This window comes from Theropithecus gelada, chromosome 6 (assembly GCF_003255815.1).
Source record: "Theropithecus gelada isolate Dixy chromosome 6, Tgel_1.0, whole genome shotgun sequence".
Classification (NCBI taxonomy): Eukaryota; Metazoa; Chordata; class Mammalia; order Primates; family Cercopithecidae; genus Theropithecus; species Theropithecus gelada.
This window is the reverse complement of record NC_037673.1, coordinates 137,525,792-137,597,226: the sequence shown is the minus strand read 5'-3', so window position 1 is coordinate 137,597,226 and position 71,435 is coordinate 137,525,792. Positions and strand designations below refer to the sequence as shown.

Genomic DNA, 71,435 nt, shown 5'->3' with positions numbered 1-71,435 from the left:
AACTGATAATCATAATCTCCCTTCTCTACTAACCATTTGAGGTTTTCTCTCATCCTCCACTAGCTGGTCTGCTGGTCAAAGTGGCTTATTTTGTGGTGTAATCCACACCTTCATCCCTGAGAGACCTGAGCCCTGGTCACCATGCCATTCTTGACCTGGGATTGTTACATTTATTCACTTACCAAATAATTGGGCAGGGATGTACCAGGAGGCATCCAAGTGGGTCACCTAGGTGCCAAACCTATTTTTCCTAGCCCCTACTGTGTAACAGCAGCCCTATTTCTATCTGATGATCAGCGTCAGGTACCCCTGCTGCGATGGTGACTCCTTTTCTTGCCTGCTGAACCCTGAGCACATGGAACTCAAAGAATTGAGGTCACCGATTTGGCTTAAAATATATTGAGAATCTTGCTGTGTCCCCTGGTAGAAATGTTTCCCTTCAGGGACTGGGACTTCTAACCCTGCAGAACAGTTGCAGAAATGGGAATCACCAATTCCCTAAGTAGGTCATTGGGAACAATGCTAACTGGGTCACTCGCTGATCTCTATTGCTGGCAGGTTGAAGATTTGGCTGTGCAAGTTTATTAAGTAAATTTTTAAGACTTCACATTGTTCTAATGCCCAGTATTCCCTCAAACAGGCAGTGAACACTCTGCCCAGGTGACTACGTGCAAAAGTATAGCAAGGTTGGTCCCTGCCACAAGCTCCCCTTCTTGCCCTCCCCTAACTACTGTGATATAACTCCAGTCAAACACACCAATGAAATCCCCTCACACCTTTTGCTTGTGCACTCCACTCTGACTGCCAATAAAGGCATTTGCCCAGGGGTCACTCTCTTGGTTCCCCACCTGCTTGTTGAATGTGTTCCCTTGGCTTTCCTGTGGGCCACCTGTGTGGCATGCTGCATCTCCCTCTCTAGGATACCTCTGTGTATGATAAATATGTTAATTTCATGTGCCTCTCCCAGTATAATTTCCACAGTCACATTGGAGTGGCCCTTAAATACCCCACAATGGAACTTACACCCCCGCTTACAACACAGGAAGCAGCTAAATCAGAATTGGTAAGTGAGGCACATACATAGCCTTCATCTTTGCCTCTGCGGCCTCTGTTCAAGTGCTCATCACCGCAGCAGTGGTCTGGCTGATGAGAGAGGCTGTCTTATGTCAATGGGATAAGTCATCTTGTTTACTTCATTGTTTAGTGCCTCTTCCATGGTAGGATGCCCACTGATGACCATTGACCTGTCACACAATGTCATCACACTTTTGTATTCACTCCCCTATGCCCATCAACATGCTTCTAACCCAGAACTCTTTATACCCAATCTTCTAAGCTTTCAGGACTCTTACCAGGCACCCATATCATTTGCCACTAAATGTAAATCTACTTACATTCCAGCCTTAGGCTGCTTTTCTATCTACACAAAGTGGATGACCAAGTGCACCACTGGAAACTCTGCCCAGCTTTAAGGGGGATTTTCCCTTAGCACCAAATTTCCAGGCAACCCCTAAGTGAAGCTATAGTGCAGCTGGAAGTAATGTTCAGTTTGCACCCACATACCAAGCTGACCCATTCATGAACTTCCCTGTCAGTCAGTTGTAAGTGTTCCTCCTTATGGCCACACAGGTGAGAGCTGAGGGAGGGGTTCCTTTGCCACAGGGGTGGATGAGGTGGGTGTCTATGCTGTCTACTCAATATAGCTTGCTTATGCTCTCTGGCTCTTATATTCAATCCCATAGTTACCATTTCCATCTTTACATTAGATTGTTGCTGGATCCATTCAACCTTATGACTTGACAGGTCTGACAGAACCCCGATCATGATAGATAGTTCCATTTACATAGTGACTTGGTGTCCCCTGATCAGGTATTTAGTCTCTACTAGGCCAAATAGCATACCAGTTTTTTGTGTGTTAGGCCTTTCTTACATTGCTATAAAGAAATACCTGAGACCGGGTAATATATAAAGAAAAGAGGATTAATTGACTAATGGTTCTGCAGGCCATACAGGAAGCATGGTGCTGGGATCTGCTCACTTCTGAGGAGGCCTCAGGAAGCTTTTACTCATGGCAGAAGGTGAAGTGGGAGCAGGCACATCACATGGCCAGAGTGTGAGCAAGAGAAAGAGAGTAGGGGAGGTGCCACACACTTTTAAAGAACCAGATCTCACAAGAACTCACTCATTATCACAAGGAAAGCACCAAGCCAAAAGGGATCTGCCTCCATGATCCAAACACCTCCCACCAGGCCCCATCTCCAACCCTGGGGATTGCATTTCAACATGAGATTTGGGCGGGACAAATATCCAAACCTTATCAGTTTGTTTTTAAGGTGAGTAATTCTCTCTTGCCTGTGATATGGCCTTGCTCTAGTATACCAGGACCTGAATTGTAGGTCTTCTTCTGTGACTTGTGATAAATCCCATATAGCATTTTTTCTCACTACTTGTAGCTTTAATGCAATCCTCCTGGTCCTCGAAGGGAAAGGACACTTGGATTGCAACCTGGACCTGCTGCAGCACCCCTTCTTTCATGGGATACACCCAAAGCAGGCAGCCTTTTGTATCACTTAGTCTACAGACAGAGGCAGTATTCCCAGGTGTGGCACAATTCTACCACGTGTTGTTTCTATTTTTTGTGGCTGAAGTGCAAAATACGATAATTTATCTTTTACTTTGAATGGGAGACTCTTGGCCACTAGACCCCTAAAAGTGTTACTGATTTGAAATGCTCCTGAAAATTCATAGGATGTGTCTCCCAACCTCTAAAGTCCATGTGTCATATCAAGACCTCCACTATGCTAACCATTTTTGCTTACCCAGCCAAATTGGCATGATGTCATTGATAGATCAATGTGATAATCTTTAGAATACTCAAATAATCCAGATCTCTTTGGACTACACTTGATAGAGGGCAGAAGAGATAACATAGGCCTGGAGCAAGATTGTCATTGTGTACTATTGTCCATTTCATGTGAATGTGAATTGATTTTGATCCTCTTATAGGAAAAGCATTTGCCAAATCAATGGCTACATACCACATAGCAAGCAAAGATACATCTGATACGAAGATTGCTTTTGGAGATACTACTTAGTTAAGTTTGTGGTTGTTTATTGTCATCCTACAGGATTTATCTGGTTTATGGAGGAACCAGACCAAAGAATTAAGTGACGACACAATGGAGACTATATCCATTAGATACCTAAAGATGGCAGTAATTTTTGCCATGCCTCAGGATATAATATCAGTTTTGATATACTATCTTTCCAGGATTGGGAGAATTCCCTGTTATGATAGATCTTACAATACAGCAAGGACCTATGCGGGGTTGTGTCTTAAGAATGTTTACCCCAATTATATATTTGGAGATGAGGGAAATGACTACTGTGCGGGTCTGTAGACCCAGTAGATCCACTATGAACTGCACTTTGATGAGGAATTCATTTATTACCTTATCCGTAGATGGCTCCATTCTAAATGGGCTCATGACACTTTGGATCTCTATCTTATTGTCCATTTGGCCCTGTGTCTAACAGTCCTTGAGGTGTTTGGATATACTACTTTTCTCTGGAAAAGTTATTTTTATTTTTTATTTTTAATTATTTTGTATTTTTAGTAGAGACGGGGTTTCACCACGTTAGCCAGGATAGTCTCGATCTCCTGACCTTGTGATCTGCCCGCCTCGGCCTCCCAAAGTGCTGGGATTACAGGTGTGAGCCGCTGCACCCGGTCTGTGAACAGTTTTACAAGTAAATGGCTGTAGGTACATTTTGGGGGAGGACAGGGGGAATCATTACAGTGTACACTTGCCAAATGTTGTAGAGTCCATTGTCCTAGGAGCCCAGTCTCCTCTTCAATCAAAGGGTTCTGTTCTGAAACTGGCTGAGATCAAGAAATTGGGCAACACATTGCAGCTTTTATTGGAACAGCTGTCCTTAACCAGTGAATCATCCATCCTTTATCCCTTCTGACAGTTTAAGTTGAATAATAGCCTTATCAGCTGTCCATCTATCATGCCTGTAAGGAAAGCCATGTTCTACTATCTCCACAGCTCTCTGTGGATCAAGAACCGTTGGCTACCACTCAACATTTGCCACTCAGTTGCATCCCACTAAATTTTGATAGTTAAATGCTGCTACCAGACTTTTATTTTTTCATACTACTGTCATTCCCAGGGCTATCAGTAAGCCTGGCTCTATAATGGTGTCTCCTATTGTCAGTCATGATCTACAGAGAGTAGCCATCACTGAATTTCTTGATGATGTTTGTGCCTTTCTCCTTGGTGCCTTACTTATTGCTTTGGTAAATGGTGTAACCTCTAGGACATCTCATGAGTCATAATTATCTAGTGGATCTTCTGGCCTTACATAGTTGTGATGGCTAATTTTATGTGTTAACTTGACTGGGATAAGGGATTTCCAGATAGCTGATAAAACATTATTTCTGGGCATGTTTGAGGGTATTTGTAGAAGAGATCAGCATTTGAATCAGTAGACTGAGTAAAGAAGATCCGTCTTCACCAATGTGGGCAGGCATCATCCAATCTCTTGAAGCCCTGCATAAGACAAATAGGCTAAGGGGGAGCAAATTCTCTTCTTCTCCTTTTGAGCTGGGACGTCCATCTTCTCCCACCTTTGGACAATGGGGCTACTAGTTCTTGGGCCTTGGTACTCTGGGATTTATGTCACTGACTTCCCTGGTCCTGAAGTTTGTATCAGCAGGTAGTGAGACTTCTCAGTCTTCAAAGTTGTGTGAGCTGATATTCATAATAAATCTCACACACACACACACACACACACACTTCCCCCATCGTAGGTTCTGTTTCTCTAAGACCCCAAACTGATTCAATAGTATATGCACTTAAGAATGCAAATTTTCCTAGGCTTTCTAATCTCTTCCTCTACTGTCTGCCATGAGAATTCTCGTTATTTTGATTTAACTTAGTGTGTGCCATCACTTTTTGATGCTTCTAGAAGTCATACTAATAGTGTTTATTCCATATAAATGCTTGTCAGAGTGTTAATTCCTATGTCTCTCAGATCAATAAACTCTTATTTAATCTTATGCTCCCACTGCCTTAATTGAGCACCCTCAGAATCCAGTACCAGGTGTATTCCCTTGGCTCCTGCTGGTATAGGCTATCTAGGACTTACAGTTCTTTTAGGGTAGAGGTCTTTTACTCCCTCATTAGGCTTAGCATGTCTCCAGGGTTGTGCTGTGAGCTAACTCTACTTGTGTTTAGTGGCCAAAAAGGGAGGTAGAGGCAGATTTTGAGGATAATACTTATTGTCTTATAGGAAAGAAGCCTCTGTATATCTTTAAGGAAAAGGATATCTTTTAATAAGGAGGAGTGGATCACTTCTGTAGGCTCACAGGGTCAAGGAAAATCTTGAAATTAAAGATGCAGGGGATATTGATCCCTGTGCTCTCATCTTATGAATGAGGATACCATCTTTTCCCAATTGGAGCCCTCAATCTGGCACGGTATACTTGTCTTGGCTGGGAGTTAACCTTATCAGGAACTCAGCTAATCTGACAGTTATATATCCTTGCCTTGACCTCAGCTTTCTCTGCCCTCCTTCCGTAGGAAATATAAGCCTCTTTTTACTCCACCTAGGACTCTTTCTGGCGTTTACACCCTGTTTTCAATTTCTGTTAATTACTCTCAAGTCAATTGAATTTGGCCATAGACACACATTCCCATTGTCCCTGTGGCTACTTTTTGCTGACTATTTCTCAAATGCCCAGTAGATCGAAACAGTTAATGCATTCTCTTCCACTAGCGGAATTCACTATCCCAGTTCACCACCAGCAAAAATTTTAACCACTGGACTGCCACCTTGTGGCAGGAGCTGTGTTCCACCTACTACTAGTTACAGGGCCCTTATTTGCCAGCTGAGAAATGATTCAGCTTGAAACCCCCATCTTATTGCCGGCTTTCTAAGACAACTCCCATTACCAATAGTTACATAATTCCCTGGGAAGCAGGCTATGAGATGGAGTTTATTGAAAAATATGTTTATTAGGGTGTACCCTTGGGATTACCACCAGTTGAAGAAAAGGGGAAGGAAGTAGGCAGAGGGAAAAGTCCAACTATGATGCAGTCCCTACTGTAGCCTTGCTAACCCCACCAGGAGCTCAGAAGCCAAAATGAACCTTTAGAGTTGTTCCACATTAAGCCAACATGACTGGAACTTCATACACTTGTCTTGATCTGCCATTAAATGTAGGATGCCCCAGGAAGGGCATGACCTTAGATGAGACAGATGTGTGTAACTGAGGGCATCCCTGAGGATTCTGACAGCTAAACTCTACTGATAACACTCCTAGCACTTAGGCAAAAGGACCTCCTTGAAGATGGATGGGGTGGTACATCTCCATGTCCATTAAAAACATTTTTTTTAGGCTGGGTGCAGAGGCTTACATCTGCAATCCCAGCATTTTGGGAGGCTGAGGCAGGAGAATTGCTTGAACCCAGGAGTACAAGGCCAGCCTGGGTAACATAGTGAGACACCCATCTCTCCAAAAAAATCAAAAAATTAGTCAGGCATGGTGGCATGCACCCGTGATCCTAGCTACTCAGGAGGCTGAGGTAGGAGGATCACTTGAGCCCTGGAGGTTGAGGCTGCAGTGAGCCATGATCACACCACTGCACTCCAGCCTGGGTGTCTCTGCCTCAAAAAAATAAATAAATAAAATAAAAATAAAATGGGGAAAAAAGCCTTTGTTTTTCCCCACAGAGCTCACAAAAACATTTATTTATGTTTACTGGTTTGTTATAAAGGATGTTACAAAGGACACAGAAGCAATGCATAAGGCAAGGTTTAGGAGGGGAGGGGAGCAGAGCTTCAATACCCTACCAAGGCACATCACCTTCCAGGAACCTCCAGGTTTGCAGCTATCCAAAAGCTCCCCAAATCCTGTCATTTGGGAGTTTTAATAGAGGCTTCACTACATAGGCATGATTGATTAAACCACTGACCATTGGTGATCAACTTAACCTTCAGCACCTCTCCTCTTCCTGGAGGTTGCAGGGTGAGAAAGTCCTAACCCTCTAACCCTGCCTTAGTCTTTCCTGTGACCAGCCCCATTCTGAAGCTGCCCACGGGTTTCCAGCCATCAGTCATCTCATTAGGATACAAAGACATCACTTTGGAATTTCTAAGGATTTTAAGAGTCGTATGCCAGGAAATGAGATCAAGGGCCAAATATATAATTCACGATATCACAGTCCATCTCCGATGTGTAATTCCTTATGTTAAAAAGATGTACAAGTCAAAAGACACTGCCACATTACTAGAATCTTATTCAATCATTAATAATTAGTTCAGTCCATTATCATATTGTATGAATATGTATCCCAGGGTGAGGCCACTCGAGTTTGCAGGATTTTCATTATCTTATTAGGTTCTAAAAGCAGCTGTGGTCTTGGCTTCACCCTGTAAGACACCTGGTATAACTGAACTAAGAGACAATGTCATCTCTTGCTCTGAGCCTCTTTCAAGGTGTTAATGTAATGTAATACTAGATTTATCTGAATTCATAACCCATTTATTCCTTTACTCTCAGCTGCCCTTCTTTCTTCACTTTATTAATAACCTTTGCAAATGACATTAGAATCAACACTGTGCTGGTCTAGATTGTAGGCATCACTACTGGTAATTACCTTCTCCTCAGTCCAAGCCCATTCAGATAGGCTAAGGTTATGTAGGTGCCAAATTATTGCACCATTTTTACCACTAAGCAGTATAGCTGCATTCACTGTTAACCCCAATTTTTGCACAACCCACTCCAATCAGGCCCTTAGCAATTCTGATATGAGGCTTAAAAACGTATTTACAGTTTCTTGTTTAGGAATCATCCCTGCTTCCGGTACTTGTAGTTACAGCTCTGGTCCTAGAATCACTTTTTTGATCAGAGGAGCAGCCTTCCAAACAGGATGTTGCCCATTCACCTTGGAAGCTTGGAACAGTCATCCACAAACTCAGCAGTTGTTGGGTGGTTAGTTGAGAGCTGCTTATAGGGCACTGTGCAAATGTTGACAGAACCCAGCAGCTCCTCACACAGTTTTATAGTCGGTACTTACAGTGGCTTTTATCTAGTTCACTAGGCTGACTGTTCCTTCAGGAACACTCCTGTGTGCCTGGATCACATATAGCCATCTGCAATTGTTCAGTAGTGAGTTGCGTGCCCTGCATTGACCCAAATATGCCCTTCCACTCTGAAACATTTAAAACCAAATAATTTTTAGCAATGTGTTATGAAGAATATTACAAAGGATACAGATGAAGAGATGCATAGAGGTATGGGGGAAGGGGTGCGGAGTTTCCATGACCTCTGTGGGAGCACCACCCTCTACGAGCCTCCACATGTGCAGCTATCTAGAAGCTCCAAAAACATTTTAAAAAACTCTTTAATTTCTAAAATAATGTCAGGCCCAAAACATTTTTTAAAATAGTATGAGTTTCCATTTGTCCTTCCTTCGACTTCCTCAAATGTTAACATCTTATCCTCAATATAATAAATTATCATTGATACAATTAACTAACCTATAGACTTTATTCAAATTCTGCCAATTGTTCCACTAATTTCCTTTTTCTGGTCTAGGAATTGGTCATGTCTCCTTAACTTCTTCCAATCTAAGACAATTTTCCAGTCTTTCTTTAGCTTCTATGACCTTAACACTTTTAAAGAGTGCTGGCAAGATATTGGTTAAATGTCTCTTAATTTGGGTTTGTCTGATATTTCCTTATGACTAAATTTTGGTTGTACATTTTTGGCAAGAATAACACAGAAATGACACGCAGTTGTCCTATCAGGAGATATATCAGGTTAATGTTTCATACTGGAGATGTTAACTTTGGTTATTTGATAAAGAGTTTGTCTCCACTGTAAAGTTACTGTTTGCCCTCTGTAATTAATAAATATTATAACAGTATCTTTGTAATTAACAAGTGTCATATGAGGAGCTGCTTCTAGAATGATCTATTTCTTAACAGGATAATAGTTATTTACTGAAAAGGTGGGACTATGTTCCAAATCCCAGAGGCCCACACTATAATTCTCTTGTTAGGGAATGTCTTGGGCTTCATATAACATTCGGCTATAGTTGACACTTTAAACATAATTTTTTTTTTTCAGACAGTGTCTTGCTCTGTCACCCAGGTTGGAGTGCAGTGGTGTGATATCGGCTCACTGCAACCTCTGCCTCCTGGGTTCAAGCAATTCTCGTGCCTCAGCCTCCTGAGTTGCTGGGATTACAAGCATGTGCCACCACACCCGGCTATTTTTTTTTTTTTTTTTTTTTTTAGTAGAGATGGGGTTTCACTATGTTGGCCACGCTATTCTCAAACTCCTGACTTCAAGTGATCCACCTGCCTTGGCCTCTGAAAGTGCTGGGATTACAGGCGTAAGCCACCGTGCCCAGTGTTAAATATAATTTTATCTGCTGAGTCATAACTCCCAAGTGGTGTTCCTGTTCTTAATGCATTCTGGAGTACCTGTAGAACCTTCTTTGATTTGGAGTTCAATTTAAAGATGGCAGCTTTAACAATTACTTAGCAAAAAGATCAGAGAAGGATGCCAAAAGATAATATGTTGCCTCCAAAATCAACAGGCTCACCAAGTTTGCCTTTTTCTTCATAGTAGGGAGTGTAGGAAGGGCAGCAGCAACTTGCTTTTCACTTTCTTGGAAATATTTTAATATTCCCTAGATTTTTGAATCCCCCAACACTTCAGAGAGAGCAGTTCCTTAAATTATTGTGGGGCTTAGTTATCTCCTCTTCTGACATACATACATCTTACCAATGCATCTAGGGCACATGTTACTTGCTATTGAAGAGGTACAATCAGCATGATCCCGTTAGTGTGGTGGAAAAATGTGATGCCCTATGGGATGGTGAAATAATTAAAACCTTGTATGACTCTCAGAGGAGCAGGAGCACCCCTAACATTTGTGATATCTATGGCAAGAATAAAAATAGAGATTTATTTTCCTGAGTCTTTGCTTTTTTTCCTCTACACTATTGAAACTGTGCCCCAAAGAGTTAAAGAAACCAGTAACCAATAGAAATTCTTGAGTTTTCCTAATGGCAGATAAGAAACAACTTGCTGAAACACTGAAACTCCCTCTGCTTAAGAGAAATGAACTGGCTGAAATCGGTTAGAACCTAGATAGCTAAATGGAGTTTCCACAGAATGAGCTTGCTGAGATCACAGCCTGAGTTTCCACCACAGATTTCATACCAACTCCCTGGAATTCACTCGAGACCCTTGCAGAGGCATGAAGAGGTAAGTGCGCATGCCCAAGAACTTTCCATACCTCCCTTTTCTTTCCACTAATCACCCGCTCTCAGAATCTATCCCCTAAACCTTTTCTTTTTTCCTTTTTTTTTTTTTTTTTTTGAGACGGAGTCTTACCCCGTCACCTAGGCTGGAGTGCCGTGGTGCGATCTCCGCCCATTGCAACCTCCACCTCCCGGGTTCAGGTGATTCCCCTGCCTCAGCCTCCTGAATGGCTGGAATTACAGGCATATGCCACCACACCTGGCTAATTTTTGTATTTTTAGTAGAGGTGGAGTTTCACCATGTTGGCCAGGCTGGTCTGGAACTCCTGACCTTAGGTGATCCACCTGCCTCAGCCTCCCAAAGTGTTGAGATTACAAGCCTGAGCCACCAGGCCCAACCCCATAAACCTTTTGTAACAAAATTACTGCCTGAAAGCCAGCATGGGGAGACACTTGACGTTTACTCCTGTTTCCTTGGAAGTCCATTTTCTTTCCTTTGTGTGTGTGTTGCTATAACAAAGACTTTCAATATAAAGCTTTTCTTTTCTCAAAAATGCAGTGTCGCATTATTGGCTTCTAGCATATCAGGTAGTGAGTCCCTTTTGCTGGATAACATTATCCTAAGGCATTATTAGCATCTTAATCTCCTTTGTTAAATTATGGCTGTCGTTGAATTAAGTCAGCTGACCAAAAGAACTATTAGAGATAATCATGCAAAAGCTTAAACACTGAATTCAGAATCTCTGGCAAATGCACCCACTATATTCAACTAAATCTAAAGGTTTTTTCTTTGTTTTCTGTTATAGTATACTCGGTTCTCAAACATATTCCTAAGGTTTCTGTGATGTAGTTAGCAAAATTATGCAATTCTTTCAGTATATATGCCTTCTAATATTGGGACTGGCTTTGTGCTTGTCCCCATGAACATGCTAGGATATGAATCTAATTAGAGGTCTAGAGGCAATGAGAGTTGACAAGTGAAGGCATGGGGAAAATTAGCAACCCCTTGCAATGTAACTTTCTCAGCTGAGGTCATCACAGACTATGCTTGCAAAGAGGACAGTCTTATTAAAAAGGAAAATGAGTTTGCTTCTGCTGGGATAAAAAAGGGCTCAATTGGTTTGGGGATTTAAGATACAATTGTATCTGAATTCACCCAGCTGTCCCCATTCCCATTCTAAGGATACTACTCTTTCTGGAGTAGAATCAAACTTTTTGTCTGATTTTTATCTATGTCAGTCCTGTAGCTGTAGGATAAAAGAGATGTTTTTAAAGCAATCATAAAAATATTTGATTTTCATATCTTTCCTGACCCAAGAATTTTAAAACCCTAAGTTTGTTATTTTCTTTAATTAAATTCTCTAGTGCAGTCAAAAAATCACCACACCCCCTGAACCTTTCTCTTCCGCACCATAATGCTTTGGTATACCAGCCGCTTTGCTTGCCAGAGAATTACCTTCAATAAGTAATTAATTCCAGATAAATACAAGTGATAACCTGAGTAAATGTTTTGCTGTTGCTTACCAGGGACTACCAATATCTTTTTTTCTAGAGGATATGGAGCTATCATTTCCTTTAATCTATCCAGGTAATATAATCTATCTTAAATTTCATTCTTCGGCGTTTGTTGCCTGAAACTTCTGGTAAAAAATATATTTTTTGGGCCCAGAGCACATAACAAAAACAACTCTAATCAGTTTAAGCAGAAAGGTATTTAATAGAGATAATTAGATATTTATAGCATCATCGGAATGCGTGGATAAGTGGAACTCAGGAACTATTGAGTTCCAAGAACAACTTGCTACAGCTGTGGACCCAGTAGGCCACTTCTACTTTTGCTACCACCTCTCAATACCCACACAGTTGCTCCTAGATGCAGGAACACTCAATCTGGCTGTTGCTCCTGGTGACACTGGAATGCTGAACCTTCCTTCTACAGCTACTTCTCAACCCTTTGCTTGTACAATCAAAGGCAGCAGTATAGCAGATGCTATTGATGCCTGTCCTGTATTCCCTTGGCCCACCTCAGAGTTTACCTGCAATTCAATGAAAACTTTTTAGCAGGCTTACAGCAGCTTCTCATGTGATATGGTTTGGCTGTGTCCCCACTCAGATCTCATCCTGAACTGTGCTCCCATAATTCCCATGTGTTGTGGGAGGGACCTGGTGGGAGATAACTGAATCATGGAGGCAGTTTCCCAGCTACTGTTCTGATGGTAGTGAATAAGTCTCACGAGATCTGACGATTTTATCAGGGGTTTCCACTTTTGCATCTCTCTCATTTTCTCTTGCTGCCGCCATGTAAGAAGTGCCTTTCACCTACTGCCATGATTCTGAGGACTCCCTAGCTATGTGGAACTGTAAGTGCAATTAAACCTCTTTTGCTCCCCAGTCTCAGGTATGTCTTTTTTTTTTTTTTTTTTTTTTTTGAGATGGAGTCTCACTCTGTCACCCAGGCTGGACTGCAGTGGCACAATCTCGGCTCACTGCAAGCTCTGCCTCCCAGGTTCACGCCATTCTCCCGCCTCAGCCTCCCAAGTAGCTGGGACTACAGGCGCCCGCCACCACACCCGGCTAATTTTTTTGTATTTTTAGTAGAGACGGGGTTTCACTGTGTTAGCCAGGATGGTCTCGATCTCCTGACCTCGTGATCCACCCACCTCAGCCTCCCAAAGTGCTGGGATTACAGGTGTGAGCCACTGCGCCCAGCCCATCAGGTATGTCTTTATCAACAGTGTGAAAATTGACGAATACATAATGTCAAGCACTTTTGTCTTTCTGCCTCTCTTCCTGGGAGGGTTTTTTCCTGATGCCATAGGAGCTTGCTTTGCCCATTCACATTGCAATCTGGAATTTCCAGAAATTTAATGCCCTTAGGGTTAACACTCAATGAAAGATAAAAGGTGGATATCAGTCTACCACTAACTTTCTGGTTCCTTGGTGGGACAATTTTGAAGCATGTTCTACACAATTCCTCATAAGGTTCCCTAGCAAGATTGAGGCCCATGTATTCACAATGGTAATCTGCTTATTTAAATAATAATTTTTAATTTATTGATGTTTCTCCCTTCTTTTTCTGTTTCCACACTTCCTTACTTGTGCTTCTCTAGAAAGCTTTTTAAATAAATTAATTGCACCTAAGTCCTTGTCGCTAGGTCTGCTTCTAGGAGAACTCAACAAAGATAGCAACTTAGAAAGCAAATTCTAACGATGGGATTCTGGACTTGAATTACTTGCTGGTCACATGGCAACAATCCAATGCTGGTAGAAAGTGGGGTTGTGATAATCCCGGTCATGCTGTAACATCACACTTACTAAGACTCTCACCTGTGGAGGACTGAAATGAGCAACAGGCATAAGATAACTACTGGCTTACGCAATAGCTTCTGCACATGACACAAATGGAAAAAAATGTAATTGAAAGGATTGTGAAGTTTGCTTCTTTTTCTACTGACCCTAAGTCCTGAATGTATAGCATGATTAGCTCAAATTATCCACCTATCAATTTAGAGAACACTGTGAAAGTCAAAGGCCTTCCATGGAAAAATTTTAAAAGATGTCTCTTTTCTACAGCTGGAGGGCTACATGTACTGAAAAATCAGGCTCAGTATTTGAATATATTAGTGGCAGAGCTACAAAGCAGACTGAAAACACAACCATCTAAGTTTTCTTTGTTAAAGTTAGAATCCTGATAGGAAAGAAATATTCCACATACTCTGAGTCCTGGGATGAGGACATTTGGTTTGATGTACTTGAGATACTTATATTCTCAGATTCCCTTGAACTCTTTCTAGCCATGGGTCCTCCTCCTTTCTAGGGAAGTGAAGCTTTTCATTGCTTGGAGATGATGTAAAGCCTTCATCTGATGTTAATGCCTTGCAAGATGAAACTTATCCTATTTGAGGCCTGTCCCCATTGCTTTTATATCTATAACTAAGGTTAAATAATGACCTGAGCTGGAAAGTACAATTCCTGCTCATGAGAAAAATAAATCTTATTAGAAAATAAAATTTAGGCCAGGCGCGGTGGCTTATGCCTGTAATCCCATCACTTTGGGAGGCCGAGATGGGCAGATCACGAGGTCTGGAGATTGAGACCATCCTGGCCAACATGGTGAAACCCTTTCTATACTAAAAATACAAAAAAATTAGCTGAGCATGGTGGCATGTGCCTGTAGTCCTAGATACTCAGGAGGCTGAGGCAGGAGAACTGCTTGGACCCGGGAGGTGGAGGTTGCAGTGAGCTGAGATCACGCCACTGCACTCCAGCCTGGCGAGACAGTGAGACTCCATCTAAAAAAAAGAAAAGAAAATTTTAAAAATTATATTCACTAAAGAAGCTACAAGATATGGTTAATATGCACCAGCAGAAACAGGGGATTATGCTTGGAAATGGATATTCAATATAAATTTATGTGTGTGTGTGTGTGTGTGTGTGTAATACACTGCTGGAAAGAGGAGTGTTTGGGGTATGAAGATAGTCTCTCTTGATTTCAGATTTGTACTTCAGAATTGCCTCCTGGCAATGACACCTATCATAAGAACTAATACATTGCTGGGTTGGCCTCTTGAAGCTTGGGCATAATGATGGACTACAATAAATGAGCTGGAGTTACCAGAACTCTCTTGGAGAGTACTGAAGGGGTCAAACATATTATGAAGCATCAAACATATTAGAGTAGATTTATTAGATGACAATAGAAAAATCATCTGCAGAGTCTTTTCTTTAGGAGAGGCCATAGATTTTCATATATTTGTATTTATTTATTTATTTATTTTGAGATGGAGTCTCGCACCGTTGCCCAGGTTGGAATGCAATGGCATGATCTCAGCTCACTGCAACCTCCACCTCCTGAATTCAACCAATTCTTCTGCCTCAGCCTCCTGAGTAACTGGGATTACAGGTGCCCGCCCTCATGCGCAGCTAATTTTTGTATTTTTAGTAGAGATGGAGTTTCACCGTGTTGGCCAGGCTGGTCTTGAACTCCTGTCCTCAGGTGATCTGCCTGCCTCACCCTCCCAAAGTGATGGGATTACAGGCATGAGCCACCACGCCTGGCCCATACATTTACTTCATTAATGCAAATAGGGATATCCTAATGAAGGGGCATTAGTATTTTTTATTTTGATTTTGTTTTATTTTGCATTTCATATGTTATCCAGTTTCACATTCTCACAGGATCAGCAATGACAACAGCCATCTAGTCTCCCACGTCTGAAATGGCAAGACAGTCACAGCTATGGCTGACAGTAAAGCACTGATATGCTCACAAAACAAAAAACATTGCACAGTATTTCCTTCATTTCATTTTTCTTAAACAAATGCCTGATAAAAAGGCTGCCTGCTGAAGAATGGAAAACCTTTTCTTCTTCATGCCTCAAACTAAACATTAAACTTATCTGACAGGGTGAACAAGGTCACTTTAGTCATTAATGGTACACACATGAAAAATCCTTTATGAAGCATAAATATTTTGTTGCCAAGTTGCCCAGGCTGGTCTTGAACTCCCAGGCTGAAGCAATCTTCCCACCTTGGAGTCTCAAAGTGCTGAGATTACAAGTGTGAGGCACTGTGCCTGGCCCATTTAGAATTTTTTAAAAGACTGTCTATGTATCTATTATGTATCTAAATTCAGATTTGCTCCTTTATTTTGTTAATATGATAAATTACATTGATTGTTTTAATTTAACACATACTACATTTATTATTTAGGGGTTTTATTTGGTCTTGAATAACAGAAAACTCCCAAGATATGCTCCACAAATCAACAAGGTGCTGATTTTTCTCCTAGGAGAGTCCAGAAATAGGTAGGGCAAGGATGGTGTAGCCACTGAACAATACAATATGGGAATAAAGTTACTTATTTGTTTATTTTTCCTGAAATATTGTATGACTTGGAGAAACAGGGCCTTGAGAAGTATTATGGGAACTACATGCTCACCATAAAAATTAGACCTTTGATAAATGTGGAGAAAATGGAGTCAGAATATTAAAGGAAGCCTCTAATCCTGAAATTCTGCTACAGTGGTATGAATGAGCAGGTTTAAGCTTGCAAGGAAATTCAGGCAGCTATGCCTGCCTAGCCGCCAAAGTGAGGTAATGAAAGATAATGAGCTCAGAGATGTTTGTGGAAGCTACCACTTGTTTTTTTTTTTTTTTTTTTTTTTTTTTTTTTTTTTCTTTTTTTTTTTGTTCTTTTTTTTTTATTTTGAGACAGGGTCTCACTCTGTCACCCAGGCTGGAGTGCAGCAGCAGGATCTCAGCTTACTGCTTACTGCAACCTCCACCTCCCAGGTTCAAGCAATTCTCCTGCCTCAGCCTCCTGAGTAGCTGGGATTACAGGCATGTGTCACCATGCCCAGCTGATTTTTGTATTTTTAGTAGGGATGGGGTTTCGCCATATTGGCCAGGCTGGTCTCGAACTCCTGGTTTCAAGTGACCCACTCGCCTAAGCCTCCCAAAGTGCTGAGACTACAGGTGTGAGTGACTGTGCCTGGCCTGGAAACTACCACTTCTGAGGGAATTGAAGTTAAGTGCTTAGGTGATTGACTCAGTGCTGATGTTGTTCAACACAGCCAGTAGTCTGAAAGACATGCTTAAAGTTTGGAACTGATGAGTACTTCTAGATCTGTTTGTCAATCTGCTACTGCCACATCCTTTTGAGATTTATGCCTTCCATTTTGTTTCTTCGTTCCAAATCTCATTCAGTTTCCTCTTTTGTTCAACTCTAACCTATAAACCATACAGCAAAGAGGATTCTGGAAAATGTATTTCTAAACCATATAACACAGTCCAGCACAATCATCATTACCTCTAACTTTCATCCACATGTCTGCAAGGTCCCTCTTTTCAACTTGAAGGGCTGTGTTCAACTTGAAGCAGTGGCAAAATACAGAAAGTTCAACCATCAGATCAGAGGTCAGATGAAACTTCCTTTTTCAATAACTTTGCACATTTTTAAATTTCTATAAACTATATTGACCAAGACAATTAGTTGTAGAGTACACTCTCTGCAAAAATTTGCTGAAGATACCTCTTTCAACAGTGAAACTGAAAAATTCTAAGTTTTCTTAGTAAGGAAGAAGGGCAGGGTAGATATCAGGTAAGCAAATCCTAGGATCTGCTATGGGAAACCAGAAAAAAGAAACCCCCAAAGTACCAAACTCAACAGCACAATGACCACTTGCATTAACTATAATGAAATTTAATTAGAAACAATAATAAAATAAATTTTAAATTATTTTATTTCAGCCACAGGTCCAAGGAGACTTCACAATGGAAATTAGACACTTAGTAAACTATAATAAAAATAATATGTATCAAAAGTTGTGTGAGATAGCTGAAAGGGTACTGGGAGCAATAGTTGTCATCGTAAAAGATTTTATTAGAAAATAAAAAATGAATTATGAGCTGGGGTCCACTTCAAAGATGAGATACTAATAAAACATTTTCATATTTACAAGATTTTAAAGATTTGTCTTCTGGTGTCAACTTTATGTATAAGAAGAGATGTATCTGAAGACCTTCCCACATGAATCACATTCATTGGGTTTCTTTCCAATGTGAGTTTTCACATGTCTTTGAAAATATGAGGAAAAAAACTAAAGGATTTTCCACATTCTTTGCAGTCATATCTCCCAGTATGAGTTCTCACTTGCTGACTAAGGCATGAAAAAGACTTGAAAGTTTTCTCATATTCTATACATTTATTTCTTTTCAGTATGTGTTCTCACATGCATACTAAAGTGTGAGGGATTACATTTTCCTACATTTCTTGCACTTATGTGGTTCCTCTTTAATATGAATTTTACCTCAGTTTGAAAAAATTAGACCCAGGATAAGATTTTTCTACACTCCTTATACTAATAGAATTTCTCTCCAGTGTGAGTTCTCACACTGTTTTGTTAGGGATGGGGAATAGCTGAAGACATTTCTGCATTTCATACATTCAGTGTGTGTATTAGTCAGGGTTCTCCAGAGAAACAGAACTATTAGAAGATAGATAGATGGATAGATAGATAGATAGAATTTATTATGAGAATCAGCTCACATGATTATGGAGGCTGAGAAGTCCCATAATATGCCATCTGCTAACTGGAGAACAAGGGAAGCTAGTGGCATAGCTCAGTTCAAGTCTGAAGGCCCAAGAACCTGGAGGGCCACTAGCATAAGTCCCAGAATACAAAGACCAGAGAACCTAGACTTCTTATATCCAAGGACAAGAAAAGAGGGTGTATCAGTACCAGAAAGGGGAGCAAATTCACCTTTCCTATGACTTTTTGTTCTGTCTAGGCCCTCGACTGACTAAATGGTGCCCAGCCATACTGGATGAGGCCTGGTCTTCCTTACTGAACCCACTGATTCAAACGTCAATCTCTTCTGAACCACCCTCACAGATATATCCAAAAATAATGCTTTACCAGCTACCTGGGTATCCTTAACCCAGTCAAATTGACCCATAATATTAATCATCACACAATGTTTCTCCAATGTGTTTTATCACATGAATGGTAAAATACGAAGAATAAACGAAGGATTTTTCATGTTGTTTACAATTATAGAGGCTGTCTTCAGTGTTTGTTCTCACATTTCTATTAAAAGAGGAGGGCAAACTGTATACTTGCCCATCTTTCTTACATGTGTAAAGCTCCTTTTTGGTTTATTCTCATTTGAACATGAAGTTTTGAGGAATAAATGAAGGCTTTTCTTCATTCTCTATATTCACAAATCCTCTCTCCAATGTTAGTTCTTACATGTACAGTAAGAGATGTGGAAGAAATCAAGACTATTTCACATTCTTTTATATCCATAGGGTAAATTACAATATGAGTTATCACATATGCCCTAAAGCATTAGGGGCAACTTAAGGTTTTCCCACATTTTTATGTTAATAAAATTTCTTTTCAATGAGAGTTTTCACATGTTTTCTAAAAGATTAAAGAAAATTGAAAGCTTTTTCACATTTCTTATATTCATAAGGCTTATCTCCACTGTCCACTGTGAGTTCTTTTTTTTTTTTTTGAGATGGAGTCTCACTCTGTCACCCAGGCTGGAGTGCAGTGGCATGATCCTGGCTTACTGCAACCTCTACCTCCTGGGTTTAAGCAATTCTCCTGTCTCAGCCTCCAGAGTAGGTGGGATTACAGGTGCACATCACCACACCTGGCTAATTTTTGTATTTTTAGTAGAGATGGAGTTTCACCATATTGGTAAGGCTGGTCTTGAATTCCTAACCTCAGGTGATCTACCCGCCTTGGCCTCCCAGAGTGCTGGAATTATAGGCATGAGCCACCGTGCCCAGCCCACTGTGAGTTCTTACATGTACATCAGTAAATGAAGAATGAACAAAGGCTTGCTTACATGTCTATTCATAGTATTCTTCTACAGTGTGAAATTCTTCATGATTCCTAAAATACAAGGAACACATAAAGGGTTACCTATATTCCTTACTTTGATAGGGTATGTGTCCAGTGTGTGATGCTGTGTGTATTTTAACAAGTGAAAGGTCAGTGAAGACTTTCTTGCATTCACTGAATTCATGTAATTTCCCTGCAGCATGAGTTCTCTAGTGCACATTTAGGTTTGAAATCTGGCTGAGATCTTTTCATGTTTATTACTCTCATTATATTTGTCTCCAATTTGGGGTATTTTCTACAGAGTAGATATCAAGATCTTTTTGAGAGATTTTCAAATTTGATTATTTTCATAGAGGTTTTCCACCATATGAATTCTCAAGTATTTGTCCTGTGTCTTGTGCTGATCCATCTATGTCATGGCAACAGAATGAGGATTACGTAATTGGAAGAGTTTTTATATTGTAACTTAAGTAGTATAATAGTAATTGAAGGTAGACCATGATAAGAAAAGGCCATATATTGTCATCCTTAGAAAAAATATTTCCGAAATTGTTGTAGCTAAAAATTCAAATAAGGATATAAAATGGAATATGAAAAATATCTAATCAAGTAAAAGAAAACAGAAAATGAGGAAGAAAGGATTTCAAAAGAAACCAGAAAATGAGGAATATAGGAATGAAAATGGAGAGTGTGAATAAAATTTCAATAGAGACAATCATGTTATGAATAATTACATTACATACAAATGGAATACACTCTCCAATTAAAAAGCAAACATATTAACATTGAATAAAATGCAAGACTTAATGTTATGTTGTTTTAAAAAGATGCTTTTACTATAAATAAAGGTTGAAAGTAAAAGAATGAAAAAATATATCACACAAACCTTAAGCATAAGACATGTAGACTGACTATATAAATATCAGACAAACTAGAGACTAAAAGAGACATTGTATAATAATGAGTGTCAATTCATCAAGAAGCTATCCATTGTGCATGTAATAACAGAGCTTTAAAGTACATGAGATTTAAAAATAATGGAACTGAAAGTAAATAAAAAATTCCCAATAAACAGATGCTAGAGAGGATGTGGAGAAATAGGAACGCTTTTACACTGTTAGTGGGAGTGTAAACTAGTTCAACCATCGTGGAAGACAGTGTGGCTATTCATCAAGGATCTAGAACTAGAAATACCATTTGACCCAGTAATCTCATTACCGGGTATATACCCAAAAGATTATAAATCATGCTACTATAAAGACACATGCACACATATGTTTATTGCAGCACTATTTACAACAGCAAAAACTTGGAACCAACCCAAATGTCCATCAATGATAGACTGGATTAAGAAAATGTGGCACATGTACACCATGGAATGCTATGCAGCCATAAAAAGGATAAGTTCATATCCTTTGCAGGGACGTGGATGAAGCTGGAAACCATCATTCTGAGCAAACTACCACAAGGACGGAAAACCAAACACCGCATGTTCTCACTCATAGGTGGGAATTGAACAGTGAGAACACTTGGACACAAGATGGGGAACATCACACACAGGGGCCTGTCGTGGGGTGGGGGGCAGGGGGAGGGATAGCATTAGGAGAAATACCTAATGTAAATAATGAGTTAATGGGTGCAGCAAACCAACATGGCACATGTATACCTATGTAACAAACTTGCATGTTGTGCACATGTACCCTATAACTTAAAGTATAATTATAAAACAAAAACTCACAATCACAGTTGAAGAATTTAACACTCTTCTCCTAGTAATTGGCCAAACATGTAGAAAGAATGTTAAGAATAAAGATCTAAAAACATTGTCAAGTGACTTGATTTAATTCATATTTACAGAATACTCAACCAACAACTCTCGGTTACACATTTCTTTCAAGTACACATGGGGAACTCATCATGGTAACTTACATGCTAAATAATTTTTAATGACTTCATAAATCTCAAAGGGTTGAAATTATACAGAGTATGCTCCCAGATCAAAAAATAATTATTTTGGATATCAAAAATGTTACCTTTGGATATTTGGAAATTAAGCAACACAATTATAGTCAAGCAATGGATCAAACAAGAATAGTTCAAACTGAATGGTAATAAAAACACAAACTAGTCAAGTTCATGAAATACGACTTAAGTAATATATAAGAAGAAATTTATACCTTTAATTTATATTTTTATATATTTTCAAGTATGTTAGAAAAGAAAGGCTTAGATTCAATGATCTAAGCTTTCAGAGAAGCTAGAAAAAGAGAAAACTAAACTCAAAATACATAGAATAAAGGAAATAAAAACAGAAGAGCAGAAATCAATAAAATAGGAAACAAAAAGGAGGCTAGAAAAGGTAGCTCACATGTGTAATCCCAGCATTTTTGAAGGTTGAGGTGGGAGGATTGCTTAAGCCCAAAAGTTTGAGGCCAACTTAGGCAATATAGTGAGGCACTGTCTCTAAAAAAATAAAAATAAAAACAATTAGCTGTATTTCGTGGTATGCACTTGTAGTCCTAGCTATTCAGCAGGTTGAGGCAGGAGGATCTCTCTCTCTCTTTTTTTTTTGTGAGATGGAGATTTGCTCTTTCGCCCAGGCTGGAGTGAAGTGGTGCAATCTTGACTCACTGCAACCTCTGACCCCCAGGGTTCAAGCAATTCTCCTGCCTCAGCCTCCCGAGTAGCTGGGATTACAGGCGCCCACCACCACGCCTGGCTAATTTTTGTATTGTTAGTAGAGATGGGGTTTCACCATGTTTGCCAGGCTGGTCTCAAACTCCTGACCTCAGGTGATCCACCCTCCTCAGCCTCCCAAAGTGCTAGGATTACAGGTGTGAGCCACCATGCCTGGCCTTAGGAGGATCTCTTGAGGGTAGGGGTTTGATGTCACAGTGAGCTATGACTGCATCACTGCACTCCAGCCTTTTTTTCCTCTGAGAAAAGGAAGAAAACAGAAAGTAATAGGAAAAGCAGTAAAACCAATGATTGGTTTGTTTTTTAAAATTAATAGAATTGGTACATTGACAGAAATACCAATAAAGACAAAAGGAGGAAAAACATAAATTATCAATATCCATAGTGAAGGGGGGGCTTCACTGCAGATTCTAAATATATTGAAAGATGAAAAAGAAATATTATCAATAGCTTCATGACAATAACTTCAACATCTTTGATAAAATAGACAAATTTGCTTAAAAAACACAAGCTGCCAGCTGCTGACAGAAGAGGAAACAGAAAATTAGAATTGCAGCATTTTTATTTAAGAAATTGAGTGTGCAATTCAAAATCTTCCCACAAATAAAATGTCATTCATGGTTGGGTTTTGCAGTAAATTCTATCAAATACATGAAGTAGAAATAATAACTATCTTACATAAACTCTTTCTTAAAAGAAGAGGAGGAGGAAACAATTGCCAGGTCATTTGATGAGACCAGAAACTAAACCCTGACAAGGGTTTTACAAGAAAAAAAATTGTAGATCAACATCTCTCATGAACATAGATGCACAAATTCTCAACAAAATTAGCACAACTGACTTGGCTGCATGTCACCTGGAGGAAAAACTTATAAACAATTTTCCTGGACAATCATGATCACACAGGTGCTGTTTCATTCCCAGTCTGCAGGACTCCAGCTCATGAGATGTCTTTGTATTCTTCCACTGTTCCTCCTGCCACTCCGTATTTGGAATAGGACTTGCTTCTGATTTCTTTGCTCGAATTCCACGGCTGTAGCCATCACTGTTACCATAGTGATGGTCATTTGAACTTGCAAGTTGGAAACAACCAACAACTGGGACAAAGGTGAAACAAGTAACTGAGATGCAAATTTTAAGTCATTATCCCAAAACTTGGAGATAAATACTATTTGTTTCAATATTGTAAAAATTAAAATTTAATGTAAACACCGATGAGAAACAATATGAAATTTTAAGTAAACACAGGAACCACCCTGCCCTTGCACACATTTGCCACACTAACCTCACCCTCATCCTGTCAGATCCTATTATTAACTTTATTGTTTCCTGATCTCACTGGGAGAAAAGTTACCATGTCTACTTCACAGCTCCTTCTCCTGGGCTGCTCCTTCAAAGCCAGAATGTCACGAAAATTCTAAATCCAATAATGTTGGGATTGTTCCATATGCAAGAAATAATTTCCTTTCATTTGAAAATATAAACTATTCTACAATATGTTGCTAATGCTAACTTTATTACATACATTCACAGATTAAAGAAAAAACCTTAATGTGGAAAAGTTTTGGAAAAGCAATGTTACTCTGGTATTTATCTCTGCAGTTTATTGCCACTGTCTACTAAAGCCACCCACCAGAGACACACAAATATACAGGCACAAATGCACACACACAAATACAACAGACTCTGGGATTTTGTGTATTTGTAGCTGTAGATTTCTAAAATTGTTTGAGGCATCATCATTTATGTATCATGATAGATTTTTCTTGACTTTTTGGTGACTATGCTGATAACTGGAAGTAATGCTCTTCTCAAGGTATTCCAGATCAGTCTAAGAAAGACAAAAGTATTAATCCTTTAAAGATGCCTTTAAATTCTAGGCTTTACCCATAAAACATTTGTATAGTAAGATACAAAAGGAGTAGTACTCATTGGGATCTCTGGGCCCATTTCAAAACATGCATTTCTATATGTGAGAAGGTTGTCAGGAATCAATCAAATATGTTTTTTGGAAAAGGTAAGAGAAAGAGCAAATCTAAAAGTAGTAGTAATTAGCTTTCTTCTGTCATTTGGTATACAAATCAATACTATCTTGAAAATGACCATCATTGCCACAAGTGACAAGGACTACTGATGATTGGGTACTAAAGGTTATACCCTAGAGGAAATGGCGTTTGCTGTTCTCCAGCCATTAATATTCATAATGGGGGCTGTAAGTATGGTGCCAACTTCTGAAAGTCCCAGAATTTATGAGAATTTTAATTTTTTTGTGACTATGCTGATAACCAGAAGTAATGCAGTTATCAAAAGTCCCAGTCAGTTAAATAATGATTACTGCAGTCAGAAACATAGAAAGATCAAGAACGAATTCATGTATTTAAGTCATTTTGCTATTACATCTCTTCCTTTAACATATTATTAAGGGGGCATCTAGGTGTATAAGAAAAAAAATCCACTTAAAAATATGCTAATGGCTACTGTGCTAGCTAAAATGAATGTTCAATGGAAGATTTTGATGAAAAAATAGATGTCGCAGGCCTCACTGATTTTAATTCCCATTTTAAGAAGAACCACCCTCAATTGCCACCACCACTCCAGATAGTCTACTTTGCCCTTACTATTGGGCATCAGTTTTCATTAACGTGCTGAGCAGTATACAGAAATTTCTGCATCAATGTTGAGTTGCCATTGTCACCTATGACCATTACACAGACAAATGCCTGGATTTTCAAAGTAATTGAGCTACCATCTATCTGTTGCCCTGATTGTGAAGTAAAATTTATGTAATATTTACAGACACATAAAATACAAGAATTATGAAAAAATGGTTAACCGTGATTTCCTTAATTTCAAATCATTGGTGTTGGTGAAGACTGACACATGCAGATATGCGTTTGCCTCCGCTTTTCCAGGGAGTGCATATATCTCCGCCCCATTGGAGTAAAACAAATGGGAGCAGTCATATTATTAAACCAACAAGCACAAATCTCCTGCTTCCTAGCCCTAGTTTGGAATTGATATAAGCCCACCAGTACTTCCAAACTTGGTACCAGAAAAGGCATGAGTCAACTTACAATAGTTTTAAAATAACTTTTAGGCTCTTGAAATATAAGTGCATTTTTCTCCATGTGAAGGAAGCTGGTCTGCAGTAAAAGGGAATAAAACCAGCAGGATAGAAAAAATGGTCAAGTCCTTGTTTCTAATTGTTATGGCCTTACCCTTCAATCAGTTTTATTTCCAAACATATCCTAAATTACATTATATACCCTAATATCTTCTCAATAAATTCTGTATTTTATCTTGAGAGCTAATTTGAATTGGGTTTCTGTTGATTAAAACCAAAAGAATTTAGACTAACAGAAGTATTAATTTGGCAAAAGATCTTTCTGGTTAGTGCATTTTCTGTTACTATAAAGTATGAATTTCTAAAAGTCATTTTCAATGCAGAATATACGAGATATGTAGAAGAGCATACACTTTTCAAACATGATTCTGAATGTTGATGGCAGTAGTGACAATTTGAGGAGTAACAATTAGGGACAGGCTAGTTGAATGACATAAGGTTCCCTCAAGGAGCATGTTCAGGAATATCTTTAACCTCCATTCTTTCGGTCTGCCAAATTTGGATTGCCTGACTTCCCTGGCATGGATCAGACTTCTAACAATGATCAGATGAAAATTTCTGGTCAGAAAGAGAACTTGGAACAGAACTTGGGCAAAGTATTTCATATGCCTTTATATTTCATGTCAAATATAATATTCAAACAATGCTGGGGTATTTCCAGAACTGCCTATTTGGACATTTTAAATCTTTTGAATATCCTTAGTTCTTGACCTGCTCATTCACATTTGAGAGCACATGACACAAGAGGGTTCCCATAGCCTCCCATAGGTAAAACTTCTGCAGTGATTTCCAGGCTACTGATTTAGCAATAGAGACAATATTCTGATTATTTTTTATTACATTTCCCAGGATAAAGGCTGCAGGGTTTTGCCCAGATTACATTTCTGTTCATGGAGTATTCCAGAGAGGCTTCCACTTGAGTTAAATTTTCATTAAACATCACCAAAGTGAACTCTCATTGAACGTTATTTGGCTTTGCTTGGGAAAAAAGACACAAGCCTCTCCCTTAACAGATTGGAAATACATATGAAGGGAGCTTGCTATATTAGAGCCTATATTCTATTGATTTTACAGGAAAGGAATCCATTTTTATAGAAATAGGCCTTGGATTAACAAAAAATATTCATCATGTTTATGTTTCCTTTGTTCTTTTGTGAAGAAAATACATCATCACAGTGTTTATCTACGATTAAAAAACCCTTAGGGGACTGTGCCAAAGATAACTCATAACACTCAATTATTACTTCAAAATATCCAGAGAGATCTCTGCTAGCACAGCCAAGCTTTCAACTTTTAAGGAAATCATTTCTAAAAATTCAGCCATCAGCCAAAAGAGATAATTTTATATACATTTAAATAGTCATATTACCTAAATTGCCTAAAATTATACATAATTTCCATGTTTACGGTAATCAAACTAGAAATAGAAGTTTCATGCTGCTGTTTTCAGTAGTGGTTTGGAGGACAGTGACGAGACACTGCAGCTTATTTTTATTATACCAAAAGTATAGCTAATGGGTTTCTCAGAAAACTATTGCCCCCATTTAAATTCATTTGTGGGAGAAATTAAAATTATCCTCCACTTTCCAGTTGTTAGAATAAGGTAACTCCCACCTTGTGAATGCTGTCATATGACCACAACTACCTATGTATTCCAATTGCCATTTAGGAAGAAAATAAAAGCAAGGAAGGAAAATAAAGCAAGAAGGCCAATGGCCTTAGATTAACATCATAAAAGGCAAGATAAGACTTATAGAAATCTCAAAGGAGGTCTACAAAATCTGAAAGAGAAAATAGGTAAAATGAATGGCTCTGTTTATATTGATGAGAGTCTCTATTCTGCTAGTTTCCAAAAAACTTATTTCACTGTCCTTAATTTTTTTATTCACTAAGAAACAATCACTTGTCACTCGTGTTCAAAATTGTTCTAGATACTATGTGTGACATAGAGGAGAATTGGTACTTATCCTTCAAATAGCCATAATCCACAAAAACACATGGATTGCTGTTCTGCTTATGAATATTTTCAGGGTCCATATTTAGTCAATTTTACTAAGTAAAATTTTTAGCCTTGCTACTTATTGCCTGTGATGGGGCAGGGTATTCTGGATTGCTGCATAAACATTTTAGTAATCTTGCTCAGGATACCATTAAGTCCAGATTTAAAAGTATGCCTCACATTTATCAGTTCACTTTCTGATTCTGTTCTCCAAAGTTAGCTTTTGGAGATGCTACTAGCCAGGAATATTTATTTGAAATTTCAGTTATTTGCATATGTTTTCCAATTGTGAGATGACTGAATGATGATATAAATTTAATTGCAGTAGTTCAGAGTACTGTCCCTTGATAACACCCCAGGGAAAACAATATGACTGATTCAAGACAGGCAAGGCCCCAAATTAGGGCTTACCCCAGGAGGGTTTTTGGCTTCGCACATAAAAGAATTCAAGGGCAAGAAAGTGCTGTTAGGCAGCAATCTTTTATTGAAATGGACTGCTCCTTGTTGAGCAGGGCTAACTCTTTTGCAGTGCACCTGGAGTTGGCAGTAGCAGCTCATGGGTTGTTGGCAACTGTATTTATACCCACTTATACCTACTTTCACTTACATGTAAATTAAGAGGTCAGTTAATGCAAATTGAGGAGCTGGTTATTCATAACTTTCTAGAAAAAGGGGCAGTAACTTCTAGGTCATTGCCATGGAAAAGGGCAGTAACTTCTGGGTTGCCATGATATTTGTGAATTGTCATGGGGCTGGTGGGAGTCTCTTATGCTAATGAGCAGCAAGGGCAATTAAAGGTTGCCTTCAGCACCACCTGATACTTCCTGCAGGGTTTTTGACTTCAATTGTGCACCCCCTGCTGGTTCCTGCCAGTTTCTTCATTTTGTCCCATCAGCAGGGAAATAAGTCATGCTGATGTCCTGCCTCACTACTTATCTGACAAATGTCTCATATATCTTAAGCAGACAACTTGGAAACTAGTCTGACAACTGTAAAAAAGTAAAAGTAAAAAAAAAAAAATCACTTGCACCAACAAATGTGGCAATACATCCAGGGAAACTCCTGCTTTCAAGGCTTGGGACTAATCCTCTGTGGTTTGAGAGCTGTACTCTCTGGACTTCAGGCTCCATCCTCTGAGCCATCCTTCCTTTTTCATTTGAATTGGCACGTGTTTTTAGCTAAGCAGTTTTATCAGTCTATTTCTTGCTTACAGAATTTGGAGAGGGGGGGTACCACATCCTTCTTTAGTTAGTTCTCTCTATCCCTTTCAGTTCAAGCCGGCAGTGTTTCTGCTGATTAAACATTCTCAATAACCTTATTTCCTGTGCATTTCACAGGGATTCAATTTATTAAACAAGAGATTCCTTTGAAGTTATTTCCTGAGTAATTATGTCTATATTCCTGGCTTCTGCTGATGTGGCTGAAGATATCCATGTCATGTACCTAGTCTCTTCAAAGAGCTTCTGTATGATTGACTACCTGATTCTTTCAAGGCACTAGTAAAAGGTTGTCCTGATATGTCTGTGGCTTTCTCTGCAGAACACGTATCCTTAGCAGTGAATCTCCTGATTTTAACATCTTTTGTAGTCTGAGTAGGGTGAGAATTTCCCCAACCATCAAGTCCTGTTTCCTTTTTGCCTCACAGTTCTTCTCTCAATCTAATTCCTCTCATTCTTTTCCCTCTCGCATTTTACTATAAGCAGCAAGAAAAAAAACAGACTGTACATTCAACCCTTTGCCTGAAAATCTCAGCGAAATCTCCCAAGTTAATTGCTTACAAGTTCTTTCTATGTAACTACAGGACACAATTCAGCTAAGTTTTCTCCCACCATATAAAACGATTCCCTTTTCTTCAATTTCCAATAATATCTTCCTCATTTCTGCACCCTCACCAGCAGAAACTTTAACATCCGTATTTCTACCCACAATCTATTTAAAGTGATGTAGGTATTCTCTAAGGCAACATATTTCTCCACCATGCTTCTCACTTCATTCTGAGTCCTTACTAGCAGATTTGTTGACAACGTATTTCTACTAACAGTCTGTCCAAAGCAAGCGAGGCTTTTTCTGTCATACCTGTCAAAGTTCTTCCAGCCTCTGCCCACTTTCCAATTCAGAAGCCACTTGCACGTTTTAAGTGTTTATTATAGTAGCATTTCACTTCCGGGTATCAAAATCTGTGTTCAAGTTCAGCCAGAGAAACAGGCAGCAGGAGATGTATGGTAACCAATTTATTGCAAGGAAGTGACTTATTCAGTTGTGAAAGGTGCCTAGACAAGTCCAAAATCTGTACAGCAGGCAGTTAGGAGGGGCAGGTTGGAACTCTGGGGCATAAGCTGAAGCTGCTGTCCTTAAATGAAATTTCTTTTTCATCTCAGGGAAGACTCAACTCTGCTTTTATGGCCTTTCCACTGGTTGAAATAGACCCACCCAGATTATCTAAGAGAGTCTCCCTATTTTAAGTTTAGCTGATTGGCAACCTTAATTCCGTTTGAACCTTAATTTCTTTATGATATAACATATTCATAGGTTCTGGGGATTAGGGCAGGAACATCTTGGCAGTCATTATTTTGCATGCAATACGATTCTAGAGTATCTGCAAAGTTGAGAAGCTCCTGGAGACAGAAAAGTCCTGACAAGAGAGCAGATGTTTTTCCTCAAATAATTTAACTCCTTCACTAACATATCCTTTAATAAATTTTGTTTGGTTAACTAATATTAGTTCTAGAATGTAATTTCTTTCAAATTCCTTATGAATCAGAATAATGCCACCATCCAAAGACAAGTAGATGCTGGCATTCTGTACCATCGGAAGCTCCTCTAAGCCCAGAATTTGGGACTCAATTAAGATTTTCCTGCTGTGGCAAGAGGAAATTGCAGGACATGAATTAGTTGGTCCTAGTGTCTATTGGCCTTATAGGAACACCTTAAACACAGGAAATCTGGGTATTAGAAAGCCTGTCTAGCCCCCCGATAGGATCATAACGTTAGATAGAAATAAGAAAGAACCCATCAGTCTTTTCTATGTTAATTTACATGAGAAAGAATACATTATGCAGATATATTTTTATGAGATGACATATGTGTTTTAGAATGAAAGTCTGATGCTTGTAAGTGTGATCTTGAAAACAGTAGCTTAAAATTATCCATGTTGCTCCCTATTGGAAAAAACAAAACTCCAAATATGAAGCTTGGAATAAATTACACATGGATAAATATGAAATGATTACACCCTGAGCTTTTATCAAAAAATCAGAGCTGTGTAAATAAGAAAAACTATTAAAAAAACTTTAAAATATGACTTCAAAAATCATATTCTTATGTAGTGTCATATAGTGTGACAATGTAGTGTCATATAGTGTGACAGGTACTTTCAAAATTAGAGTTATGTTTATTAGGTGGGGTTAACTTTCATATTACCCTTCGGGAATGAATACTATTAATTTATTCAGAAATATGAAATTTCCTGATATAAAATATTTATAATAATACAATAATTTGTAAACTAATTATCTAACAACCAGGCCAAGGAAATAAGTAACATTACTAAAGACAATAGTAGAAATTTTTTTAAAAAGTAGAATTAAAGATTACTAAAGAGTTAAAAAAAACTAAGGTGAAAAGTGAGGAAGACAAAATTAACAGACGATAGGAAAGCTTCAAATACCTACATTATTCTAGAAATTCTGGTTTCCTCCTAGAGTCCTGGCTCAGAATATTGGGTAATATAGGCTTCAAGAACTTGAAATCATTACTTTCAGAGCCTCCTGTCAGACACACCTCGTACTGGTAGCTCTGGGATAGGGTCCCGGTGCCGCTCACGTCCACCAGATGCCCTGGAAAGGGGCCCTCGGGCACCGAGCAGCGACCCACCGAGGCCGCCCTGCTCCTCCTGCACAGCCGCACCGCCACGAACAGGAGCACCGACAAGAGGAAGAGCGAAGACACCGAGGCCAATGCCACCACCAGGTAGACGGTAAGCGAGTCGGCCTGGGCCTGGGCCGGGGCCGCCTCTGGGAGAGGCAGGTAGGGCTGGGAGAAGCCGTCCACCAGGAGCAAGTGCAGCGTGGTGGTGGCCGAGCGCGGAGGCTCGCCATTGTCCTTGACCAGCACCACCAGCCTGTGCTTGGCCGCGTCGCGCTCGCTCAGCAGCCTGGCGGTGCGCACCTCGCCATTGTGCGCCCACACGCCGAACAGCCCGGGCTCCGTGGCCTTGAGCAGCTGGTACGACAGCCAGGCGTTCTGGCCCGAGTCGCCGTCCACCGCCACCACCTTGGTCACCAGGTAGCCTGGCTCGGCCGCCCGGGGCACCAGCTCGGTGCAGGGAGCGGAGCCGTTCTGCAGCGGGTACAGCACGAAGGGCGAGTTGTCGTTGGCGTCCAGCACCAGCACGCGCACCAGCGCCTCGCTGCTCAGCTCTGGGGAGCCGCGGTCTGTGGCGCCCACGCGGAACTCGAACTCCTGCAAGGTCTCGTAGTCCAGCGATCGGAGGGCGAACAGGTGGCCGTTGTCTGTGTTGATGGAGACCAGGGAGGCGAGGGGCAGGTGCGGGTCCTGGGGCGGCAGCAGTGAGTAGGTGACCTGGGAGTTGGTGCCTGAGTCTCTGTCTGTGGCGCTGACGCTGCCGATGTGCAGGGCGGGGCTGTTGTTCTCGCGGACGAACAGAGTGTAGGAGGTTTGGGTGAAGGCGGGGGCGTTGTCATTGACGTCGGAGACCAGCACGGTTATGCTGTGCTCGGTTTTCAGCCTTGGGGTCCCCAAGTCTGTGATGGTGATGGTGATGTTGTACTGGGCTTTGTTCTCTCTGTCCAGCGCCCCTTCTGTTACCAGCCTGTAGAAATTCTCAACAGACGGTTTTAGCTTAAAAGGAACACCATCCTGAATTGAGCAAATCATTTTTCCATTTTCCCCAGAGTCTCGGTCTCGAATCCTAAACAGGGCCACTTCTGTCTCTGGAGAATTCTCGGGAATAGGGCTGGTAAGTGATGAAATACTTAGTTCCGGGAAGTTATCGTTAACATCTAGCACCTTAACAGAGACAGAGCATTTTCCAGAAAGTCCCCCGCCATCAGATGCCTCTATATCTAGATCATATGAGGATATTGTCTCAAAATCTAGTTTTTTAATTAGTCGAATTTCTCCTGAAAGGCTGCTTAGCTCAAAAGGTTCGTTTATCTCCTGAGAGCTGTAAGAAATGGAGTATGATATCTCTCCATTCGGCCCAGTGTCTAAATCCCTAGCAGAGACCTTGACAACTAGGGAGCCTATTGGGCTGTTCTCTGAGACCTGCACCTCGTAGAGCGCCTGTGCAAACTCCGGGGCATTGTCATTGACGTCCAAGACCAAGATGAGGATCTGGACAGTGCCAGATCGGGGTGGAGAGCCACCGTCCACCGCTGTCAAGGTTAATCGGAGCTCGGCCTGCTCCTCGCGATCCAGTTCTGTGTCCAGCACCAGCTCTGGGTATTTCCTGCCATCCCCTTGGGTGCGAGTGGAAACATGGAAATGAGAATTGGGAGAAATATTGTAGTTTTGAACGTTGTTGCTGCCCACGTCCAAGTCCCGAGCTTTTTTCAGAGGAAACACAGTCCCAAGGGAGCTAGTTTCTGGGATTTTCAGGGTCATTTCTCTTTCAGGAAACTCAGGAGAATGATCATTTATGTCTCTCACTAGTAGTTCAGCTCGAAATATTTCCAAAGGTTTTTTCAGTAACACTTGGAAATGCATTATACAGGGCTCGGTGGGGCCACACAGCTTCTCCCGGTCCAGCTTCTCATTTAATATCAACTGCCCGGTCTGCAGATCAAGCTGCAAGCCTTGTTCGTTATCCTCAGAAACTACCCGGGCTCCCCGCTCGGCTAGCTCCCCCACTCCCAGCCCTAGATCATTGGCCAGGTTAGCCACAAAAGAACCTCTCTCTGTTTCCTCCATCACAGAATAGCGACGGGGTTCCCAGCCTGCCAGAGCCACTTCCAGTAAAAGAAGAAGAATCAGAACTTGCCTTTGTTCAGGAAAGCGCTCCCCTGTAGGCTCCATCTTTACTTCTGCACACCCCCCTTTCAAGGAATCGGAGTCAGTGCTACTTCAGGGAGCGATGGGACAGAGGCAGTGATCGATCTGCCCGTTGATAACCTGTCCGGAAATGTAGGAGAATAGCATTCTCCGGAGACACTGGTCCGTGCTCTGCTAACGGACTTCCCCCTTAGGCTGAAAGAGGTCTGAAGTAGCTCGTAGCATTTCATGGGCTTCGTTTCCTTTTTTTGAAGCCTTAGCCTGCAGCGCCACCATGCGTTGTCTTTACTTCGAAACGAATTGCTACAATTGATCTATTCTCCATTCTATTAGGAGTTTGGAAAATGGGAGAAAACGATGTAATCACAATATCACGCAATTATAATTATTAATTTCTTCATTCAAAGGGGTATTTTTGGTCTCTATGTGCCAAATTATGATACGCATCAGTAAACAACCCAGACATGGTCCCCACCGTCCAGAGCCTGTAGTCTGGGTGGGGTACTCTGAGGGAAATTGAGAAGTGAAAGAAGACATAATAGGGATCAGTCATCTTATAATAATAATAACCCATAGCCACGTGATTTCTTAACATTTTTCTCATCAAAACAAAATGAATTCTTTGATTTCTTTCAAGTTCTAGACAGCCTGTGTACCAGAATTGTGCTCCCATTGGTTGAATTACATCAAGAAAAAGCTACATGTTCATTCCAGGGTGATAGCCTTTCTACATAAAGTCAGAGAGTTACGATTTTATGAAAATTTTAAACTGTGGAAGAAAACATATGAAGGCACTTCCTATATCTCTTACTTTGCTTTTTCTTTTTTTTTTCTTTTTCTTTTTCTTTTTCTTTTTATTTTTGAGATGGGGTCTTGCTCTATTGCCCAGTAGTGAATGCAGTGGCACAATCACTGCTCGTTGCAGCCTCAGCTGCCCAGGCTCAAGCGATCCTCCCACCTCAGCAACTGTAGCTGGGACCACAGTTGCGCATCACCATGCCTGGCTAATGTTTTAATTATTTGTGAAGATGAGGTCTTGCTATGTTGCCCAGGCTGGTCTCAAATTTCTGAGCTCAAGAAATCCTCCCGCCACAGCCTCCCAAAGTGCTGAGGTTATAGGCACGAGTTGCTGTACCTGGCCCTGCCTTGTCTCTCTCAGATTTATTATCATCAGACGTAGTATAGATGTACTCATTTCATTGTTTCCTTTCTGTTTAAATCTCACGTGTTAGAACTTCATTTTGTTCACTGCTGCATCGCCAATATCTAAAATAATCCCCAGCACACGATAGGTGCTCAATAAATATTTGTTAAATGGATACATCAATGAATCACAATTAATTAAAAAATGCTGACAGATAGGTTCTCCTCCTACTGTAGAAGTCCCCTCTTCTGTTGGGATTCAAGTCCATTATATAAGATGGATAAACAAAGACAGTATGTTCATAAGGTAGGTATTTCCTATGCCCTTTAAATAGTAACGAGAAGTAACTCAGAATGGCCTAAAATGTCATTTCATTAAGTGGCAAAATAACCTAGCTACCCATAAGCAAGGGATATATTATATAATAGAAAGAAACACCATAACAAGATTATCATGACCCTAAATATAATGATTATGTCTCTTTTAGACACACATTTTTCATTGTCAAGGTTTTTTTACAGTAATGTTATTATGACACTTATGATATTCAAAACACTCATATAATAAAATTTTCTAAGACTTTCTATTAAACATTTCAAAGACTGTACCATTGGAAAGATCCTTCAGTTTTTTTCAAAATTATATATTCTAGAAAACCTAGTGCATGCCCCTTACAGACTACTAATATTTTACAACCTCCTTGATCCCAAATGTTGTCATGTTAATATGAAAAGCCACAATGAAAACTCAACAGTAAGAAAGGTCTGACTTACCAACAATGCAAGAATATCTAATATGCTTTTGACAACAAAAACCTCACTTAGGTCTCTTAATTAGAGGAAATTTATTAAAGAGCACATATTTGTCTCCAAAAACCCAAGGGAAAAGCAGACTTGGGAGGGACTGGAAAATCTAAAACAGGAAAATCTACAACAAGGTCATTCTTTTGATATCTTCTTTTTTCTTGTCTCTCAGTAGATTGATGTCCTGTATTTCTTTTCAGGTGTTTAGCCAGATATGACACCACTTTCTGGTTATGTTCCTAACAAAGAGACTATATTGTATCTGGTTTCTAAAGCTATTTTTTTTAAATAGAGAGAATCAGATTAGGCCAGCTAAGATCATCTTATTTTTGTGTTTGAAATCACAGAGGGAGTTGGGTCATATAAAATAAATGTGGCTGCAACATTACACTTCTGCTAAAGACAGGGAGAAGTTTCCAGAAAAAGATTAGGTGGGCTAGATAGACCCTACAAAAGGGAGCTATGATTTTTTAAATCTTGAGATAATCTAATAATCATTAAATAATGCTCATATGGCGGGGCGAGGTGGCTCATGCCTGTAATCCCACACTTTGGGAGGCAGAGACGAGTGTATCACTTGAGGTCAGGAGTTTGAGACCAGCCAAACTCCAGGAGCCACTTTGAGTTTGGCCAACATGGTGAAACCCCATCTCTACTAAAACAAGGGGCTTGTAATCCCAGCTACTTGGGAGGCTGAGGCAGGAGAATCACTTGAACCGGGGAAGCGAGGTTGCAGTGAGCAAGATTGCGCCATTGCACTCCAGCCTGGGCGACAAGAGTGAAACTCTGTCTCAATAATAATAATACTAATGCTTATATATGTTATATAATAGAGGTTATTAAAAGAGCAGAAAAGTCTTTAAGTTTGGGGAAAAATGTAGTCTTTCCCACATCATGCCATTGTGAAATAAAACCAATTTTTGCAGACACTTCTCCATTTAAAAATTCAAGACAGGTAAGCATAAGACAGATTAAACAGAGTATGTACTAATAATCACTATATCATCATTCTTGTCTTCTAAGCATCAAAAGTTTAGAAAAGCTTTCTTTAATGAAACAGAATGGGGCTGGAATCTTCAAATCAACACCCTGTGATTTTGAAAAGTTGATAAATTGAACAAATCTGACTTTTCATTAGTGAGTAAACTTGAAAGTTGTATTCATCAAAATGGACATGATAAAAGGAGACTAAGTATGAACAAATAATCAAAGAAAATGTCTAATCTTAACTAGGAAAATGAAAGCAGCAAAATCTTAGAAAATCTATATAGAACAAAAAACGTAACAGAGACTTAATATATTGATAAAGAACTAACCTTTATCCTTAATGCTCTGAAAAATATACAGATTCTTAATTGAATCCAAAACCATTTACAAAGTTGGACTTATCCTACCGTCATTCAGAGCGCCCGGATGCTTAGGGATAACAGACTTCAGGAATTTGAACTCATTTGTCGGGGAGCTTCCAGTCAGACACACTTCATACTGGTACCTCTGGGATAGGGTCCTGGTGCGGCTCATGTCCACCAGATGCCTGGAAAGGGGTCCTCGGGCACCGAGCAGCGACCCACCGAGGCCACCCTGCTCCTCCTACACTGCCGCACCGCCACGAACAGGAGCACTGAGAGAGGAAGAGCGACCACACCAAGGCCAACGCCATCACCAGCTGGACGGTGAGCAAGTCGCCCTGGGCCTGGGCTGGGGCCGCCTCTGGGAGCGCCAGGTAGGACTGGGAGAAGTCATCCACCAGGAGCACGTGCAGCGTGGCGGTGGCCGAGCACAGAGGCTCGCCCTTGTCCTTGACCAGGACCACCAGCCTGTGCTTGGTCACGTCGCTCTCGCTCAGCAGCCTGGCGGTGTGCACCTTGCCATTGTGCGCCCACACATCGAATAGCCCGGGCTCCGTGGCCTTGAGTAGCTGGTACGATAGCCAGGCGTTCTGGCCCGAGTCGCCGTCCACTGCCACCACCTTGGTCACCAGGTAGCCCGGCTCGGCCGCCCGGGGCACCAGCACGAAGGGTACAGCACGAAGGGCAAGTTGTCGTTGGCGTCCAGCACCAGCACCTGCACCAGCGCCTCGCTGCTCAGCGCCAGGAAGCCGCGGTCTGTGGCGCCCACGCGGAACTCGAACCCCTGCAGAGACTCGTAGTCCAGCGACCGGAGGGCAAACAGGTGGCCGTTTTCTGTGTTGATGGAGACTAGGGAGGCGAGGGGCAGGTGCGGGTTCGGTGGCGGCAGCAGCGAGTGTGTGACCTGGGTGTTGGTGCCTGTGGCGGTGACGCTGCCAATGTGCAGGGCGGGGCTGTTGTTCTCGCTGACGAACAGGATGTAGGAGGTTTGGGTGAAGGCGGGAGCGTTGTCATTGACGTAGGAGACCAGCACAGTTATGTTGTACTCGGTTTGCAGCCTAGGCGTTCCCTAGTCCAAGGCTGTGATGGTGAGTTGTACTCGGCTCTAAACTCTCTGTCCAGTAGTCCTTCTGTTAACAGCCAGTAGAAATTCTCAAAGGAAGGTTTCAGCATGAACGGAACATCATTTTGAATTGCGCAAACTATTCTTCCATTTTCCCCAGAATCTCAGTCTGGAATGCTGAAAAGAGCTACCACATCTTGGGAGAATTTTCGCGGATGGGGCTTGTAAATGAAGCCATGGTCAGTTCTGGAGCGTTATCGTTGATATCTACCACCTGTATTATGATGGCGCATTTTCCATAAAGACCTGCACCATCACAGGCTTTAATATCCACCTCATATGACACAATTTTTTCAAAATCTAATTTTCTGATCATTTTAATTTCTCCCGTTCGTTCATTAAGTGCAAATGTCTTAGAAATCTCTTCATCACCATAAAAAGTGAGTAGAATATTTCACCATTAATTCCCATGTCTAAATCTATAGCGGAAACAGTGGAAACAAGGGATTCCAGGGGGCTGTTTTCTGATATCTGCACCTGATAGAGTGACAGCACACACTCAAGCGCATTGCCATTGATGTCCAAGGTTTCAACCAGGACCAGAGCAGTTCCAGTTCTGGGAGAAGCCTCGCCATTTACTGCCATGAGAGTTAACCCGAACTCAGCCTGCTCCTCCGGATCCAGGGCTTTGTCTAGAACCAGCTCTGGGTATTTTCTGCCTTCACTGCCATTTTGGGTGAGAACATGGACACGGGAGTTGGGGTTGATAGTGTAGTTTTGAGTGTTATTGATGCCCACATCCAAATCTTGTGTGTTTTTCAGAGGAAACACAGTTCCTGGAGGAGTATTTTCCATGATTTTCAAAATAATTTCTACTTCTGGGAATACAGGGGAATTGTCATTTATGTCACTGACCAAAAGTTTAAACCTATATACCTCCAAAGGTTCTTCCAGTAACACTTGGAATTGCAGCACACAAGGCTCAGTGAGGTCACACAATTCTTCCTCGTTCAGTTTGTCATTTACTTGCAGGTCTCCAGTCTGAAGGTTCAGCTGAAAATATTTTTTTGTTACTGTTAAAAATGACCCGAGCCCTTCGCTGGGATATTTCTCTTACTTCTAGCCCTAGGTCCTTTGCTACATTGGCCACAAAAGAACCGCTTTCTGTTTCTTTTGCTACAGTATAAACATTCCGTCTGCACAAGTCTGAGACAGCATAACAAAGAGAAGCAGCACTTGCCTTATTCTAGGAAAATGCTCCTTTTCAGCCTCCATTTCTCCAACACCAACAGCATTCAGGGTCTGGATGCCTATGTTGGGTCAGTAGGCAGTCTGCTCTGGGAATCAATCCTTGCCACAACGCAATTTTCTGTTAAGAAAGCCTCTTCTAACAGAAGATGATGGGTCTAATGACTGCTAGCACAGTAGATGAAGAGATTCATTCTAACACTTCAGGGGTATGAACTTAAGTGATATACTAGCTAAAGCTGGTGTATTATGCAAACTCAATAGGTAGCTTAAGGAGTTGTGGATAACTTATTTGTGAATATTGTCTAAGGACTGTGAGCTTGCTATGTTGAATTGTTACAGTATCTAAAATAATTTGTAAAGAGCATCACCATCTATTGTTAATAATGAGATACACACATGTTGAAGCTGAGAGTCACTGAAACCTTTAAGAGGGAGACAGCTAAGATCATGGATATAAAGGCTGAAGTTAAAGTAAAAAGTAAAATGCAGAAGAAAATATGTTAAGTTCACCTGAAATAGCAGGTTAAGCATATTCCCAACTGGAGAAGATCTCAACTCATTTTTAGTAAGCAATCATATATCTCTTGTGGATTCACTGGAATCCTGAAACCCTAGCATGGAACTGAAATTCTTACTTCTAAGGAAAGAGAAAACATTTTCGGGGAGGAGACTTGGGGGTCTTCCCAACTCTGCCAACTTTAACCAATGTTCTACTCACAATGTTTAAATAATAGACACTATTATGTGTTCTGGTATTCTAATTACCTACCTAACTGAGAAAACTAAGGATGAGCCAAGTGTAAGAATTGTGGTTTATATTGGTTTCTCTTAAGGTATAAATAGCTCAAATCAACATTCTACTTTAGAATGTTTTCTTCTATACAAACAAATTTGATTAAACTTTCAAAATATGAGAACATGTCAGTCACAGTCAAAATCTGATGGACAATTTTCCTTATAGAAATATATTGGTCATGGATCCAAATTCACTATTATGTGTCCAAGAAAATGCGTCCTGAATGTCTATGCATTTTTTAATATTAATGGGATAGAAGCTTGTACCTATGTCAGTAACCTAATGGATCAAAGTTAGTTTTTCATTCCCATCTTTCTTCTCTTGGTTAAAGTTTCTCCTTTCTAAGATCTTAGCTCCTAGGCTTGGCAGAAACTTAAATTTTTTCATGAGGTTTTCTAGCAATAGGGTATATTAATTAACTGTTTATTACTATAACTGAAATCATGAGTCAATCCATATTAGCTATAAATTGGGATTTTTATGGAGCAAGAAGATTTTACATTACATGACAAAAATAATTTTGTTCACACTGAGCTTAACAAGCAATTTTTAAAAGAAAGAGTCTGCTAAGGAAGGTATGATGATCCTGAGAAAAGGTACAGAAACCTAAAACTTAACAATTTTAGTGTTATTATTATTATTTAAACTAAAAGTATTATTTAAAAGTAATCCTGGGACATATAAAATAATGGAGGGAAAGTTAAGTTAATAAGACATTTCATAAAGCCCTTTGTAGCATTTTTCTGTTGAAAGACCTCATAAATTATTTACAAATTTAAATTTTGTTACATAAGCCTCTAGTATATGTTTGTTATCTCTAGACTTGTACATCCTGTATTTCATTCATTAAGTTAACATTAGAAGCATGCAATAAAAGACCAGGGTTTCAAGGTAGATAGTCTAATTGAGTACTCAAGGTTGTACAAACCTTTCAAGTCTCTTCTGATTTCAAGAAATCCCACTTCAAGATAGGTTAAACAAAGGAATTTTACTATTAGCAATGGAGTCTTACTGTAGAACCCAAGGGCAATTACACACTGGGGACTTAGGAGGAACTGAACTTAGGTGGACAGGTCTAGAACTAAGTAGCTATTTTAGTCTCTACTGTTTTCTAGGCTTCTGCCTTCTCCACTCTTATTCCTTTTCACTTTTACTTTCCTTCCATTTTCTCTCCCTCTTTTTCTCTCTATCTAGAAACTTATAAACATGGCTACCCCAGCACACGTTCAACATTTATTCAAGAGGAAAAAGTAGATGAACTATATCTCAATCACAAATTTAGGGGTTTGGAGAATGTAGCTATTCCAGCTTAAATTAGGAATCTATCACAGGACCAATAAAAAGTGATCAGGGCTCTTGCCTATAATCTCAACACTTTGGGAAGCTGATGTGGTAGGATTACTAGAGCCCAGGAGTTCAAGACTAGCCCATGTGACATGGCAAGACCCCACTCCTTAAAAAAATATATGGTGGGGGGAGGTGTAAGAAAAGAAGGCCTGCAATGGAATAAGCATCACACTAGTGATCGCCTCTCTTGGGTAGTATAGAGAAGTTCTCAGACAAGAAAGGAGCATGAGCTGGATATATACATCTTAATCCAAACAAGGTTTTGAATATATTTAAATGAAACAACATCTACTAGCATATATATGGTTCACACATAATTACGAAAAAAAAAAAAAAACCCTCAGTACAGGAAAAATTATCTGCAATGTTTGCCAGAAAAGTAGAATGAAAAGATTATAGGTTTTAAAAAAAGAAACCTAAATTAGATAACATCTTAGAAACCAACCTAACCAGATAACAAGCAATTATGTTTTTGTTAATATCATGCATTTACCTCTATAATAATATTCTCAATCATATAAAAACTGCTTTGGTTAGAGGATCCACAGTCAGAACACTCAGAAAATAGGAATGAGCCCAGTGTGCAATTAAACTTGAAGGGAAAATAATGTGTATGTGAACATATTATTTGAGGTTGTATTTCAAAACAATGACTAAGTAAATTCCAGCTTTCAATTTTTTCACGATTAAAACAACAAAAAATAGTCTTAAATTCTTGTAACTTCTGAAAACTCTTGAATAAAATGCAGTTACCCAAAATGAAAAACTCTAAATAACAAAAAGATTTCAAAGAAATAGACTCATTCTAAAAGTTCTGCATCATAATCAGATCCCTAATTGAATTCCATGCCATTCAGAAAGGTGGGGCTTTCTCCATTTCGCTGTCCCGGGGCAGCAGATTGGGAATTATCGGCTTCAGGAACTTGAATTCATTTGTCCCGGAGCCTCCTGTCAGACACACCTCGTACTGGTAGCTCTGGGATAGGGTCCCGGTGCCGCTCACGTCCACCAGATGTCCTGGAAAGGGGCCCTCGGGCACCGAGCAGCGGCCCACCGAGGCCGCCCTGCTCCTCCTGCACAGCCGCACCGCCACGAACAGGAGCACCGACAAGAGGAACAGCGACGACACCGAGGCCAACGCCACCACCAGGTAGATGGTGAGCGAGTCGGCCTGGGCCTGGGCCGGAGCCGCCTCTGGGAGAGGCAGGTAGGGCTGGGAGAAGCCGTCCACCAGGAGCACGTGCAGCGTGGCGGTGGCCGAGCGCGGAGGCTCGCCATTGTCCTTGACCAGCACCACCAGCCTGTGCTTGACCGCGTCGCGCTCGCTCAGCAGCCTGGCGGTGCGCACCTCGCCATTGTGCGCCCACACACCGAACAGCCCGGGCTCCGTGGCCTTGAGCAGCTGGTACGACAGCCAGGCGTTCTGACCCGAGTCGCCGTCCACTGCCACCACCTTGGTCACCAGGTAGCCCGACTCGGCCGCCCGGGGCACCAGCTCGGTGCAGGGAGCGGAGCCGTTCTGCAGAGGGTACAGCACGAAGGGCGAGTTGTCGTTTGCGTCCAGCACCAGCACGCGCACCAGCGCCTCGCTGCTCAGCGCCGGGGAGCCTCGGTCTGTGGCGCCCACGCGGAACTCGAAGGCCTGCAGGGCCTCGTAGTCCAGCGACCTGAGGGCGAACAGGTGGCCACTGTCTGCGTTGATGGAGACCAGGGAGGGGAGGGGCAGGTGAGGGTCCTGGGACGGTAGCAGCGAGTAGGTGACCTGGGCGTTGGTGCCTGAGTCTCTGTCTGTGGCGCTGACGCTGCCGATGTGCAGGGCGGGGCTGTTGTTCTCGCGGACGAACAGAGTGTAGGAGGTTTGGGTGAAGGCGGGGGCGTTGTCATTGACGTCGGAGACCAGCACGGTTATGTTGTGCTCGGTTTTCAGCCTGGGTGTCCCCAAGTCGGTCACGGTGATGGTAATGTTATATTCATTTCTGATCTCTCTGTCCAGTGGGTGCTCTGTTACCAGAGAGTAAAAATTCTTGAAGGTAGGCTTCAAGACAAAGGGGAGGTTGTCCTGAATTGAGCAAACCATTCTCCCATTGTCTCCAGAGTCTTGGTCTCGTATGCTGAAGACAGCGACCACCATCTCAGGTGAAGAGTTTTCTGGTATGGGGCTGGTAAGAGATGTCATGGCTATTTCTGGCGGGTTGTCATTCACATCTACAACCCGAACTAAAATGTTTGATTTTCCAGAAAGGCTCCCACTGTCAATGGCCTGAATGTTTATGATGTAAGATTGAATAATCTCGAAATCTAGAGGTGCTTTTAAATAGACTTCGCCAGAAATTGGATGGATTTCAAATGTTTTCCGTACATCTCTGGAGACATGGGAAAATGAATAAGACAGTTCTCCATTTATTCCTGCATCTAAATCTGTAGCAGACACTTTGATGATCAAGGAGTCCAGAGGGCTGCTCTCAGGTACATGAACTTCATAGACTGGCTTCTCAAATTCAGGGGCATTGTCATTGATGTCCAGGACCACAACGTTAATCAGTGTAGTCCCAGACCTGGGCGGAGACCCGCCATCCACGGCTGTTAGCGTTAAACTAAGCTCAGACTCCTTTTCTCGATCCAGGGATTGGTCCACTACCAACTCTGGATATTTTCTGCCCTCATCACTGTGTCGTAATTTAAGGTGGAAATAGGGATTGGGACTTATTGTATAGTTTTGAACACCATTCTTTCCCACATCCAAGTCCTGAGCACTATCTATTTGGAATACAGTTCCTAGAGTAGTACCTTCGGAGACTTTTAGAAGTATATGATTATTTAGGAACGTGGGAGTGTGATCATTTATGTCTTTGACCAAAAGCTCAGCCCGAAAAAATTGCAACGGATTTTCAAATAACACCTGGAAATGCAATATACAAGGCTCTGTGAGATCACAAAGTGCCTCCCGGTCCAGCTGCTCGTTTAAGAGCAAGTCGCCATTTTGTGGATCCAATCGCAAATAAGGTTTATAGTCGTCAAAGATGACTCTGGCGCCCCGTGCAACCAGGTCTTCCACATCCAAACCCATGTCTTTCACCACGTTGGCTATAAATGTGCCGACCTCCATTTCCTCTGCTGTGGAATAGCTCCAGGTCTCAGAACACACCAAAGACCCTCCCAGGAAAACAAAGAAAAGCAGCACTTGCCTTGTCCGCTGAGCTCTTCCCTTTCCCGGCTCCATGGCTTCTTAGCCAAACGTCTTTCTGGCGAAAACGTTTCAACTCAGTTTCTAGCAGCTGTTAAAGTTGCTCCTCTCACCTGTCAGCCTGGACCTTTGGGAATCTAGAAACTCGTAATCCTGTCGCGAAGGTGTTGATGGTGCCCTACCTTTTGAAAGCCTCTTTTCTCCTGGTTTCCCAGCGCTTTCAGTTCCCATGGTTAAGGGAAACCAGAGCATCTGCTGTTACAAAAATTCACCATCTTATCCTGCAGCGCCACCATGCGACTCTGCAGACTTTCGGGTTTTAGATAAATTCCAATATGTTTCAGACAAAATATTAGTTTTTCTTGAGTGTTTGTCAATAAATTTAAATTATATTCTCCTCCTATATGCCTATTTTCCGAGTTGCATTTTTGTGATATGTGATGCTATTACCTTTCCATCATCAGCCACAATCTGCTACAGCTGTGATATAGATGTAAGAAGCATATTTANTTCCATCATCAGCCACAATCTGCTACAGCTGTGATATAGATGTAAGAAGCATATTTAAGATGTAGCCCCTGCCTCAAACGAGTTATGATCTCTCTGTGAAGACAATATATTAAACAACTAAAGATAGTGAAGAATACTCTCACATGTAATTGACTTAGTAGGCAAGAGATTTTTAGGAAAATTGGAAATGAGAACTAGAGGTCTTAGCTGTCTCCACAACTACTCAGAAAAGAGGAATGAGATCATCTACTTGAAAATGAACCTGGTATACGAAAACAGTTGCTTTGGAAAGGTTGGACATTTTGAGCTGCATAAATGGTACCGTTTATTTAGGGATACTCAGTAGGAGACTTAGCTGGCAGGAGTAGAAAATAAATGCTCAAAAGTAGTGAGTAAAGTAAAACATTTCTGGTTTTTAATGTAAGAGCAAGTCCAGTTAAACATTTTTTTAAATGTGAACAAATTAGACCTCAGTTTAGTTGTGAAACTGAATTTCATCATTTGCAGACCCAGGCTTTCCATAGGCACAATTCTAAGTATGTCTATCTATCTATTAATTAATTAGTTTAGCAGATAGTTATTGAGAATATACTTTGTGCAAGGAATGGTCATAAGTGTTAGGGATAGAATGATAAACAGACATAGTTTCTGCCACGCAAGAGGGAGACAGAAAAATGACCATATATTTTAAATAGAACACAATGAATGTCATGATAAAGAAAGTTCATGCTACTACAAGGGCATAGATGATGGTTATCTAATCAGAATTTGGAAATACAAGACAAATTTTTCTGGAGAAAGTATATTCTAAAGTGATACATTAAAAATTAGTAGGAGTACTTTAAACAAAAATTGGGTATGGGGTAAAATTTTTCAGGAAAACTAAAAACAAGATTGTGAAAATCCAAATAAAGAGAAATATTTGGAAGAAATAAAATAAAATCAATATGGCTAAGGCATAGAGTAAGAGGAGAGAAATGGTAAGAGTTGAAATTGGAAAGATAAGAAAATATTTTGTAACTATGTCAAGGAATTTGGACTTTACATCAGTAGAAATGTAGGGTTATTAAAGGGATTATAATTAAAACAGAAAAGTGACATGATTATGTTTCTACTTTTTAAAAACATTATCCTGTTTCAGAGTTGAGAATAAATTAGAGAAGAATAAGATTAAAGGTGAGAGATTGATTACAAATGGTTGCAATAATACAAGTAAGAGGAAACATTGGCCTCAACTAGAAATGCAGTGAAGGGGTTGTATTAGAATGATAAAACAATAGGGTATATGGTGATAAACATAGAAGGAGTGGGTTAGAAAGGCATGAAGGTAAATGTACTTTGTTTTCAGGCTTAGGCAACTGAGTAACTGTTGGTTCTATTAACTAATAAACACAGAAAGAGCAGAAGAAAGAGGAACAGATATGGAACTGGAGAAGGTATATTTAGTTTTGAGGAAGGGAACAATTTTAACTTAAAAACTATTGAGTTTGAGCATCCATATAGATAGTTATATAAATTAGCTTCTATTACATAAATGTAGTTGAGGAAAGACATTTGGGCTATAGAGTCACATTTGGGATTTATTGGCATAAATGGTGATTAAATCTCTTCAAGAAAGATAATACGTTGCAGATTAAAAGAAGTATATTTGAATTTGTGACTTCAGACATGACGTAGTTTTCAGAGACTACCATCTCCAGAGAGAGGCCATGATTATAGGTGACTAGGTTAGAGTAGAAGTGAGTGTCATTAGCGATGAAGAAGGCTAGAAACAGAGGTAGGTCAAACTCTTGGACTCAGAATTGTTGCAAGGGATGGGCAAAGAAGAAAATTAAAAGAAGTCACATTTAAGAGATGAAATGCCTTTACACTACTTCTTTCTTATCATCTGGAATAATTTAAAATTAAACTGATACCAAGTTGATTTCATGCTCTCATTTAATGGCTCTTACATGCAAAGATCATTTAGGTAGAAAGGTTTGCTAACTTCCTTCAGTACACTAAAGATACCTTTCTATTATTTTCCATTGCTACTGTTGAGAAACATGGAGCATAGCTGACAGTCTGCCGTGTGTTTGAGGGTTCAATGTCCTCTTCCCATGGCTTTTGAAAAAAAGATTTCTCTCTTTCTTTGGTTTTCTGAGCTTTCAATATAATGTTTCTAGATATGAATATCTTTTAATATTTATCCTGTTAGGTTTATTTAGGTCTCTTAAATCTGCTTATTGATGTTTTCATCAATTTTGAAGAATTCAAATTATTATTTCTTTAACTATTGCTTCTGATACAATTTTTCTCTTATCTCCTTGGGTTCTGGTTAAATATATGTTAAGCTTTTTTACTTTGTCCTCTGTTTCTAATATTTTCTTTTTTTTTTTTTTTTTTTTTTTTTTGAGACGGAGTCTCGCTCTGTCGCCCGGGCTGGAGTGCAGTGGCCGGATCTCAGCTCACTGCAAGCTCCGCCTCCCGGGTTCCCGCCATTCTCCGGCCTCAGCCTCCCGAGTAGCTGGGACTACAGACGCCCGCTACCGCGTCCGGCTAGTTTTTTGTATTTCTTAATAGAGACGGGGTTTCACCGTGTTAGCCAGGATGGTCTCGATCTCCTGACCTCGTGATCCGCCCGTCTTGGCCTCCCAAAGTGCTGGGATTACAGGCTTGAGCCACCGCGCCCGGCCTAATATTTTCTTCTGTATTTTTCATCTTATCAACTTCATGACCTACATATTGGATAAATTATATCCTTGTCTATCTTTCTCTTCAGTAATTATTTGTTTAGCTGTATCTAATTTTCTATTAAATTTTCTAGTTGGTTTAAAATTTTGATCATTATAGTTTTTCATTTCTAGGAGTTCTATTTGTTTTCTTATCTGTCAAATTTTATAGTATTTTTCCTTGTACACCTTCAAATTTAACTTTTATTTCAATTAAATTACCTAGCATATTATAGACTGTGTCTGATAATTACAATATTTGAAATGCTTACAAGTTTATTTTTATGTTCCTTTTCTCTGCTGGCTGTCACTCATAGTGTCATGTTCCCTTGTGTATGCACTTATCTTCGACTGTTTATGTTAAGAACATAAAAAACTAGTTGTACGAATGATTTGAGGCTTAGAGTGAATAAACATTCAAACATTCAAAACTGTAAGAAGTCACATTCACATTCACTATAAGAAGTCAGATTTCATTAAAGATCTGCATTTGATTCTATCAGTTCCCGGACCACTGCCTGTCAATGATCACCTTAAATCAAGTTTAAGGCTAAAAATCAAGTTAAAGGCTAAAAATCAAGTTCAAGGCTGAAATTCCCCACAAGGGCTCATGCATTTCCAGTTTACTCTCACTCCAAGGGTTTGGCTCTTAGGGGTCCATGCTTATTAACAGAGGTTCAAGTTTTCCAGGATTCCCTAGGAAAAAGTAGATTTTGGACTTGTTTATCTCCCTGGGTTTCCTTTTAACATTAACTCTAACCTGACAATGTATTAATGTCTTAATAGCTAATTGTTTTCAGTGAAATCATTGTGCTACATAATTTTTATCATCCTTGTTAAAAACGTGAAGTCTCAGGGATATTGTTGCAACTAAAAATTACAAGTAAACTCTTAGCTTCCATGTTCTATGGGCAACTGATTATTTTGGAAGGCAACAGAAATAATAAGTATTTTTAAACAACTTCAGCTGATCAATACTAAATCAATTCTACAATGACATAATGAATTTAAACAATCTCTTGGAAGAGACAACTGCCATTTACATTGGTATTCATTCTCACTTCTTTCTATACCCCTTGTTCCTCTATATATACATAAATAGCTTTCCTATATTCTCTCTTCTCTCCCTTCATAATGTGTATTAATATATTTGCATATTTCTATAAATATAAGATATTGTGTATATCACTGTACTGTAAATCTTTGTCTCTTTTTTCTTTTAAAACATTTGAGATTTATTCATGTGATTACATGTCTAGCTAACTCCTTTTGATCACTGCATAATAAGCCTTCACTAACATATTACACATTTTATCAATTGCTTTACTGATAGATATGCAAGTGGAGTCCTATTCTTCATTTTCCCAAGATGAATATTCTTATATACATCATTTTGTAAAGCTCTGTAAGAGTTTTCTGGCTTACACACGCCAATAAAATTGCTGAATTGTGGAGTACATATATATATTAAATTTTACTAAATACTATTAGAAAGGTCTCTAAATAGGCTGTACATGTGATTTCCTATTATTCCACTTGATATTACCCAAATCTCTCATCTTTACTAATTTTAGTGTATGTTTCACCAACTAAAAGGGTTGAACTTCATTTAAAGCTATTTTCAAACTTTCTGTTTTCCCTTTTTTTGAATTTCCTTTTCCTTTGTCTTGAAAAATCCTATTGTCTCTCTGGCTTTGTTGTTGTTGATTTGCAAGAGTTATTTGAATAATGTAAATATTAATCTTGTCAGTTAAAATACTGCAGGTGGCTTCTCACTGTCATCTTTTAGTTTGTCTGTGCTATCATTTAATTTTGAGGCAGTAATATTCATCAGTTTGTATTTTTCTTTTTTGTACTTTAAAGCCTTGTTAAGAAATCCAAACCCAAACTAAGATGATATGAATATTTTTTACCTAGATTTATTTTGTCTCTTCCAATTCAAATATTTCAAATTCACCTATTACATACATATGAAGGTTGTTTTTATATGACATGAGATAGGGATTTTGTTTCTGCATATAGTGAGCCAATATCCGCAATAACATTTGCTAAATAATCTCTCTTCTCCACCAACGCCGGTTATTATGATACTTCCTCTATTGTGACCAAGTTATCTTACATAAAAGGATCTGACCCTGGATTCTATTCTATCTGGTAGTCTATGAGTCTGTTCCTAAATCATTCAGATAGATTTACCTACTTCATATTTGTAGTATGTACTAATATCTATAATGTAAGGCATTCCCTCATATTTCCTTTTAAAAATTATCCTAGCTCTTCATGCAACTTGATATTCTATATTAATATTAGAAACCATTTTTAGATCCTTAACTACTTATGATAGATTTCACTGAAATTACATTGAATTTATAAATTATTTTGGGAAGCATAGATCTTTCTTAAGTTGTTCTATCAAGGAACTAGCATCTGTCTCAATTAATTCAGACATGTAATTATTTCATTTAATGTTTTATTGACATCATTCACTTTTCCATAAAGGTTTTATGACTTCTTTGTTAGCCTAATTTCTAGAAACATTATAGTTTCAATACTATTATAAATTTTCATTTATAATTGATAATACTGAGGATAAAAATACACTACTTTTATTTCTCTTTCCATTTCACTTTTTTCTACTTTCTTATTCTAGTCTTTCTTCTCTCTTTCTTTAGTTTTTACTTACTTCAGTTTTTACTTTAGCAGTGACTTTCAGGAGCATAGTTTTGCCTCTTATGACTCTGAGGGAAAAAGGGGACCCAAACATCTTTTCAGGATTTTATTGTTTAAATGTCAATTTAAAGAAATCCACACAACTAATAATTACTTGTTACAATGAAAAATAAAATCAGTGAAAATTGCATGAAACAGAGGGAAAAAAATCTAAGGAAATTGGAATTTGTTTGACTTATTTCACAATGGCAAGTGAAATTCCATTTTACTACATCATCTAGTCTGTAATAGTATTTAATCTTGTAAGAGCAATTTCAAAATGTATATGCACACTAGCCCTATATCCATACTACTTTCTAGTTATCAAAATCTCTATCTATAATCTTCTATATAACTTTCTTTTAGAGTTGAGATATAATATGTAACATGATGAGGCATCTATAAACCATAAATGCCTGCTCATTCCTTCTTTGTAGGCATCTGAGAGAGGCCACAGGTATTAACGATATTTTATATTTACTCAATAATTAATAGGAAAGTGAAACTAAAATCGTTTTCTTTAACAGTTTGAATCTTCATTTCAATTTCTTATGAAGTTCTTGCTTTGTACTCATCTGATGGAAGGCTATTTTACCCAGGATAAGACCCTAAATTATTTTCTGCTTTAGAAATAAACAATACAAGATTTAAGCTAGTAAATAGGGTGTATTTAGAGAAAACTAGGCTGGGCGTAATGGCTCATGCCTGTAATCCTAGCACTTTGGGAGGCCAAAGCAGGTGGATCACTTGAGTTCAGGAGTTCCAGACTAGCCTGGGCCGCATGGCAAAACTCCATCTCTACCACATATACAACAAAAATTTAGCTGGGCGTCATGGCGGGTGCCTGTAGTTCGAGCTATTTAGTAGGCTGAAGCAGGAGGATTTCTTGAGCCCAGGATGTCAAGGCTGCAGTGAGCCAAGGTCCTGCCACTACACTCTAGCCTGGGCAACAAAGTGAGACTTTATCTCAAAAAACAAAGACAAAAGACTAGCTAAGGTGGGCAGATCGCTTGAGCCAAGGAGTTCCAGACCAGACTGGAAAACATGGCAATATTCCGTCTGTACAAAAAAATTACAAAAGAATTAGCTGGGCTATGGTCGCCTGTGCCACTGGTCCCAGCTACTCAGGAGTCTGAGGCAGAAGAATCACCTGAACCCAGGAAGTCAAGGCTGCAGTGAGCCATGACAGTGCCACTGCATTCCAGCCAGGGCAATGGAATGAGACCCTGTCTCAAAAAACATAAATAAATAAAATTAAATTAAGAAAACTAAAGAGTGACAGCAAGGCCCAGAGCATTATAAGACTCTTCCTCCACAACAGGATTATCAACAAAAGTAGTTACAGAAAAAATTACTTAAGAAATTAATAATTTCCATTGTGACCACTTAAGTTTCATCATAAAGTAAATATTTGAAAAACTAATAAGGTTCTCCAGAACTGAAAATGGAGGGATAGCATCTTTTTTATCCTTTTTAAAGAACATTTTCAGGCCGGGCGCGGTGGCTCAAGCCTGTAATCCCAGCACTTTGGGAGGCCGAGATGGGCGGATCACAAGGTCAGGAGATCGAGACCACCCTGGCTAACATGGTGAAACCCCGTCTCTACTAAAAAATACAAAAAACTAGCCGGGCGAGGTGGCGGGCGCCTGTAGTCCCAGCTACTTGGGAGGCTGAGGCAGGAGAATGGCGTAAACCCGGGAGGCGGAGCTTGCAGTGAGCTGAGTTCCGGCCACTGCACTTCAGCCTGGGGGACAGAGCGAGACTCCGTCTCAAAAAAAAAAAAAAAAAAAAAAAAAAACATTTTCAGAGAGAATAGTGTGATAAATGCACTATATTTTCGACCCAGATTCAGCAACACTTTTTATTTTTACTTTATGTTTTGATGGTGTCTAGATTTAAGTTACATATATAATGACATTAGCTCTTAATACTTTAGTTTGCATATCCAAATAATTGAGAACATTGTCTTACATAACAATACCATTATCACAGGAAAAATAGCAATAACTCCATTAATATAACATTTTGACCAAATAAATGAAAAACCAGAAAACACAGATTACATTTCCATGTCATTATAGCCACTAATAAAGATTTTTAAAGAAACTGTGAGAAAAACAAGAGCTATAATCATGCATGCAACTACAATACAACCAAAAATCCACAAAAGATTATGCAAAAAGTACCATCAGCTTGCAAAGAATAACTAAAAATTAGTTATTCTAATTATTTTAGATATAACTAAATCTAAATTATTTTAAATATATAAATTATTTTAAATTGTTTTATTCAATGTTAAATCCAAAGCTATTTCGAAAGTTCTCAATTTCCCCCATATTCTTACCAGTGTCATGAACTTGAAAATTGGGGATAATCGGCTTCAGAAATTTGAACTCATTTGTCCCGGAACCTCCTGTCAGACACACCTCGTACTGGTAGCTCTGGGATAGGGTCCCGGTGCCGCTCACGTCCACCAGATGTCCTGGAAAGGGGCCCTCGGGCACCGAGCAGCGACCCACCGAGGCAGCCCTGCTCCTCCTGCACAGCCGCACCGCCACGAACAGGAGCACCGACAAGAGGAACAGCGACGACACTGAGGCCAACGCCACTACCAGGTAGACGGTGAGCGAGTCGGCCTGGGCCTGGGCGGGGACCGCCTCAGGGAGAGGCAGGTAGGGCTGCGAGAAGCCATCCACCAGGAGCACGTGCAGCGTGGCGGTGGCCGAGCGCGGAGGCTCACCATTGTCCTTGACCAGCACCACCAGCCTGTGCTTGGCCGCCTCACGTTCGCTCAGCAGCCTGGCGGTGCGCACCTCGCCATTGTGCGCCCACACACCGAACAGCCCGGGCTCCGTGGCCTTGAGCAGCTGGTACGACAGCCAGGCGTTCTGGCCCGAGTCGCCGTCCACCGCCACCACCTTGGTCACCAGGTAGCCTGGCTCGGCCGCCCGGGGCACCAGCTCGGTGCAGGGAGCGGAGCCGTTCTGCAGCGGGTACAGCACGAAGGGCGAGTTGTCGTTGGCGTCCAGCACCAGCACGCGCACCAGCGCCTCGCTGCTCAGCGCCGGGGAGCCGCGGTCTGTGGCGCCCACGCGGAACTCGAACTCCTGCAAGGCCTCGTAGTCCAGCGATCGGAGGGCGAACAGGTGGCCGTTGTCTGTGTTGATGGAGACCAGGGAGGCGAGGGGCAGGTGCGGGTCCTGGGGTGGCAGCAGCGAGTAGGTGACCTGGGCGTTGGTGCCTGAGTCTCTGTCTGTGGCGCTGACGCTGCCGATGTGCAGGGCGGGGCTGTTGTTCTCGCGGACGAACAGGGTGTAGGAGGTTCTGGTGAAGGTGGGAGCGTTGTCATTGACGTCGGAGACCAGCACGGTTATGTTGTACTCGGTTTTCAGCCTGGGGGTCCCCAAGTCTGTGACGGTGATCGTGATGTTGTACTCTGCTTGGCTCTCTCTGTCCAGTGCTTTTTCAGAAACTAGAGTGAAAAAGTTCTTGAAGGTCGGTTTCAGGAAAAAAGGGAGGTTATCTTGAATAGAGCAAATCATCCTCCCATTGTCTCCAGAGTCTTGGTCTACTACACTAAAAAGAGCTACTAGAGTCTCTGAGGCATTCTCTGGAATTCTCTTTGTAATCGACGATATGGTCACTTCTGGTGGATTGTCGTTTATATCCATAACTTTAACTGGAAGGGTGCATTTTCCTGAAAGACCCCCACCATCTGTTGCCTGAATATTTATAGTGTAGGACTGTATCACTTCAAAATCCAGGGGTGATCTCAAATTAACTTCCCCAGATATTGGATTAATTTCAAATGTTTTACGAATATCTTCTGATGCATGGAAAAATGTGTAAGATATTTTCCCATAGTTTCCTGCATCCAGATCCTTAGCTGAGATGGTGACAATCCAGGAGCCAATGGGTCTATCCTCGGGGACTTGCACCTCATAGAGACTCTGAGGAAACTCAGGGGCATTATCATTGATGTCCAACACCTTAATGAGAACCAAAGTTGTCCCAGACTTGGGCGGGGATCCACCATCCAGTGCTGTGAGTGTTAATCTGAGTTCAGCTTCCTGTTCATAATCTAAAGATCTATCTAGGACCAGCTCTGGGTATATCTTTCTGTCACTACTGTCTGGAATTTTAATGTAGAAGTGAGAATTGGGGCTAATTGTGTAGTTTTGGAGACTGTTGCTTCCGACATCCAAATCTTGAGCACTCTCCATTAGGAATGTAGTTCCAATAGTGGTACCTTCTGATATTTTAATAAGTATTTCCTTGTCTAGGAATGTAGGGGAGTGATCATTTATGTCTTTGACATGCAGCTCAACCCGAAAAAACTGTAAAGGGTTTTCCAAAACCACCTGAAAATGCAGCACACAGGGCTCGGTGGAGCCACACAGCTCATCTCGGTCTAGTTTCTCATTTAGGAGCAAATCCCCAGTCAGCAAATCAAGGTGCAAATACTTTTTATTATCATCAGACACTACCCGGGCTTCACGTGAAGACAGCTCCTCCACCCCCAGCCCTAGGTCCCTCGCTAGATTAGCCACAAAGGAGCCAATTTCTGTTTCCTCTGCCACAGAATAGTGTGCAGATTCAGTATCTGCCCGAGACAATCCCAGCAAAACAAGGAATATTAGAACTTGCCTTTTTCGTAGATCGAGTGACCCTCTGATCTCCATGGTTCCTTTAGGCAACCTCTTGTGGAAAAATTGAAGCTCAGCCCTAATTTTGGAAGCTGAAGCTCTGGTTTTTAATAGGAACCCCCTGGACAGTGTATCCTCCAGCAGCTCTGTAGGCAAAGCTCCTTTAATGCCTGTCTTTTCAGTGGGTTGGATGCTTTCTGTTCTGAATAGCGAAGCTCACTGTGCCAGCCTATGTACAGTTTTCGTCTTATCCTGTAGCGCCACCATGTGTCTCTATGTTTTTCTTTTTTTTCTTTTTCTTTTTTTTTTTCATTAAAAAGTTTTCCTCTTTGAAAAAGTAAATCATAAATACATCCGGAACATTCAAAACAAATCCCAGACAACATTTTTTTTTACCTTTAAATACTTCACTAAGTATTTCTAATAGATAAGGCATCCTAAAAGATAATTGCAATAATTCACAATCAACAACTTGAGCAATAATTCCTCGATGTAATTTATCCTGCATTTGGTTTTCCCCAGTTCTCTCCAAAACGTCCTTTGCTGATGGTTTGTTTGAATTTGAATCCAGAAAATGTCTATACACTGAATTATCACTGTTTTGAATGCTTGACACTAAAGGATCTGTTAAAATATTCTGAACTGAAGAAATAATTTTTTATTTAAGTCATTTCTTGAGTAATTACAAATATATTCTCTCCTTCACTCTTGTAAATACTTGTTGTCAATCATAGTTAGTAATGTCATTACTTTTTTCACTTTCATATTTTGAAAATACAAAGAAGGACATGGCACAAATAAGCTAGAGATAATCCTTGCTCTTATGGAGCTCACAAGCTAGAAAAATTGGCAGACAAGTAAATGAAGTATGTCATAATGTATGCATTTATAAAAAGTAATATAGAAATATCTAGAAAGGGCCTCTTGTACCTATGGGCTGCATACTTTAGTGCTTAGGAATATGGGATCTGGAACCAAATTATCAATATTAGAATCCTGGTAATGTGACTCACTATAAGCTTGGGCAAGTTATAGATATCTTTGTTTCCTCACCTGTAAAATGGGGTAATAATAATATTTGCCTCCCATGATTATTATCATAGGCATCTAGTGAATTAATATTTACCAAGTGGTTTGTAAGTGCTAGTTAAGTATCTGTCAAAAATAAAATAATTAAGATCTAAATAGGACTTGGGACATCAGTGAAAGCTTTCCTGACGTAATGAATAATACATTGTGATCTGAAGGAACTAGCCAGGAGAAGGAGGAATATTTCAGATGGGCATTTTGAGGAACACAGAGAAGTGAAGTATGCCTTGGACTTTAAAAACTGTGGAAAGGGAGGGTCTAATAATGAAATTAGGGTTGAAAGCAGGGTGAGAATGTGAATCATTATACAGGTCATATCATGCGTTCTTGCATTTATCCTAAATGTAATTCAAGTACAAAGATGGGTTTTAAATGTCTGATTAACATGATCACATCTGCATTTAAAAAATCAGTTTGGCTGAAGTATGGAGAATTAATTTCAGGGGGAATGACTGGAGAATCAAGGAGATCAGATAAGAGATGATGATAGTCTGGAAGAGGATAATGCCAGTGCGGATAGAGAGAAGAGGGATGAGTAGAAAGGTATGAGGAGATGAAATATTTTCAACTGTTGGTTGATAGGTTGCATGGGGAGAAAAAGGGGAAAGACTCAGAGATGATATCACACCTCCGGACTGGGAAACTTGATGACTAGTGGTGTCATTTGCTAGGACAGGGAATGCTAAAAAAGCATGATTGGGGTGCAAAAAGATGAAGTGTCAGTTTTGAACATGCTGATATTGAGGTAAGCGCCTGTAGGATGTGTGTTTGTGTGTTTGTGGTGTGTGTGTGTGTGTGTGTGTGTTTGCCTATAACCAAAGCATAGGAAATAAACCTGGGCTGACGATATGAACTTTGGGATTCATCAGTATATATGTGTATATATATATATATATGGTGATTGAAACCATGAATGCTCTAGGATAACCAAGCAGAAGTGTGTCAAATAAGTATAGAAGAGGCTTGGCACAGAAGTCTAAGAAACATCTTCATTTAGAGGAGACAGGGCAAGAAGCATATCTGAAAAGATAAAGAAGGCTCAGAGTTCAAAATCATGAAATCAAAAGCAAATAGCATTTTAAGGAGACGAGGAAGATCGATAGCTGCAAATGCTTCAGAAAAGTCAAGAAAAATAAGCATGACAATTATCCATTGGACTTAAAAAGATGGTCATTGTGGAGGATTCTGATAGATGTCTGACAAAATCTGTTTTCCCTTGCTTCTATAGTAATAGAACTGTACCCAGGTATGTGGCCACGAAGGTAGATTGTGCATCCCAGCCTCCCCTGTATTTGAGTGTGGCCAAGTGAATTAAGTTCTCACAGATGGATTGTGAGAATTTCTGTCTGCCTCTTCCAGTTATAGAACAAAAGTCATCTGAATATGCCTCTTTCTTCCAAGCGAGCTAGAACCCAGATGTGGCAGTGACCCAGATGTGGCAGTGACCCAGCTACACCCATGGAGATTGTATTGCCATAGGGAATGTTGAAGAAATTACTTGAAAGAAAATTTCATTTCACAAGGACTGTGAGGATCAAAGCTGCCTTACCTACCTAATAATTTTTACATTGGTACTGTCATGTGAAAAAGAGTGACATGTTTACAAGCCACTGTTTCATTGCATCACGTTGGTTCCACAGTATAATCTTACTTAACTTATATGGAAATCTTTGATAACCTTTGCAACAGCAGTTTCAGTAGAATGGTTGTGATGAAAATTAGATTGTACTTTGGTGCAAAGTGAGAGGGATGAGGAAGCAAAAATGAAGTAGACCACTCTTTCGACAATTTTTTTTGAGACAGGGTCTCTATCTGTCACCCAGGCTCACTGGCTCACTGCAGCCAGGCTCTCAAGAAATTTGTAAAGAATGAAAAGGTTGTAAAAGGAATAAGAAATACATTGGTATCTGGAGAAGAATTCACTCAGAGGATATTTTAAAGACTAGAGAAACTTGAATATACTTAAAATGCCAATGTGTAATGTTCAGTAGGGAAGGAGAAAATTAAGATACAGAAGGGATAATGCAGGTCCCCTAGAAAAGTTGTTAAAGATGGGATCCAGGCAATGTGTGAAGGGATTGGATTTAGACCAGTGGGAGGGACCTCAGCAGGTGAAAAATATAGATACAGATGCTGTTAAAGCTGTGGAGTAGGGGACAGGAAAATGAATTTCTAGCTGATGGATTCTATTTTCTCAATAAGGTATTAGGCAAGTTCATCTGATAAAACAGGGTATGCAAGTGGTAGGGTAAGAAGTTTAAAGTAAGATAAGTAGGTTTAAAATAGTTGTTGTGGAGAATAGAAAATAAAGCTCGTTAGAAAAATTATAAAAGGAGTTTTTGGTCTCAGAAGCCCAATTAGGTTTGAATATTATACATTTATAGTGGCAGCGGTATTGCTAATTTTGTAAGTTTGGTCTTATAGAGTGCAGCACCCCATGTGTAAGAGAGGAGGAGGACTATATTCATCTGGGCTGGAGTTTCATCAGGTGGTTTGAGTGAAGGAAAATTGAACAAGGGAATTGAGAATATGGGCATGAGAGTAACTGTGAACGGTAAGCCAGGAAATCGACTGGTTAGGAAGGAAATTAAAACAGGAGCATTTGATAGGTAGTATCAGCATCATGGAATGGAGCTCCTGATAAGGTTAAAGACAAGACATGATAGGAACAGCAGAATGAGAAGGTTATAGGCATAGACAATTGTGCTCTCACAGGGAGATAGCTGAAATTATTATATCATATGACAGTTTCTTGGTGGGGAAAAGTACAATATGTAGCCAAGGCGTTAATGACTGAATAACAGGAGTAGAGGTAAAGACTTAGGGACTGAGAGGTCAAGTTGTTAGATTAATCAGTGGGCCCAGGAGTGTTGGCAGAAATTGAAATAGAAAGATAAAGAGAACAATGTGTTTGTAAGATAAAATGTCCTATGTCCCTTTTCCCCCATACTTTTGCCTATTTCCAAAAAAAAACCACAAAAAACAAAACAAAACAAAACAAAAACAAAAACAAAAAAACAAAAAAACAAAAAAAACCCCTGTTATTTGTTTGTGTGTGTGTGTGTGTGTAAGTGTTTTCAAGAGACTCCATTCTGTAAGGCTGGACCATCTCTTGTGTCTCTATTTTCTGTGTCCTTTAACCCCCTCTAGATATAAAATTATGTTCTAAGTTACTTACAACCTATAGTTCTTTCATACAAAATTGGCTGATACAGCTTGATTCCTATGCACTGTTTTAAGTATAACTATAAATGAGGTCTTTGAACTATAAGAGCAAAATTTGTTTTTAGCAATACATTCTAGGAGAATTCGTTGGTTATATGTATCTTGGCATTTAAGTTCCTGAATGCCTGGTCACTCTTCATTAGAGCCAGGAAACTCATAGTTCTTTTTATAAAGAGAGGAGTCCTGCTGCTCATCTATCTAGAAAAACTGGAAGTAATAGGACAAGTACTTGGCCCTTTTCTCCACTGTTGCACCTGCTAGATTTTCTGTCTGAGCTGTTCGAACTATTCTTTCCCCCTCCACCAGTAGATGTGAGAAGATCACAGGGAAGCTGCTAGAATAAATCCCACCTTTGGAGGCCAGGAGTTCAAGACCAGCCTGGGCAACATAATGAGAACCCATCTCTACGAAAATCTTTTTAAAAATCTGGGGGTGGTGGCATGTGCCTGTGGTCCCAGCTACTTGGGAGGCTGCAGCAGGAGGATTGCTTGAGCCCAGGAGCTCAAGGATTCAGTGAGCCATGATTGCACCCCTGCACTCCAGCCTAGGTGACTGAGACCCTGTCTCTAAAAAATAAACAAAGAAAGAAAACAGAAAAAAGAAAAGAATAATTACTCAGTCAACACAGTTCAACAGAACTGGTAGTGAAATCTTAGCAAGAAGTATAAACACTAGGTTGTCTTAGATATGCCATAAAAAGAGATTACTCTCCTTGGCATTATCAACTGACTAATACCCAGTCCCTCTACAATGTTAAGATAAAATTTTAAAATATTTTCAAGAAGCAGTTGAGGCCAGGTGCTCACACCTGCAATCACAGCATTTTGGGAGGCTGAGGCAGGCAGATTGCTTGAGCTTAGGAGTTGGAGACCAGTCTGGGCAATATGATGAAACCTTGTCTCCACTAAAAATGCAAAAATTAGTGGGTGTGGTGGCCTGCGCCTATAGTCCTGGGTACTAGGGAGGCTGAGGTGGGAGGATTGCTTGAGCCCGGGAGGTGGAGGTTGCAGTGAGTGGAGATCGCACCGCTGCACTCCAGTGTGCGTGACAGAACAGGACCCTGTCTCAAAAAATAAAATAAGAGAAGCAATTGAGTCTAGTCTGTGGCACTGAAAGTAGTCATTTTACTCATCCCCATGAATTTCCTCTTTCCCATGCTTGCTCTGTCTCTTTCATACACACACTTTTTTTTGCCTCTATACTTTTACTCATTTTGTTATCCTACATTTTTCTCCTACAACATAGACTTTAGATTTGTTGATAAAAGTCATGGAAAATCTCCTCCTCCAACCTTGAAGTCTTTTTCTTGCACAGTGTGTCAGATCCTTAAAGGGTAGAGTGGTTTAACATGAGACAACACTACTCCTCTACAATGGTTTGAATTTTTTTTTTTTTTAATTAGAACCCTAAAGGACTCTTTTGATACTATCAATGTTCAACATCTGGTATACTTCTATATGTCTGAGAAAAGTGGTTTTCAAACTTTGGGTTACTACCCATTAGTATACCATTAAATAAACTTAGTGGATCATGACCACATCTGAAAATTGAATAGAATGAAATATATAGGTAATTTCCAATTATATCATAAAAAGACTAAGCATTGTTCACAAGCATTTCTTTCTATTTTGTGTGTTTCAAAATATGTAAAATATAATGTTAACTATTGGTTGCAGTAGAAAAGAGTCTGAAAAGTAGTTTCTGGTGTATAAACATTAAATTCTATGATATTACAGGCAAAAAAATTTACACATTAGCACACAACTCCAATTTATGCTATGCGAATTATTATTTGGACACACGCATCTGCATTTGACTAGATTGCATTAAAGCTTTGGTACATTAATTTAAAAATTATAACTTCATATTCCCAGATTCTGTGAGTGGCCACAATATTAACATGCCTGCACAATCCTCTCCAGGATGAATGAGGAAAGGATACTGAGAAACTGGTCTTCTGACCCTTTCGAATCAAGTGATAACACTTACAGTTGTATCATAGAATATAGGTTTCCTGGTTTATTTTTGAAAGCAAAAAGCATAGTTAAAGGTTAACTAAAAATGCACTGGATTTTAAAAAAAGAAAAATTATATATCTGAATACCAATCATTATTTTAAGGCTGAAAAAAAGAGAAATGAAGAAATGCTGGAAAATGTGAATCCCTTCCAAATTGCTCTATTTAATTTTACCATAAGCATAACAGTGGGTGAAGTTCAACTAAAGATAGGGGCATGAAAAAAAATGTGATTTGGTATTGCTCTTTAGGGAGGCAAATTAATTACAATTTAAGACCATCTAGGTTAAAGAATGAATTGCCATCTTTTAAGAACCGGGAATAAAAGTGAATGTTCACTTAATAGCAAAGGGAGAAAGAACATGAGAAAAATCAAGAGTAAATCAGTACAGTTTTAAATACACACAAATTGGGGGAAATAAACATTGGCATAGAAATGCCATAAAGTAAAATACCTATGGAATATAAAAGTCGACTATGGTCACTGAATATTGAACCCAAAGTCATTGGAGAAGGTAGCATTTCCCTGTATTTCTTTCCCAGGGCACTGGGGAGGGAAGTCGGGGATAATTGGCTTCAGGAACTTGAACTCATTTGTGCCTGAGCCTCCTGCCAGACACACCTCATACTGGTAACTCTGGGATAAGGTCCCGGTGCCGCTCACGTCCACCAGATGCCCTGGAAAGGGGCCCTTGGGCACCGAGCAGCGACCCACCGAGGCAGCCCTGCTCCTCCTGCACAGCCGCACCGCCACGAACAGGAGCACCGACAAGAGGAACAGCGACGACACCTAGGCCAACGCCACCACCAGGTAGATGGTGAGCGAGTCGGCCTGGGCTTGGGCCGGGGCCGCCCCTGGGAGAGGCAGGTAGGGCTGGGAGAAGCCGTCCACCAGCAGCACGTGCAGCGTGGCGGTGGCCGAGCGCGGAGGCTCGCCATTGTCCTTGACTAGCACCACCAGCCTGTGCTTGGCCGCGTCGCGCTCGCTCAGCAGCCTGGCGGTGCGCACCTCGCCATTGTGCGCCCACACACCGAACAGCCCGAGCTCCGTGGCCTTGAGCAACTGGTACGACAGCCAGGCGTTCTGGCCCGAGTCGCCGTCCACTGCCACCACCTTGGTCACCAGGTAGCCGGGCTCGGCCGCCCGGGGCACCAGCTCGGTACATGGCGCAGAGCCGTTCTGCGGCGGGTACAGCACGAAAGGCGAGTTGTCGTTGGCGTCCAGCACCAGCACGCGCACCAGTGCCTCGCTGCTCAGCGCCGGGGAGCCGCGGTCTGAAGCGCCCACGCGGAACTCGAACCCCTGCAGGGCCTCGTAGTCCAGAGACCTGAGGGCGAACAGGTGGCCGTTGTCCGCGTTGATGGAGACCAAGGAGGTGAGGGACAGGTGCGGGTCCTGGGGCGGCAGCAGTGAGTAGGTGACCTGGGCGTTGGTGCCTGAGTCTCTGTCTGTGGCGCTGACGCTGCCGATGTGCAGGGCGGGGCTGTTGTTCTCGCGGACGAACAGGGTATAGGAGGTTTGGGTGAAGGCGGGGGCGTTGTCATTGACATCGGCGACCAGCACGGTTATATTGAGCTGTGTTTTCAGCATAGGGGTCCCCAAGTCAGTGACTGTGATAGTGATGTTGTATTCCCCTCTGCTTTCTCTGTCTAGTGGTCTCTCCGTTAGTAGGGTATAAAAGTTTTCCGCGGATTTCAGGAGGAAGGGTAGATGCTCCTGAATGGAGCAAGTTATTTCCCCATTTTCTCCTGAATCAAGATCTGAAACACTGAAAAGTGCAACCACAGTTTCAGGCGCGTTCTCAGGTATTGGGCTGGTAAATGCAGACATGGTAACTTCTGGGGCATGGTCATTCACATCCATCACTTGAATCAGAACGGTGCATTTTCCAGAAAAGGTTCCAGCGTCTCTTGCCTCAATATTGACTTCATAGGACTGAAGTTTTTCGAAATCGAGTTGTTTTTTTAGTTCAATTTCTCCTGTCAAGGAATCGACCTTGAAAGTTTTGCTTATCTCATCTGAAGCTTGGAAAAGTGAATAGGAAATCTCTCCGTTGACTCCTGTGTCTACATCCGTGGCAGAGACCTTGACAACCAGGAAGCCTATTGGACTGTCCTCAGAGATCTGCACCCTATAGAAAGGCTGCTCAAATTCAGGGGCATTATCGTTGACATCCAGGACTTCAATGTAGACCTGAGCAGTGCCAGATCTGGGCGGAGAGCCACCATCCAGTGCTGTGAGTGTTAACCTGAGTTCCGCTTCTGCCTCTCGGTCCAGCGCTTTGTCCAGCACCAGCTCTGGATATTTCCTGCCATCACTGCGTTTGCGGGTGAGGACCCGAAAATAGGAGTTGGGGCTGATGATATAGTTCTCAATATTGTTTTGGCCTACATCTAAGTCTTCAGCATTCTTCAGAGGAAACGTAGTCCCAGGAGGACTGCTCTCTGACACTTTCACCAACATTTCTTTGTCCAGAAATACTGGAGAGTGGTCGTTTATGTCTATTACCTGTAGTTCAGCTTGAAAAAACTCGAAGGGACTCTCTAGCAACACTTGGAAATGTAGCGCACAGGGCTCTGTGTGACCACACAGATCCTCACGGTCCAATTTCTCATTGAGCAACAAATCCCCGGTCTCCTGATTGAGCTGCAAATGTAGTTTGTTCCCTCTGGAAACAACCCTAACCCCCCGCCTGGAGAATTCCCTCTGCTCCAGACCCAAGTCCTTTGCTAAATTGGTGACAAAGGAGCTGCCCTCTGTTTCCTCCACCACAGAATAGCGTCTAGGTTCCGCCGCGCCCGCCAGAAAGAAGCCCAAAAGGAGAAAGTGAAAAAGGACTTGCCTTTGTCTGCAAATGAGCTTCCCGCTGGCCTCCATTGTTCTTGGTGGGTTCAGCTTCCTGGGAGGACGGTTCTGTGGGACTGTAAAGTCCCCAGTATCAGAGGCTGTGGTTATTCCACAGATACCTCAGAAATATTGCAGAGAATAGTCCTCTTCAGAGGACCCTGCCGTCTTCTCTTTGGCATCCAAGCTTCCCGTGGGCTTCCAGGTTCTGCTGCTTTTGCCGGTTAATGGAGCTGCAGCTGCGATTCTGGTTTGTACCTTCTTATCCTGCAGCGCCACCACGCGTCCTTACAGAATGTTACATTTTGTGAGATGATAATAGATGTAATATTCCCAACTCTGCCTGTATGTACCCTGGGACTATGTAAGGTTACAACACCACCGTTAATATCGCCGGACCTTACTGAGCAGAGAACTGCCCGAAGGAGAAATTACATTAGTCTTTCAACAATGCTAACTGAGTTTTGGGCAAAAAGGAAATATTTAGGTAACAGTCTAGCTTGACAAAAAGAATATATGCAGAAAATTTCAAATATAATTGTAGTTAACATAGTTAACTTTTAGATGTTTACACTTTTATTTCCATAAACCATAGGAATAATTAGTAGCTGTGAACCTCGAACAAATTATTTAACCTCTCTGCTTTAGTTTGCTCGTCTGTGAAATGAGGATAATAATAGCACCTACCACATAGGGCTGTTGTGAATTCCCCATCTTACACATGAGGAATCTGATGCAAAGAGAGATTAACCTTAAAAATAAACTATATACCAAGTATAAAGCAATTTGATGCCATCAAGTAGCTGAATCTTGGTGGCATAAATCCATCATAAGTCTAGCATAAATCCATTACTATAACTAGAAAAACACCTCAAAATTCAAATGGTAGAAGAATACAGGAGCATGACTATCTCAGGTAGAGAAGTTATGTCCAATAATGAAGGGAAATGAACAAGGAAAAGCTGGAGAGTTTGTCTAAACAGAGACAATATGTGTAACAGCAGTGGTGATTTTGTTTCTGGGAAGGATGTCCTTTTTTGTTACCTGCACTTCCAACAGCATCAATTAAAAGAAATTATTTTGAAATTTTTCAAATCTCATAGAAGAGAGGAGTGTAATGAACCTCCAAGGACTCAGTACTAGCTTCAACAATTATCAATGTTTTCCCATAATTCTTGACTCTGTCCCTTCAACATTTTCACATCCCAGACAAACTGAATTTTCACCCACAAATACGTCATTATATATTTCTTTAAATGCATCATGACTTTAAATGACTCTAAAAATACCCTTAAGTACAATGCCATTATCATACCTAAAAATTAAGTTAATATTATTTAATACCCATCTATATTCAAACTTTTCCAAGTTTTTCAAAGTCATTGCTGTTGTTTCAATCAAGATCCAAACAAGATCCACACATTGTATTTGATTGCTAGACCTCTTGAGATTTTTCTTTGTGTAAACTTCACTCCTCTTATTTCTAATGCCATTTATTTGTCAGAGAAATTGGATAATTTTACCCTGAGATCATGAAAGCAATTTTAGATTTTACTACTGTGAGTTTTTTGTCCTTAGGTTCCATCCCACCAGTGATATGCAGTAATACTAGCTTTCTTAGAGTTACCAGCACTAGTTTATAATATATTCAGAACACAACTATGCCAAAATTACCTATTTTAAAAATAAGAATCAGTTACATATTTTTAAACAAATAATGCTTCTCCTTAACTCCCTAGAATTTCTAAAAACTTAATGATCATCTATATTTCTCTTTGATATTACACATTTAAAACTATTCTTTTTCTTAAGTTTTCCTGATTCAGCAGTGCCGTACAGGTAATAGAAAACTGTTAAAAACAAATTCTCAAATCAGGAAAATGTATTACAAATGTAAGTATGGGTGACTCTGAAAATATACAACAATGTGAAGAAAATAATTAACTAATAATGCAATCAAAATTATGTACTATTCCTAATCTTTTCGGTGAAATGGAAGTTATATGTTCAGGACACAATGAGAAGGCACAGGTTGCTCTTTCAATTTTGTTTTTTACTTGAGATTTAGACAGATCACAGCATTAGTAATAATAGCTGAAAATTTACCCAGAAAAGCAAGATTATTGGTTTATGAGAAAATGAAATCATAGATAAAGATTATTTCTAAATAAAGATTGAACAGTAGTATGAATGTGATAAAAACATTTCTTCTCTTTAGTTAGGCAGAAACTTGCCAGGTGATATCTAATGACAGAAAACAGTATGGAATTGGAGCAAAGCCACTGACTCAGTCAGACAGATCAAGGATGGATGCTCAGTTTTGTCACTTATTAGTTAGTGGACCTTGGTGATCTTACTGAGTCTCTGAGACCATCTATTTGGTCATTCCTAAAATACCATGCCACATATGTTTCTTCTGAGATTAAAAGTGTGAAAATAGTGTATGATCCATAAAACGAGTGTTTTAAAAAAATAAGGTCTAAAAAGGTACATTACAATCTATGCTTCTGAAACTAAGGTAGTATACTCCAACAGCATTCTAATCAACTCAGAAAACGAAAGTCATGGTAAATATTGAAAACAATGGAAAGCAATTTAAAATATCTCAAACAAGACTTACGATTTAATAGACTTTATATTAAGCATAATTGTTTGACATAAAACATTACACATATACATTTCATGCTTTGTGAAGGGTTCTTGATACTAAATCTGGATCCTTTCCTATGTAAAGAAATTTCTTGACTTAAAGAGTACATATTTGAAGTGACCAAAAATACTACTTTACGGGCACCTCACAATAAATTCCTAATTATAAATGTATTCATAAACACAGGATTTATTTTTCATTCTTTATCAGAAAACCAAATTATTCTGAAATGGGGGGTTTTCTTCAACTTCCCTACGTGTGCTGTGGAGTAGGAAGTTGGGGATAATTGGTTTCAGAAATTTGAACTCATTTGTCCCGGAGCCTCCAGTCACACACACCTCATACTGGTAGCTCTGGGACAGGGTCCCGGTGCCGCTCACGTCCACCAGATGTCCTGGAAAGGGGCCCTCGGGCACCGAGCAGCGACCCACAGAGGCCGCCCTGCTCCTCCTGCACAGCCGCACCGCCACGAACAGGAGCACCGACAAGAGGAACAGCGACGACACCGAGGCCAACGCCACCACCAGGTGGATGGTGAGCGAGTCGGCCTGGGCCTGGGCCGGGGCCGCCTCTGGGAGAGGCAGGTAGGGCTGGGAGAAGCCGTCCACCAGGAGCAAGTGCAGCGTGGTGGTGGCCGAGCGCGGAGGCTCGCCATTGTCCTTGACTAGCACCACCAGCCTGTGCTTGGCCGCGTCGCGCTCGCTCAGCAGCCTGGAGGTGCGCACCTCGCCATTGTGCGCCCACACGCCGAACAGCCCGGGCTCCGTGGCCTTGAGCAGCTGGTACGACAGCCAGGCGTTCTGGCCCGAGTCGCCGTCCACTGCCACCACCTTGGTCACCAGGTAGCCGGGCTCGGCCGCCCGGGGCACCAGCTCTGTGCAGGGCGCGGAGCTGTTCTGCAGCGGGTACAGCACGAAGGGCGAGTTGTCGTTTGCGTCTAGCACCAGCACGCGCACCAGCGCCTCGCTGCTCAGCGCCGGGGAGCCGCGGTCTGTGGCGCCCACGCGGAACTCGAAGGCCTGCAGGGCCTCGTAGTCCAGCGACCGGAGGGCGAACAGGTGGCCGTTGTCTGTGTTGATGGAGACCAGGGAGGCGAGGGGCAGGTGCGGGTCCTGGGGCGGCAGCAGCGAGTAGGTGACCTGGGCGTTGGTGCCTGAGTCTCTGTCTGTGGCGCTGACGCTGCCGATGTGCAGGGCGGGGCTGTTGTTCTCGCGGACGAACAGGGTGTAGGAGGTTTGGGTGAAGGCGGGGGCGTTGTCATTGACGTCGGAGACCAGCACGGTTATGTTGTACTCGGTTTTCAGCCTGGGTGTCCCCAAGTCGGTGACGGTGATGGTAATGTTGTACTCGGCTCTGCTCTCTCTGTCCAGTGGTCTCTCTGTTTCCAAAGTGTAGTAATTATTTACGGAAGATTTTAGCACGAATGGGAGGTCTTCCGGGACAGAACAAACTATCTTTCCGTTGTCCCCAGAGTCTCTGTCTCGTATCCTGAAAACCATAACCACGGTCTCTGGTGTGCTTTCTGGGATTGGACTGGTAATTGATGACACAGTGATTTCAGGAGCATTGTCATTTACATCCATCACCTGAATTCTGACTGTAGATTTTCCAAACAGTCCTCCCCCATCTGTGGCTTGAATGATTATTGAGTATGATTCAATCGTTTCAAAATCCAAAGGTGCTGTTAAAGTAATGTCTCCAGACTTTTGATTAATTTCAAACGTCTTGCGAATATCTTCTGAGGCATGGGAAAAGGTATAGGATAGTTCACTGTTTGTTCCAGAGTCTAAATCCCAAGCCAAGACTGTCACAACCAGCGAGCCAAGGGTGCTATTCTCCGGAATCTTCACCTCATAAAAAGCCTGCTCAAACTCAGGGAAGTTGTCATTAATATCTACAACCACCACCCTGACTAAGGCAGTTCCGGACCTGGGAGGGGACCCACCATCCAGAGCAGTGAGGATGAAACTGAGCTCCGGGCACTCTTCATAATCCAGCGCCTTGTCCAGAACTAACTCAGGGTATTTCCTATTATCTGGATTGACTCTTATTTTAATGTGGAAATAAGAGTTCGGATTTATTGTGTAGCTTTTTACAGCATTGATTCCTACATCTAAATCCTTCGCACTTTCAAGCAAGAACACAGTACCAAGAGGACTGTTCTCTGGGATTTCTAAGAGCATTTCTTTCTCCAAGAAGATGGGAGAGTGATCATTTATATCCCTGACCTGGAGTTCAATTTGTAAAAACTCCGTGGGGTTTTTCATTAACACTTGGAAATACAGCACACAAGGCTCATTGGAGCCACAGAGCTCCTCCCTGTCTAGCATTTCGCTCAGGAGCAAATCCCCAGTGTTTGTGTCCAGCTGCAAACACTCTTTGTTATCATTAGAAACCACCTGAGCCCTCCGTGAAGACAGCTCACTCACCTCCAGTCCCAGGGTCTTTACCAAATTTCCTACAAAGCTCCCACTCTGCAATTCCTCCATCACCAAAAAACTCCCAGTTTCAGAGACCGCCTGAGACATTCCCAGCAAAACAAAGAAAAGCAGGACTTGCCTTATCTGCAGAATGCCTGCCCCTCCGTTTTCCATAGCTTCTTTTCCAAAACTCCAAAATCTTGCAGAATTGCCTCAGCACCACTTCGCAGTTGTGGGAAACGTGCCTCTGATCTGTCTACCAAATCATCGGAAGCCTAAAGATTTTAACCTTGTTGAATGGCTTCTAGGTTGTCCCTTAAAGGATTGTTCTTTCTGTCTTCCCAGTTCTCTCCGTGCACTGGATAACAGCGTCTACAACATCCTCCAGGGTAATTTTTTTCTTGGTATTATCCTGCAGCGCCACCACGCGACTCCACAGATTTTCACAGTATGATGAACACTACCTAAATTTTATTTACGTAAATGTCCTCCAGAAGCAAATATTGCATTTAAATAATTCCTTCTGTTTAAGTAATTAAAAATATATTATATCTTCCTTAATAATCGTTTTATATTCTTTATAGTTTGTGATGATGTTTGTATTTGTTTTAAAGCATTTATTCAGTGTCTTTCCCCACTCTCCTCACAACCAAATGTGCTCGATTGTGGTGAATACAGATACAAGATGTGATCCCTGGTCCCCAGGAATTCGTAGTATTTCTGAGACAATTGTAAGCCTGAAACAAGCAGGGTATAACTAATTGTTGAGCTGAATGAAACTCTATTACTACTTGGCTTTCCTTACATGGTAAGGGAAAGGGAAGGTGATCTCAAAAGTCCTTTCTGAAGTTATGAAACTGCATTAACCATGTGATGAGGCAAATTTAGGTCATTATGACAGCATAAAAAGGCATTTCCATAGATTTCCTTAATAGCAATGAATTGTGAACAGGTAGAAAATGAAGCAAGAGATTGGGGTGGAACATATTATGTAAACCTATCATTTAGTTTCAGTTTTTCATAATTTACAAAAAATTGATAAGTACACAAGCAAGAGCAAGTTAGTTTCATTTAAAGTAGACTCTAATTCCTAAAGCTGGCTTGCCCCAGGTTCCCAAAATTTATTGTAGTCACAACTGTAGCTATCTGTTTTCTCTTTCAGCCCAGGAAAAGTAAGAGAAAGTAAGAGTCTATCCCTAAACATAGAACAAAAACCTAACTTTCACTCTGATTAGACCAAGTAAGATCATGTGCCTGTGACTGAAGCAATCATTGTTTCAAGAGGTATAGAATCATACTTGGAGATTTTAGGCCTAGAATCTAAAGACCCATCTCTGGCCATTACTTTGTTTTAATCCTGTCTGGGACCACCTCTTAAGCTTGGGATGGTTTCAGTCCTAGCCAAAGTAAATCATTGGTACATAATGAGGGAGATTGTTTGGAATAGATGCTAAGGGCTCATCAGTGATGTTCACTATAGAAAGTCTTAACGTGTGCTAAGAATGGATGGAAGAAGAATCCAATAAGTCTGGATTTTAAAATGTTAAATTCAATTAATATTCTTAAAAATGTAAGCTGGATACATGATTTAAATAGTAATTGGTACAGAAAGGTAAAAGTTGAAAAGTGATGGATTGGCCATACACAATTAACCTCTCTTTTTTTAAAAAAAAATACACACTGAAATGACAGAAAAGTAATTAAAATGGGAACTAATGAAGATTAAGAATACACAAGTGAACACACATATTTTTCTAATACAGAAAGCAAAGCAGGTGGAAGAACAATTGACTTAGCAGTTCCAAAAAATGCCCCTAAAGTAAAATTCCTTCATTGAAGATACTCACAAGAAACACAATCTCATTTAAGCCAAGATTTGGAGGAACCAGATATTTAAGAAGACTGAAGTCAGTTAAGGATGGAAAAAAAGTTATCAGTTGGAAGTATGTGTAGGGGATAATTGAATTCTCTATTCTTCTCATCACCCTACATAGACAGAAATGTAACTCACAACCAGAAAATAGAAAGTTTATTCTCTGGACAAATTTAATGGAACTTTCTCTAGTCTTGGGGATCTAGGCACAGCCTGAGCACAATTGTGAGGTGTCAAATTGAAAATAGGGAGAGTAAGCAAACCTTTGCATTTTGCATGGTTAGACTTCTAGTCCTTTTTCATGCAATACTCTTAGACTGTAGGACACA

General features: G+C 40.7%; 5 protein-coding genes and 1 pseudogene across 9 annotated transcripts; all 6 read right to left on the bottom strand.

Annotated features, from left to right (window-relative positions):
* Nucleotides 1–30,889: 30,889 nt before the first annotated feature.
* Nucleotides 30,890–33,778, bottom strand: PCDHB15 (protocadherin beta 15). Of its 2 annotated transcripts, XM_025389250.1 has the most exons (2): nt 33,465–33,683; nt 30,890–32,933 (listed from the first exon to the last, which is right to left on the bottom strand). In XM_025389250.1, exons 1-2 carry the CDS (start codon nt 33,497–33,499, stop codon nt 31,136–31,138), a joined length of 1,833 nt encoding a protein of 610 aa, XP_025245035.1. In that variant the 5' UTR covers nt 33,500–33,683; the 3' UTR covers nt 30,890–31,135. The 2 variants fall into 2 exon arrangements, with proteins under 2 accessions (XP_025245035.1, XP_025245034.1); XM_025389249.1 differs by having other exon boundaries at nt 30,890–33,778.
* A 2,572-nt stretch (nt 33,779–36,350) lies between these two features.
* LOC112626864 lies at nt 36,351–39,109 on the bottom strand (annotated as a pseudogene).
* Nucleotides 39,110–41,474: 2,365 nt separating this feature from the next.
* LOC112626235 (protocadherin beta-18) lies at nt 41,475–44,660 on the bottom strand. Its single transcript, XM_025388130.1, has one exon. The coding sequence runs from the start codon at nt 44,446–44,448 to the stop codon at nt 42,082–42,084; it is 2,367 nt and encodes a 788-aa protein (XP_025243915.1). The 5' UTR covers nt 44,449–44,660; the 3' UTR covers nt 41,475–42,081.
* A 7,964-nt stretch (nt 44,661–52,624) lies between these two features.
* On the bottom strand, nt 52,625–56,213 carry PCDHB14 (protocadherin beta 14). Of its 2 annotated transcripts, XM_025389374.1 has the most exons (2): nt 54,990–55,171; nt 52,628–54,621 (listed from the first exon to the last, which is right to left on the bottom strand). In XM_025389374.1, exon 2 carries the CDS (start codon nt 54,563–54,565, stop codon nt 52,628–52,630), a length of 1,938 nt encoding a protein of 645 aa, XP_025245159.1. In that variant the 5' UTR covers nt 54,566–54,621; nt 54,990–55,171. The 2 variants fall into 2 exon arrangements, with proteins under 2 accessions (XP_025245158.1, XP_025245159.1); XM_025389373.1 differs by having other exon boundaries at nt 52,625–56,213.
* Nucleotides 56,214–61,301: 5,088 nt separating this feature from the next.
* Nucleotides 61,302–64,324, bottom strand: PCDHB13 (protocadherin beta 13). The gene is given in 1 exon segment (XM_025388070.1): nt 61,302–64,324. A coding segment is annotated over 1 exon segment (2,397 nt). The 5' UTR covers nt 64,197–64,324; the 3' UTR covers nt 61,302–61,799.
* A 1,871-nt stretch (nt 64,325–66,195) lies between these two features.
* On the bottom strand, nt 66,196–69,964 carry PCDHB12 (protocadherin beta 12). 3 transcript variants are annotated; one of them, XM_025388909.1, is made up of 2 exons: nt 69,243–69,964; nt 66,691–68,494 (listed from the first exon to the last, which is right to left on the bottom strand). In XM_025388909.1, the coding sequence occupies exon 2, from the start codon at nt 68,394–68,396 to the stop codon at nt 67,020–67,022; it is 1,377 nt and encodes a 458-aa protein (XP_025244694.1). In that variant the 5' UTR covers nt 68,397–68,494; nt 69,243–69,964; the 3' UTR covers nt 66,691–67,019. The 3 variants fall into 3 exon arrangements, with proteins under 3 accessions (XP_025244693.1, XP_025244694.1, XP_025244695.1); XM_025388910.1 differs by having other exon boundaries at nt 69,373–69,964; XM_025388908.1 differs by having other exon boundaries at nt 66,196–69,964.
* Between the last annotated feature and the right edge of the window lie 1,471 nt (nt 69,965–71,435).

What these genes read in the sequence shown, in the direction of transcription:
- LOC112626235 (XM_025388130.1), bottom strand. Translation starts at nt 44,448, where the DNA reads ATGGAGCCGGGAAAGGGAAGAGCTCAGCGGACAAGGCAAGTGCTGCTT.
- PCDHB14 (XM_025389373.1), bottom strand. Translation starts at nt 55,024, where the DNA reads ATGGAGATCAGAGGGTCACTCGATCTACGAAAAAGGCAAGTTCTAATA.
- PCDHB15 (XM_025389249.1), bottom strand. Translation starts at nt 33,499, where the DNA reads ATGGAGCCTACAGGGGAGCGCTTTCCTGAACAAAGGCAAGTTCTGATT.
- PCDHB12 (XM_025388908.1), bottom strand. Translation starts at nt 69,407, where the DNA reads ATGGAAAACGGAGGGGCAGGCATTCTGCAGATAAGGCAAGTCCTGCTT.